Source organism: Phoenix dactylifera, chromosome 9 (assembly GCF_009389715.1).
Source record: "Phoenix dactylifera cultivar Barhee BC4 chromosome 9, palm_55x_up_171113_PBpolish2nd_filt_p, whole genome shotgun sequence".
NCBI lineage: Eukaryota > Viridiplantae > Streptophyta > Magnoliopsida > Arecales > Arecaceae > Phoenix > Phoenix dactylifera.
In genome coordinates, this window is record NC_052400.1 from 6822413 (window position 1) to 6894501 (window position 72089).

Consider the following 72089-nt stretch of genomic DNA (forward strand, 5'->3'; position numbering starts at 1 on the left):
ATCAAGATAATCCCTATGAGTCCCACCATCCACCAGTGACACCTAGCAGCATGTAGTGGCTACCCAGTAGAATAGAATGATGAACCTCTAGGTGCAGTTATCATGTGATACAGTCCTTCTATCGTAGATCCCTACAGGATGGAGGTCATGGACAACTCGTCAAACCCCATCGTCTGTCATATGTGAAGATTTATTCGACTTAAGTTCGAGAGTGGAGAACTCTTTCTCCACTGTGCAATCTGCCCCGGCCGAGGTCTTACTTACTCAGTCTTATAAATCACATAGGATCTCTCCTTTTCTATCAAGGTCCATAGATTCCTTGTAGATGCATACCCTACTCCTACAGTGAACCTACTGCAGCCAATCTACACTGCATGGACCCATATGGCTAGAGACCATGTATTTGTGTAGTCAAACTACAATAACCTCACTGTGAGTAGCCGAAGCATCGCAGATCAAAGGACCAGTCACACTACTGCAACATCAAGCAAGTCACTCACGAGTGGATAGACATCCAAGTGACTTCTTGTATTGGTCACGCTCAGTACCCTTATTCTTAACAAGCACCTGCACTATTACTTCAGTGTCGCCACACTGTGGACTCGAGTCTCGTCCATCTATGAGGAAAGTAATCTGTGCACTGATCTCATCGGATCGATCACCGTCCTCGTGATGATCCATCGATCAGGAGCGTTCAGAAATTAATCACTAATGATACATGGCTCAAATTCTCAACTCTTGAGAATATGCATCATCATCTTATTAATTCCTTGGATGATTCATAGACACAATAATAATATGAATGAAAAAGATGCCTTTTATTTATTCAATAATAATAAAGTCAAGTACAAATTATGTCCTAGAATTAATAATGTGTTAGCCAAAATTGGCTTCTAGGGCATACATCTAACAAAAATCTAATGGAAATAGAATTTGTCTACCTTGACAAGAACATCTTCAATCATCCCCCTTGGCATCTTCACCGATCGATCAGCCAATTGTAAAGATACCGAGGTAGGTTTCAATTCACCCAACCCAAATTTTTCATAGACTGAATAGGGTAGAAGATTCACCTTGCCCCTAGATCTAAGAGTGCTCGGTCGATGGAGTTATTTCCTGTGACATAGGAAATAGTGGGAGCACCAGGATCTTTGAACTTTGGAGGGGTGTTGTGTTGGAGAATGGAACTTACCTGCTCAGTTAGGAGGACCTTTTTAGGCACATGTGTTCTAGATTTCCGCTTTTGGGTGCAAAGGTCTTTGAGAAATTTGGCATAGGAGGGAACTTGTTTGATGGCATCAAGGAGTGGGAGGTTGATTTTAACTTGTTTGAAGACCTCCATCATCTCTTCTAATGAAGTTCCCTTCTTGCCAAAGGGAGAGGGTGCATTAAGTGCTTCAGGGAATGGAGCCTTTGGAATGTGGGTTGTGGCAGATGGTGGACTAGCAGAAGAAGGTTTTGGGTTTTCATGTGATACATTCTTCTCCTCTTCTTCACCTTCCTTATTGTTACCCTCCCCTCTATTATACGTCCACTCCTTAGGGTAGTCAAAGCATTGGCTTGCTCATGATTTAGTCGAGTTTCTTGAGCCACGTATTGTCCCCTAGGATTACTCATTGGTTGACTTGGAAGCTTACCTTCCTCTCGTTTGTTTAATGCATTGGCTAGTTGACCCATTTGGGATTCTAGCTTAGCAATTGATTGCGTGTGAGAGTGTAATAGTTGTGTGTTTGCCTCCAAACCTTGAAGGGCAGTCAACACTTTCTCCTCAAAGGCTGTATTCCTTTGGGTTGGAGGAGGAAGGTGTTGAAATTGAGTTGAGAGACGATAGAGATGAAAATTCTGAGGGTTTTGAAAATTTTGGGAGTAGGGTTGGGTAGTATTCGAAGCTTGCTGCCTCCAAGAAAAATTTGGATGATTCCGCCATCCCGGATTATATGTATTGGAAAATGGATCATTACCCGGTCTGGGTTGTGTTTGAGCAGCATTGATGTGTTCTTGCACGAGTTCGGAGAATTGAGGTGCTAAGGGGCACTCATGAATAGGATGCGATGGGCTAGAACAGATAGCACATACTTGTGCTTGAGAAGAGCTAACGACATGCTCTCCTATCATTAGTTGGTCAATCTTATGGGACAATGCATCTACCTTGCTAGACAGGTCCATAGAATGACTTATTTCACAAATGGTCCCTTTTCTTTGAAAACTCGGAGGTACTTGACGAGAACAGGAAGCATGGTGGAGGGAGTTTTCATTAAGATTTTCAAATAATTGCCATGCTTCATGCTCATTTTGAAGCATGAAAGTCCCCCGCATGCAGCATCGATCATCTGACGGTTTCGTTCAGTCAATCCGTCATAAAAACATTGTACTAGCTGCCACTTAGGTATTTGATGATGAGGGCATTTACGGATTAGGTCCCGAAATCTCTCCCAAGTTTCATGAAATTCTTCCCCCTCAGTTTGGGAGAAGCTTGTAATGGCACGTCTAAACTGGTTCGTTCTTCCTATGGGAAAGTATTTTTTAAGAAATTCTTGTTGCATTTGATCCCAAGAACGAATCGAGTTAGCTTCTAAAGAATTCAGCCATTGTTTGGCTCTATCTTTAAGGAAAAAAGAGAATAATCTAAGTTTCAGAGCATCATCAGTGAAGTTCTGAATCTTGACAGTGGTGCAAATCTCAAGGAATTCATCTAGGTGTTTATATGGTTCTTCGTTGGTGAGCCCATAAAAAGATGGGAGCATTTGGATCACACTAGACTTTATTTCGTATTGTACAGCTGCTACTTCAGGTAATCGAATGCAAGATGGGGAAGTGTAAATGGTGGGAGTAAAGTACTCCCTCAGGAGTTTGAGTTGTTCTTCAGCCATCTCAGGGGGTGGGAATGATTCTAAGGTTCTGATCTCAGCTCGAATATTTCTAAGGGTCCGTTCTATTTCAGGATCAAAAGGTAATAGGTCACGTACTCTAGAACGACTCCCTTGCATACACTAGTACTTGATCAATCAAGCATGCAATAAAAGAAAAACACATAAATCCTTGTATTTGTCCTAAAATCACTAGACAGCTCCTAACTGGTTTGAAGAGGGCACCTAAGCCTCCAATCCGGTCTAATGAACCGAGTTGACCAGGTAAGCTCCCAGGTAAGTGGAGGAGTCACGATGCGTTCGCAAAGGTCCCACTTAAAACCCACGTGCCTCGAACAGATGAACTGTCTCCCTTATAGGGACAAAGCTTGCCTAGACATCAACTAAGCCACAGAGCGAAATTGATGCAACTTTTGGTGATCTTCGTCCTATTGAGCTCGAATGTCCCTAGGAGCCAACGTCTAATTGATTTTAATTAAAGTGACACTATGTGAGATTGAGTTCACCTAAGTTGGGCAAGAATCCGGTGATGAAATCCGGCTCTTATCTTATTGGGGTGATTGCCCTTACTATGTGCGGATTAATTTGTGTATGTGTATCAAGCATGTATTCACACTTTTGCTGAAATTAAAATCAAACAATCACCACAAAATTTCAAGCTAATAATTAATTTAAATAAGAAAGGTTTAGAGGTTACCAAAGAGAATTTTCCCAGCAATTTAAAAATTTTTTAGGCAAACCTCTAAAGCATTCCTTTTTGATAGCCCAGATCACCTCTTTGATTCCTGATCAAATAAGACCAAAAGAAAAATTAAAAAAAAGAAAAAAAATTAGTAGAAGAGAAAAAGGAGATAAGAAAAGTAACAATAATAGAAAATAATTTTTTTATTTTATTTTAGATATATATGTTTTTTTTTGAAAGTTTTTTTGTAATTAATTTTTTTAATGATAGGAAAAATAACTATGCTAGCAATCCCCGGCAACGGCGCCAAAAATTGATCGGTTATCTCAATTTCAAAAATAAACCACGCAATAGCACGTATCCTGTAGGATAGTGATTATGGGTGTCGGTCCACAGGGATTGGAGATAAATTATTTTTCTTTAATAATAAATCAAAAAGAAGAGTTGGCTAACCTAATTATACTGAATTAATCTATGAGTACGAATTGAAATTTATCAAAGTAAATAGATCTAGGGTTTGGAATCCACCGCGTAGCATTGCATTAGGGACTGTGTTCTTAATTTTTATCTTTTGGAGAGGCATGCAAATTGGCTACAAGCCTTTTAAAATAAAAGCATAAAGAGTGTTAGGAAGATCCATCTTCGGTGTAGCATGAAGTGTCTACCTAAGTATGCTAATCTAGGATGCAGCACACTTCATCTTCCTAGGCATGAATCATCTTAGACTACTTTAGCAAACATGATTAGTAAGTGGCATGCTCAAGGTTTAAACATCATAAAAGAAATATTTCATTGAAGATAAGAATTTAAACAAGCTCCAAAATAATAAAGAAAATAAGAACTACAATGCCCTGATACATTGCTAGGGCTTCATGCAGCCCTAGACTAGACGTTTAGCCGAGCATGGCTTCCGGACGACCTCCCATCTTCAAAAGAAAGCCTTCACCTCCCATCATTCCCAAAATATCACAAAATATTCTCTTTCCCTCCCCCCTTCTCTCTTTTTTTTTATTTCTTTTCTCTGGTTCGGCTCTCTTCTTCTCTTCACCGAAACAGGGTCTCCCCTGTTTTTCCTCAACCGAGCTCCCTCCTCTCTTCCCCGTCTCGTTTTTCTTTTATAGATCGTTGAAGACCCAGCGATGGATCCCCAGCAAGGAGGAGGACGTGGTCTGCGGTCTTTGATTTTGCGGAGGCTTGATTATTACACGCAAGATCGCTGGAGAAGGGCGTGAATCCGTGGGAATGGCTGGATCTCGCGTTCCTTGATGGCTAGAAACGAAAGGAGGTGGCTCCGGATGAAGGGCGCCGCGGGATCGCTGGGAGGCTGATGCGGAATGTTTGGATCTCGGAGAAGACGGGGACGGAGCTAGAGATGAATGCCGCGCTGGGTTACCGGTTGCTGGGAGCCGATCATGGACAACGGAAGGCTGAGATGCTGATTTGGTGCGATTCCTTGATGGCGAGAAACGGAATAATTGAAAGCCTGCAGGATCACTGGGAGAATGGCTGATCTGCCGCGGAGGATGGCTTGGAGGTGTCGTGGACGGCAGGATGGCTGGGTGTGATGCTTGGATCCCGCTTGCAGTCGGACGGGCATGGGAGGTTGCTCGATTACCGGCTGCTGGGACGTTCACCCCGTGCGGGCTGTTGATGGCTTCATCGCGATGAAGCTTGGAATGGGTTGGGGTTGCACCGCGTGGATGATTTGTACCGCTGGCTGCTGGGAAGAGGTCTCCTATTGCAGCGCTGGGAAGGAGAAGATAAACAGTGAATTCCCAATTTTTTATTTTTTTTATTTAACACTGTTCATATGAACAGTGTTTTCACGGGACACTGTTCATATGAACAGTATTTTCAGTGATTCTTTCCGAAATTATTTTTATTTTATTATATTCATTATTTTCTTCTTTTTTGTTTTTTGTTTTAAATTTATCAATTTTATATGAAGGCAGGTAATGAATTGGTTGGGAATTGACTTTAGGTTTGAGGTAGGTCATGATCGTTGATTTGCTTGAACTTACTCTCGAGCCCAATGTCGTTTAAATTTAATTTTTGCTAAACTGCTTCAGACTGGACTCAACAGGGCTAAAAGCAGGATCGTGACTTAATAAGAGGGTTAATCAAATATTTTCCTATACAATTATAACTTTTAATCTAATCAAGACCAAAGCCCATTTAATTATAACCTTAGTTGGGTCAACACAATCTCCTTATATGTTTTTCTATAGTTTTCATTAAAGATTGCAATCAAGAGAGAGACAAGTTCAGAATCTGGTTTAAGAAAAGAATTATTTACCTCTTACCATAATTTAAATTTAATTCAATGTTTATTCAATTTCATGGTAAAATATGTATTTATCAGTTTAAAAACATTGATAAGTGCTATAGAAAGATAACTAAATTATAAATTATTAAGCACTTATCAATTCCCACAGCGGTTAAGTGAGATCAGTGGTTGCTCAATCGGCTGTGGGGCAACTGTAAAACGGCCGTGGGACGGTTGCAAAACGGCCACGACTCCTCCACGTCCATTGTGCCCAAAGAAGCCAGAGAGGATCGCAATCGCGATCCTCTGTTCTGGCTCTTCCAAAAGGGCCTTGGGCTGAAATCGGCTGGGGTTGTCGGCTTCAGGCCATTATCTCACAAAATGGATGGAGGGAAAGGAATCATCAGTTATTTTGGTGTTTGCACAAGTGACTATAGCTTTAATTCTTTTTCTCTTGAGAAAAATATAATTAATTTGATTAATTAAAACAACTTCACAGAATGACAAGTGGATTAATCCAAATACGAACAACATTTATGAAATTGGTCCTTTCAAATGGTAGTACGTGATTAATATTAATCTAGTTAAGTGTCTATTGTCTAGATGAAACCATGGCCACATTCACATACTCGTGTAAAAGCTTGCATATTTTCATGCACACACACAAAGGAGGTTGGCCTTATATATTCTTCGATGTCCTATATTTATACAATCACACTTCTAAAAGAACATTAGTAATCTAGCTGAACTCGCTCTCCTAGGTTTCTGTTCTCATATTATTTTTCAATTATAGCACTTGTAGTTATAAATTTTTTTTATTAAACTAAGAGAAAATATATAGCTTGGATAATTGATTCGGGATGATCACCAGACTCGATGAGACAAGTTCAGTCACTATGAAAGGACTGGACAAGGTTCAGAAACATGATCCGCTATATCAAAAAGCTGAATTGCATGCCAAGCTTTTAGAGGATATAACTTATTGTACTATGCCTGATTGGGGTGTTCCTCGAAACAAATGGATCAACCCAAAAAAAAAATTGAAAAAATTTTGATAGGACATATCTCACAATTCGTGAAGAATTAGGCGAACCATCTGAGACAAAGTCGAGATAAGATTTGAGATCTACTTCCTTTTGGATTTTAACTTTTTAATATTTATTTCTAGTAATCATATTTAGGAATATGTGCTCTGTTTGAATTAAAAGAGTAATCTGACTTGAATTGTACGAGGGCGGATCACACTAGTATAGATAGAGGTTAGGTATCTGTTTGAGTTCATTAATGAAAGACTAGGGGTCCTAGACCTTATATTTGCCAATATTCCTACCATTCTTAAATTTTCTTAAGAGATTCAAGGTTTGAAGGAATCACCTTTTTCTCCCCAATCGGATCAATTATAGAATTATATCTACTAGCCATGACCTAATTAGATTCTAATCGTAAGTCATACCAAAGTTGTTTGGGGGAACAAAGCTTGGTCTAGTGGTTAGTGACATTGACATTATTATAGAGGAATTTGAAAAAGTGTTGTCGCCGAATAATGCATTCATACAGCATTCCATTGGGGGGGAGTTCATAAAAACTTCTTGTTGAAAAAATCCTAGAATTCTAAGAGATTTTTTGGAAATCTTCCCTTTTGAAGTAAGGTCAACACCTTCTCTTATTTCCAAAGAGGAACATGCCAAAAGAATGTGGGGAAAGACCGCTTCCACCCTCCGTTCTTATGAAGTTGGGTGTCTCAAAAGACATGAATGGACGTTCGACTCAAGACAACTTGCCCGAGCAATGTGCCTTTTCCCGTGAGAGGAATATGGCAAAGCTTGCTCTGTCGTTCTCTATCTTCTTATTCTGTGATCAACACCAAATCTCTAGAGGTAAGATCACGAGTAGAATTAGAGTCACTGCAGACAACGATCCCAAGGATATCACGAGAATATATTCTCTATGGAAGACATCACCAGAATTTTATGGAAAAAAAGAATCATTATTGATCCTAAAACCATGGTGTTGGTGGACGCTGGTATTGGCAAGCCGAATCTGATCTCGCCTCGGCTCTTGCATTCAGTATAAATAGAATGGGAAGCAAGCAATAACATTCCACTGCAGGACCAACTGAGAGGAAAAGAGGTCTTGCATGGAGATAGGAGTGTCTTTGGTAGCCAAGGATGACTTGCCGATGTTCTCTGGGAGGACTCTAATGGTTGGAGCCATCTATATTGCTCAAAACCTCCCCCTGGTTTCATTGGCAGTCACCTTGTTTAGTCTAAGGGTGGCTCTTATTTCCCATGACAGGCCTACATCTCTTCCCTGCAAGCAAGTTTGATGACAAGCCATCTAGATGTACAAGAAATGTAGAACAAAAGGAAGAGTTTAGTTGTTGTTGGTTAGCTTGTATTGAGCAATTTGCAAGTAGAGAAGGAGAAGGATTCTCAAGTGTTGGAGATTAGCACTCTACGTTGGGCACTAGAGGTACATGCTGTTGCCGTTTGGGTCCAAATAAATGATTTTTCTATAATTTTTCAAATCATGGGACTTTTGAACATGGTGACCAAGTCGTCACCGTTTTTTTAAAGAAATGAAAAGATATATAAGTTGGTGGTTCTGTGAACAAAACGCAAGAGCAAGAAAATTAAAAGAGAGAGATGGCAGGGATGCTGAAAGTTACCAAAAGCTTTCATTTCGATCTCGCTAATAGAATTCTTCATCTTCATCACAACTGACTTACCTATCCAAAATATTTAAATTCATTACAAATAGACGGACTATTAAACATTAATGGACTGTTACATGCATCCGCTTGTCCAAGATGGCCCTTTCTTTTCCTCTTCTGAAATAGGGATGGCTGCTGTAGAGATGGAGTATATCGTGCCGTAGTACCAGTTTGGACCAACCATGATAGAAGGCCGGCATTCCTTGGTTATAATGCTGCAGTACTTCTGTGATGGCGGACTTGGGTTTTTACACAGCAATTGGTTCACACTTGCTTGACTGTTTGGATATCTTATTTTTATTCCTTTTTCTATCTTTTTCTATTCTTTTCAGATTTCTTGTTTTTGTGTATCATGCTTGTTTCTTGTAGACTTTGATATCATATTTTCATGAAATAAATGGAAGAGAATTCCCATCTCTCTCCTTCGAAAAAAAAAACAATATATTTCTATATACCATCTATTACTAAGAAAAAAAATCTCAACATTCATTTATTCTTTCTCCTCCTCTTTACAGGACTCAGAGAAAAATACAAGTCGAAGATTGAAAGAAAATTTCATCCCTCATCAAGTAAAAGAAAATTGAGTCACTAAAAGTAGCAAAGTAAGTTGGTTGACAAACATTCGAATTCAGGACGACCTCTCCACATCATCGACCTCAAGCTCTTCAGAATAGGGCTCAAAGCTGTTTCCTTCTGAGCTCTCCAGCAGGCTAGCTGCTTCACCCCTAAAAAACCAAACATCAAAATCAGAATAGGATGACACCTCCTATGACCCAGTAGGGGAGAATTTTCTTCGAGTGATTTATGCTTATGAACTTCGATTCCAGCAAGCATATATAAACACCAATGATTCTTCTTGCTTCACATGCCTAAGGCTGCTGTCCAAATATCCAACTACCGTCATGAGCTTCTGAAACCTTTCCCCACCTCTTCTTCTCGACAGCAATCCTCAAGAGGTTTTTAAGTTCTATCTAACATTGCTTTTGGAGGTTCAAAGAGTGCTTCTTGGACGGCCAAAAGCACTTTTAGGTGATTTTAATTTTTTTGGTAAAAATTTTGAAATAGTTGTCTTGCTATCTAAAAGCTACAAAAGGTCTATTAGGAAAAAGTTGCAATTTATAGTTTTCAGGCAAAACCTCTACATGAGATGTATTGGAAAGCTTAGCTCCGACAATAAAATTTTTCAAAAAATAATTTAAAATAATTTATAAGTTAAAAATACTTTGCAAAAACAATATTTGATGGTACAATATAACTAATATAATACAATATAATTATCATTATTATTATATTATAATAAGTAGACTATAATAATTATATTATAATATTATTATTATTATACTAATATAATATTATAATATAGTACTAATATAATTTATAATAGTACTATAATAATGGTTTCTACTGTAATTAATGACGATGTGTAGTGAGCAATTATGAAATCTCATGAGTCGTTGATGCCAAAGAATTGTATTAGCCTAGGTCGATAGCGAAGTAAGCACTCTAGCGGTCTTTACTTGCTCAGCATTGTACTCATATGACTATATTAGCCGCATGGCCTTTTATCTATCTTTTCTTGCATTTTTTTTAAATATATTCTTTCCATTAATATTTCAAATATCAATATTCTTCAATATTTGGCTTACAGTTAGCAAATCAGTTTAATAATCTTCAATGCTAGCAAGAACCGGATCCCTTGATGTAAAGCTGACTGGCACCTGTTGAGAAGTATAATTCTTGGAGATGCTTGCAAAATAAGATGTGGAGTTCTTGAAAAAGAGTGAAACTAAGAAGTTGTGAAAGAAAAGAAGAACATAATTCACCTTACAATCTGTATTGGCCTACTGGCCGAAGTTTTCATGGGATTCTTATTAATTTGATTTGTATCGGCCTATTGGTTGAAACTCTTCTAAAATTCTGATATATATCTTATTTATTGCACTTCAAACCAAATTCACAACTTCTCCCATCTTCCAGAAGTTATTTTGCATAGCATCAAGGTCCATACTATCTATAATCTATAGGGCGGTCTTCGACCATTCGAATAGTGAGGCTCCATACCTTGTAAGATCTTCACACAAAAATAATATGTTGATGACCCCTAACATAGGATTTCTTCATGTATGCCTTCAAAGATAAGTATAGTTTCTCTCCTTCATGTGGTTGCCCCCAGCATTTATGACTATAGGACCTCCACACTCCTACCTATTTATAAGAAGACAGATGGAACATCTGGCCAAAGTGCGTACCTTGATCCATCATGATTTTCATGTTTCTTGCGATTGCTCCCCAACACTTTTAACCAGAATGCTATCACGTCACCATCTATTCATAAGGGGATGGCTAATATTCTTGATCGAAGTATGTACCATGGTCAAGTGTGCCTTCTTATGCATGGCCTTCTTGACTCGGCCAAAAACTTTTGAGGACATGTCATAGCTTTCGATCGTACTTCCTTGGCCTGCCGAGATAAAGGCCCTATTTGGGAGAGTTGTTGAAAGTAGAGCTTTGGCAAATAGAGCTGTTAGAAGTAAAGCTTCCTGAAATAAAGCTTTTATAAAAAATTGTTTGCTGTTTGGTAACTATATTTCTAAAGTGCTGTGGCACTTTAACATATGTTTGGTAAACAAACTAAGAAAGTATTTTTGGTATAACAAAATGACCATAAAGGGCATTACATAGTATTATACAATAAAGCATAATAAAATATAAAATGTATCAATACATAAATATATGATATAGTATAATATTACTGTAATGTAACATAATATTATTATAATATAGTACTATAACATTGTATACTATAAAAAATAATTTAATATAATATTAAATTATTTAACATTACAAATCAATATATTATGATATAATATAATATAATATTATATTTATAGTATAATACAATAATAAAGATATAAAATATCATAATTATTAGAATAAATTATTTGTTCATAATATAACATAATATTAAATTATTTATCATAACATATTAATATATTAGGATATAATGTAATATAATATTATATTTATAGTATAATAAAATAATAAAGCTATAAAATATTATAATTCTTAGCGTAAATTAATTTTCTATAATATAACATAATATAAAATTATTTAACATAACATATTAATATATTATGATATAATGTAATATAATATTATATCTATAGTATAATACAATAATAAAGATATAAAATATTGTAATTATTAGCATAAATTACTTTTTCATAATATAACATAATATTAAATTATTTAACATAACATATTAATGTAATATGATATTATGTAATATAATATTATATTTATAGTTTAATACAATAATAAAGGTATAAAATGTTATAATTATTAGTGTAAATTAATTTTTTATCCTCCAAATGACTATTTATCTGTGTAACAAATTTTCTAGCTATGTGATAAAATTGATTAAATAATTACTAAATTTTTAGATGAGAATTATATAGATGAGAAACTGTTTAGCATGTTCTATGTACACAGTTTAACAAGGCTTGGAATACACTTTATATAGTCTGGCACACAGTTAAGTCTTTCTGGCAAACAATTTAGCCTTCTTGGCACACAGTTAAGTAAGCTTGGTACACAGTTAAATAAGGATTGAATGCAGTTAATCTAGCCTGGTACACCCAATATATCTTGGCACATAGTTAATCAAAATTTGCACATAGTTAATATCCATCCTCTCTAACTTTACCTTGTTCATACTTTTTTACATTATTGATGTAGTAGCAACAAAAATACAAGAAGCAACATTCATATTTGTTCAAATACAAAATAAAACAACCAGCTCCTCAACAAGTTTATAAAGAAAAGAAGTCAACGATCTATAAGTTGAAAAGCAATATGATTTCCAAATGCTCCTATTTGCTTTTAGGTTATCCCACTTATTTTTAAATTTTTTGTAGTCATATTGATTTTCAGTCTTCTCATTAAATTTTTTAATTATATTGGCCCACCCTACTGATAAGTGCTAAATAATGCATAAACTAATATCTTATTCATAGCATTTATCATTATTTTAATCCGCATATTTTGTAAATTTAACTTAAAAAAATGTGTTTTCCTTCATCATTTCATTTTAAATAAATTATTCAAGTTTGATTCTTTTATTATTATTTAATGATTAAGTCTAATGTGTACAGGTCAAGTCGAATTAATTGGGATGATGTCTGAACTAATGTGTGCAGGTCGCGTTTGCGGCTGAACCTGTGTCCACATCACCCTCTAAGTGCTTAGCGATTAATGCTCCAAGTTTGATCCCAGCTTGATCTCCCAATATCTTAGCTCACAGATCCGTTTCATTACTCTCCCAACTTCCTTATTTCTTTCAACATTGGGCTCAACAACCGACTCCCTTATTCCTTCCAAACCAAGTCCCTTCCCCATTCAAAAATAAAAAATAACACTCCAGCCACATGAACCTATTCCCAGCCGAGTGGAGATGTTCTCAGCCAAGATGGATGCAAATCTAATCTTTCCAGCACCTCAACGTCTTCCGGACCATCCTCCCCTTCTCCCGTGTTCCAACGAAATAGAGCCGAATCCATCTCCTCCCGGCGACTCATCTCTAGCATCGTGTTCATCTTCCAGCTTTATCAGCATCCCAAGATCATCTCATTTCTTCCCAACGTTCCGGATTCCCTGCATCCCAGAACAGAGTCTATCTCCTCCAAAAATCAAGCCTCTCATATTCATCTTCCCTTCCGGATGAGAACCAGCAACCTTCTGCTGGATTATTCCCAACGTCCGAAGCTTCCCGAGCTTCCTCTCGTTCCAGATCAGCTTGTATCCCAGATTTCCTCTCACAAAACCAATCCCGCAGCATGCCAGTCGTTCGGATTGACTCTGTCGTCCACGTCTGTCACAGCCTTCCCCTGTTTCAGGATTAATTCCAGCCGAGAACACCATCTCACGTTTGATCCCAGCTGCCATATCATCCACGGATCATTCCGTACGCGATGGCGTTCAACGCATCCCCTGTTTCAGCGGAACTGAACCATCACGAGCATCTTCTCTCAGCTATATCCACTACTTCCGAACCAGCCAGCATTCCGGATCACCTTCTCCCAACTGCTAGCCGTTCCCAAGCTTCCTTTCAATCCGGATTAAGTCCAATATCCATGGATAGAACCAAATCATTTCTTCCCAGCGTCCGGATAGACATCATCTCCCTTTGATTCAAGCATCCACCGTCCGCATGAGCTATCCAACCATTCACAAGCAACTGCATCCTTCTCGGCTTCGGAACAGGATCTCATGCTTGAAGAAATGATCAGATCCCAGCCTCCGAAATCCTCTCAAATGCTTGCGTCCTAGCCGTTCTTCCGTTCTCAGCTGCTCAACCGAAGTTCAGCTCCATCAGCCACGGATAGACTCAAATCATCATTCGCAAGATAACTGCCACATCCAAGGAACAAAGGATAGAAGTCATCTGCCTTATCCCGCTTTCGTTCATCTTAATCCTTCATTCGAAACAGAGGAGAGAGGAGGAGATTGCAGCTATAAAAGGAGGGAGCTTCACACGGAGAAGGGGCAAGCTTTGGGGGTCCGGTTCCAGGATCTCTTCGGAACAGGGGAGAAGCCAAGTTCCCACGAAGAAAAAATAAAAAAAAAAGAGAGAAAAGAGAGGGAGAGAATACTTTGTGATATTTTGGGAATAGAGAGAGTGGGATGGAAGGAAAAGATTTTTATATGAAGATGGAAGCCTGCTGCTGTGCTGCTGCTGCCGTCTACCACTCCATGAAAGGCTGATCTTCTCTAGGGTTGGATGCAGTCCTAACAATGGGACACGGGTTTTATATTTTATTTTATGTTCTTGGGGTTGTATGAACTTATTGTTTTTAATGGATATCTTCTTTTGAATCATATTTAATTTTTGTGATTTTAAGTATGATGTTCGTACAACTGCTCTTCATGATCACTAAGTAAATATAAGATAGTCCATGCTTAGGAAAGATGCGATGTGCTGCCACCTTAGATTAGGGTAGACATTTCATGCCTACTGAAGATGGATTATGCCCAAATTACTTTTGTGAATTTTTATTTAAATGCTTATTAGGCTTGTAGCCAATTTGCATGTTAATCTAAGAACGAAATAAAATATAAATGACCCTTGTTCCGATGTTAGTGGTGAATTCCTTGCCCTAGGTTCCCTCAAACTGATATCCTTTTAATTGCATTTTCTTTTATTAAATTGCTTAGTTTAATAGTCTTCACAAATTCATCCTTTTAAATATTTTTATTTTTAAGAAAAACAACTATACCCCAATCTCTGTGGATCGATACCCGTAATCACTATCCTACTAGATACGTGCTATTGCGTGGTCTTTAAAGTTGACTATCAATTTTTGGCGCCGTTGCCGGGGATTGTTAGCATAGTTGTTTTCTTTTTATTTAAAAAAAATAATAATTTTAAAAAAAAATATATCTAAAATAAAATAAAAATATTTTCTATTTCTACTTTCCTTATCTTCTTCTTCTCTCTTACTAATTCTTGAATTTTCTTTTATTCAGGAATCAAAGAAGAAATTTGGGACGATCAAAAGGGAACTACTGAAAAAAGGAATGCAGTAGAGGTTTGCCTAAAAATAAAGAAAAATTGTTTGGAAAATTTCTTTTGGTAACCTCTAAACCTTTCTTATTTAAATTAATTCCCTTTTTGTGGTGATTGTTTGATTTTTATTTTTTTTACAAAAGTGTGAATGCATGCTTGATACACATACACCAATTAATCCACACATAGTAAGGGCAATCACCCCAACAAGATAAGAACTGGATTTCATTACCAGATTCTTGCCCAAATTAGGTGAATCAATTTTCACATAGCTATCACTTTGACTAAAATCAATTAGACGTTGGCCCCTAGGGACATTCGAGCTCAATAGGACGAAGATCACCGAAAGTTGAACCAATTTCGCTCTGTGGCTCAGTTGATGTCTAGGCAAGCTTTGTCCCAAGGGAGACAGTTCATCTGTTCGAGGCAAGTGGTTTTTAAGTGGGACCTTTGCAAAGCATTGTGACCCCCCCACTTACCTGGGAGCTTACCTGGTCAACTCAGTTCATTAGACCGAATTGGAGGCTTAGGTGCCCTCTTCAAACTAGTTAGGAGTTGTCTAGTGATTTTAGGGTAAACACAAGGATTTGATTTGTTTTTCCTTTAGTGCATGCTTGACTGTACTTGATTGATCCAACAAGCTTTAGTGTATGCTAGGGTGTCGTTCCAGATCTCCTGAATTAGTACCTTTTGATTCTGAAATAGAGCATTCTATTAGGGCCCTTCGAGCCGAAATCTGCACCTATAGAACCATAGGATCTACACCACCTGTTGAGATGGCTGAAGAACAACCCAAACTCCTAAAGGAGTACTTCACTCCTTCCATTTATACCTCTCCATCTTTTTTTCGACTACCTGATACCACCGCTGCTGCACATTTTGAAATTAAGTCTAGTGTCATCCAAATGCTTCCCTCTTTTTATGGACTTAACAATGAAGACCCATACAAACATTTAGATGAGTTCCTTGAGATTTGTACCACTGTCAAAATTCAGAACTTCACTGATGATGCTCTAAAACTTAGGCTATTCCCTTTTTCTCTTAAGGATAGAGCTAAGCAATGGCTTCATTCATTAGAAGCCAATTCCATTCTTTCATGGGCTCAAATGCAACATGAATTTCTAAAAAAATATTTTCCCATAGGAAGAACAAACCAATTTAGGCGTGCTATCACGAGCTTCTCCCAATCTGACGGAGAAGAATTTCATGAAACTTGAGAAAAATTTAGAGACTTACTCTGAAAATGCCCGCATCATCAAATACCCAAATGGCAATTAGTGCAATGTTTCTATGACGGATTGACTGAACGAAACCGTCAGATGATCGATGCCGCATGCGGGGGAACTTTTATGCTTAAAAGTGACCATGAGGCATGGCAATTGTTTGAGAACCTTAATGAAAATTTCCTCCACCATGCCTCCTTCGCTCGTCAAGCACCTCCGAGTTCTCAAAGAAAAGGAACCATATATGAAGTTAGCCAGTCCATAGGTCCATCTGACAAAGTAGATGCACTATCCCGCAAGTTGGACCAGCTAATGTCTAGAGAACAGCTTCCAAACTTTTTCTAAGCACAAGTGTGTGCTCTCTGTTCTAGTCCGTCTCATACTGTTTTTGAGTGCCCTTCGGCAACTCAATTCCCTGAATTTGTGCAAGAACAAGTCAACGCTGCTCAAACACAGCCTAGACCGGGTAATGATCCGTATTCTAACACTTATAACCCGGGGTGGCGCAACCATCCAAATTTTCCTTGGAAGCAGCAGACTTCCAATACCTCCCAGCCTTATTCCCAAAACTTTCAACCGTTCCAGAGTGTTCATCCAAACCGTCCTCCTACTCACTATTCTCAATTTCAACACACTCCTCCTCCACCCCAAAGAAACACAGCCTTTGAGGAGAAAGTGTTGACCTCCCTTCAAGGTTTGGAAACCATTACACAATTGGTGCACTCTCACACGCAATCTATCGCCAAGCTAGAATCCCAAATGGGGCAACTAGCTAATGCACTGAACAAGCGAGAGGAAGGAAAACTTTCAAGCCAACCAGTGAGTAATCCTAGGGGACAATACATTGCTCAAGAAAATCAACCAAATACAATTCATCATGAACAAGCCAATGCTTTGACTACCCTAAAGAGTGGACGTGTAGTAGACAATACGATTGGGGAGGGAAACAATAAGGAAGGTAAAGAGGAGGAGAGAAATGTATCACATGAAAATCCAAAACCTTCTTCTTCCTCAGTTAGTCCACCTTCGGCCAAAACTCACATCCCAAAGGCTCCATTTCCTGAAGCTCTTAATGCACCCACTCCCTTTGGCAAGAAAGGAACTTCACTAGAGGAGATGATAGAGGTTTTCAAACAAGTCAAAATCAACCTCCCGCTTCTTGATGCTATTAGACAAGTTCCCTCCTATGCCAAATTTCTCAAAGACCTTTGTACCCAAAAGCGAAAATCTAAGACACATGTGCCTAAAAAGGTCTTCCTAACTGAGCAAGTGAGTTCTATTCTCCAACACAACACCCCTCCGAAATTCAAAGATCCTGGTGCTCCCACCATCTCCTGTGTCTTAGGAAATAATTTCATTGATCGAGCACTATTAGATCTAGGGGCAAGTGTCAATCTTTTACCTTACTCAGTTTATGAGAAACTTGGGTTAGGTGAGTTAAAACCAACCTCGGTATCCCTTCAGTTGGCTGATCGATCTGTAAATACCACGAGGAATAATTGAAGATGTTCTTGTCAAGGTAGACAAATTCTATTTTCCAGTAGATTTTATCGTCCTTGATATGGAACATGAGCCTAATCCTAAGAAACAAATCCCCGTGATCCTTGGGCGCCCCTTTTTAGCTACAGCCAATGCGAGTATAAATTGTAGAACTGGGGTGATGAATATATCCTTTGGGAATATGAAGGTCAAGTTAAATATATTTCGTACCTCTGATCAACCTGCAAAGGAAGTTGAGTGCTTCCTAATAGACAAAATGGACGATCTTGTAGAAGAAATCCTTTCCTATATTTTGGCAGATAACCCTCTGAAAACATACTTGGCCCATTTTGACTTTGATATAGACAAGGCCATAGAAGCAGTCAACTTCCTACCCAACAATCAGTCTTCCACAAATTTTCTTCCTTGGAGAACCCCGCATGAACCCAGTATGATTTGATAAGGATGCACTGCGCCTGGCTGAAGACGTTAAACTTAGCACTTGTTGGGAGGCAACCCAATTCTCGTAGGTTATTTTTGCATATTTTCTTGTTGCATTTTTTTTTATTTTCTTAACAGGATCCCTCATATTACTGATGCAACTACGGTAAAATGCTTCTATCCTCCATATGCATCATATTTTCGTCCAAAATAAAAAAATATATTAAACAATAAAAATAATAATATAATATTCAAAAAAAAAACATTGAGGACAATGTCTGATCTAGGTTGGGGGGTATAGGATTCGAATTTTTAAAGGAATTTTTCGCATTTTCACATTTTTAAGTGAATTTCAAAAAAAAAGTGAATTTCAAAAAAAAAAAATCTAATTTCTATGCCTTAGTGCTGAAATGATAATCACACAAAGTATATAAAATCTAAAAAGCCCAATGATTAGTCAGGAATAAGTCAATTTGAGTTCTTTTCATTAAAAATACTTTTAGCGAGTTGTAAGATTATTTTTACTTTGGAATTTCACAACACACATGGCCTGCACTTCTAAGGGTTAGGTTCAATATTATGTTGTTAAGTCTGGTAGCAACCTTGAGTCCTGATGAATCATACTTATCTAATTCACTTTTATCTTTAAAAAAAAATATATATATATATATATAATAAAAATAAAATAAAAAAATAGTAAAAAAAAAGAAAGAGTAAATTTAGTCAGGTATATCGAAAAGGGCTACCTATTTTCAAAGGTCAGCGGGCTCGTGATGATGAACCCGAGCATAGGTCCGTAGGGGAGTCTTGATGCCCAACACCTTATGCCATCTGGTGTGGGAGTGTTGACTGAATGCTCGTTACACGGAAGAATCATTACAAGAGTAAAAGTGCCTAAAAAAAAAAGAAAAAAGAAAGACAAAATAATATTGACCTTGAAAAAGACGATAGTGTGAAAGCCGTCGTTGTAAAAATTCGAGTAAACTGGAATATTACAGATAAAGCCCATGAGGTATTAAAGTAAACATCCACAACTCTCGAAATCTTGCAAGATAGGATGATTTTGAATCAGTGATTAGGTCTTATCTGACCAATTCTTGGAAACTACTAGTTTTAGCAGTATTTTGGAGAATCTAAAGCCTTAGCTTGTGTATGGTCCAGACATCACCGAGCACCCAAGTATAAATTAGCCTTATAACTCTCTAACGGAAACTTAATGACTTCAACTTAAGTTGCATCTTGACCTAGGATTTGGGCTGACTTAGTAATAAAACTTTGTGTGCTTTTGAAATTCTTGGCACTAATGCATTTGAAATTAGATTTTATAAAACAATAAAATAAACTGGGTAGAGACCGCAGTTTGTGGGTATCTGCGCCGGAAACCCTCACGAGACAAAACTCGTCCACTAGGGCCACCTAGGGGTTTAAAGCCTTATTGCATACGGTAAATGCAATCGCGATTCCTACGAAAGTGAGTTAGTTTTTATTTTGCTCGAGGACTAGCAAAATGTAGGTTTGGGGGTGTGATAAGTGCTAAATAATGCATAAACTAATATCTTATTCATAGCACTTATCATTATTTTAATCCGCATATTTTGTAAATTTAACTAAAAAAAATATGTTTTCCTTCATCATTTCATTTTAAATAAATTATTCAAGTTTGATTCTTTTATTATTATTTAATGATTAAGTCTAATGTGTACAGGTCAAGTCGAATTAATTGGGATGATGTCTGAACTAATGTGTGCAGGTCGCGTTTGCAACTGAACCTGTGCCCACATCACCCTCTAAGTGCTTAGCGATTAATGCTCCAAGTTTGATCCCAGCTTGATCTCCCAATATCTTAGCTCACAGATCCGTTTCATTACTCTCCCAACTTCCTTATTTCTTTCAACATTGGGCTCAACAACCGACTCCCTTATTCCTTCCAAACCAAGTCCCTTCCCCATTCAAAAATAAAAAATAACACTCCAGCCACATGAACCTATTCCCAGCCGAGTGGAGATGTTCTCAGCCAAGATGGATGCAAATCTAATCTTTCCAGCACCTCAACGTCTTCCGGACCATCCTCCCCTTGTCCCGTGTTCCAACGAAATAGAGCCGAATCCATCTCCTCCCGGCGACTCATCTCTAGCATCGTGTTCATCTTCCAGCTTTATCAGCATCCCAAGATCATCTCATTTCTTCCCAACATTCCGGATTCCCTGCATCCCAGAACAGAGTCTATCTCCTTCAAAAATCAAGCCTCTCATATTCATCTTCCCTTCCGGATGAGAACCAGCAACCTTCTGCTGGATTATTCCCAACGTCTGAAGCTTCCCGATCTTCCTCTCGTTCCAGATCAGCTTGTATCCCAGATTTCCTCTCACAAAACCAATCCCGCAGCATGCCAGTCGTTCGGATTGACTCTGTCGTCCACGTCTGTCACAGCCTTCCCCTGTTTCAGGATTAATTCCAGCCGAGAACACCATCTCACGTTTGATCCCAGCTGCCATATCATCCACGGATCATTCCGTTCGCGATGGCGTTCAACGCATCCCCTGTTTCAGCGGAACAGAACCATCACGAGCATCTTCTCTCAGCCATATCCACTACTTCCGAACCAGCCAGCGTTCCGGATCACCTTCTCCCAACTGCTAGCCGTTCCCAAGCTTCCTTTCAATCCGGATTAAGTCCAATATCCATGGATAGAACCAAATCATTTCTTTCCAGCGTCCGGATAGACATCATCTCCCTTTGATTCAAGCATCCACCGTCCGCATGAGCTATCCAACCATTCACAAGCAACTGCATCCTTCTCGGCTTCGGAACAGGATCTCATGCTTGAAGAAATGATCAGATCCCAGCCTCCGAAATCCTCTCAAATGCTTGCGTCCCAGCCGTTCTTCCGTTCTCAGCTGCTCAACCGAAGTTCAGCTCCATCAGCCACGGATAGACTCAAATCATCATCCGCAAGATAACTGCCACATCCAAGGAACAAAGGATAGAAGTCATCTACCTTATCCCGCTTTCGTTCATCTTAATCCTTCATTCGAAAGAGAGGAGAGAGGAGGAGATTGCAGCTATAAAAGGAGGGAGCTTCACACGGAGAAGGGGCAAGCTTTGGGGGTCCGGTTCCAGGATCTCTTCGGAACAGGGGAGAAGCCAAGTTCCCACGAAGAAAAAATAAAAAAAAAGAGAGAAAAGAGAGGGAGAGAATACTTTGTGATATTTTGGGAATAGAGAGAGTGGGATGGAAGGAAAAGATTTTTATATGAAGATGGAAGCCTGCTGCTGTGCTGCTGCTGCCGTCTACCACTCCATGAAAGGCTGATCTTCTCCAGGGTTGGATGCAGCCCTAACAAAGGGACACGGATTTTATATTTTATTTTATGTTCTTGGGGTTGTATGAACTTATTGTTTTTAATGGATATCTTCTTTTGAATCATATTTAATTTCTGTGATTTTAAGTATGATGTTCGTACAACTGTTCTTCATGATCACTAAGTAAATATAAGATAGTCCATGCTTAGGAAAGATGCGATGTGCTGCCACCTTAGATTAGGGTAGACATTTCATGCCTACTGAAGATGGATTATGCCCAAATTACTTTTGTGAATTTTTATTTAAATGCTTATTAGGCTTGTAGCCAATTTGCATGTTAATCTAAGAACGAAATAAAATATAAATGACCCTTGTTCCGATGTTAGTGGTGAATTTCTTGCCCTAGGTTCCCTCAAACTGATATCCTTTTAATTGCATTTTCTTTTATTAAATTGCTTAGTTTAATAGTCTTCACAAATTCATCCTTTTAAATATTTTTATTTTTAAGAAAAACAACTATACCCCAATCCCTGTGGATCGATACCCGTAATCACTATCCTACTAGATACGTGTTATTGCGTGGTCTTTAAAGTTGACTATCACCTACCCTATTGAAATGTGTTCCTGGGCGATTACCAGCTTCAACTTCACTAGTACATATATCGATAAACTCCTCCATCAATTTGTCATTCCAAATGGCCTTCCTCTTCTTCTCATCTTGGGTTAATGGACCAGTAAGGATATGTTGGCTCTTCTTAGACATTTGTTCTTCTTACAATGCAACAACAAAGACATGAAACATTTTGTCAATCATAAGTCATGATTTCATCCGTAATCATAAAGCACCTTGTAAAGCATATCTAAATATGTACAATTTACATAGATATAGATTATGTACATATATATAACTTACTTTTTCATTTTCGTTTGAACTCTTTTTTAACATAAAGACCCCTAGAATCCTATATATTCATATATTAGTCATATTATACCTTGTGGGTGAACCAAGAATGTACACCTATAAATAAGATGCTATTGCTTAATTCACAAAACACATGTTACATGTCAATAGCTATATGACTACGGTCAATAACCAAGCTCCATTTTTTTCTTAATCAAGTATGATAATAAGCAAAATCTAGCACCAATTTTTTCTTAATCAAGTATGATAATAAACAAAATCTAGCAATGCAATCCACGCATAAACGGAAACAAATAATATCTTGATTCGACATGTATATTGATTGTTTCCTAATAATTGATAGTTTTACCGGTAAATACTATAGATTTGACAAAGTAGGGCATGGCCATATCTTCTCTCTCTATCTCTCTGTTACAGAGAGAGCTCTCTTTGTAACAGAGAGAGAACTCTCTCTGTCTCTCTGTTACAAAGTGTAACAGAGAGAGAACTCTCTCTCTCTCTTTGTAACAAGGAGAGATTCTCTCTCTGAAATAGAGAGAGATTCTCTCTCTGTAACACGATTGATCTCACAGTCCACCATGGACTGCAAGATCAATTAGGGAGAGAGTTGGTGGACCGCGATGTCGCAGTCCACGCTTGAGCTTGGACCTCAATGCCGCGGTTCATACTTTCTGATGCGTGATATGCGATGTCGCAGTCCACCCTCGAGCCTGGACCGCAATGTTATGGTCCATATGATGTTCTCTATGTGGATCGTGATGCCGCGGTCCACGCTCAAAGGAGGACCTTAGTGTGGACCGCGATGTCGATGAAAAAAAATCAAAGGATTTCTGAAGGAATGGAGAAGAAATGATAAATTTTTTTTCCTAAATCATGATTCAAAAGGATTCATACAAAAATAGGAAAAAACAATACCTTTTCTGCATGGCAGGGAATATGATCCACGGCTAAGGTTTCTTATTGGGACTCTAGTAGATTTTTAGGATTACAAAGGGACAAAGTGTGTAATTATTATATTTTATTATAGGTATTTTGGTCAAAAAATAGCTTTCCGATGGAGTCTAAAAGTACTCTTTCGAAAAGCTCCAAAATGGAGCTTCTCCCAAAGGTTGTTTTTAGCTTTTTGGAAAAGTTAAAACAGCTTTCCAAAATTTTTACCAAACATCTTTTTTTATCTAAAAGTACTTTTGGAGGGCAGAAAGTGCTTTTTGGCCCTCCAAAAGCTCCCCAAAATGGAGCCAAAGTTATTTTAAACCTCAGCACTCTATTTCAGAGTTAGAGGCCTATTCAGCCTGCTTGGTTTCTTGATCTGCCAATTTTGCCATAGTTTGCATCATGGCATATTGTGGTTGGGGACTCTAGTTCTTAGAATCAAAACCAAGTTTCTTTACATGCTCCATTGTAAATCTGCAAGTCTTCTCGTTCCGCTCATCTAACGGCTTCAATATGGCAGCCATTTGGTAAAATATTGTTTTGAACAAGTTGTGTCTATGCTCCTCTGGTTAGAATCGGAGTTGCACGAGCACATCCTAAAGAAGGTCAAATGGCAGAAGAGAGTCATCATCCACTCTACATCCATTGTCTCCTCAATGCTTAAATGGTAGCAACATAGTTATCTTGCCAAAACTAGGGAGACGATGACTACGCAAGATTCCATTGGGTGTGCTAAAGAAGCTTGTTGGCCCTCCTTTTCCATCCTGGGCCGTGTGTGCTAAGAAAATTGGGGTTCCAGAAAACTTGGCTAGCTGGTAGGGGATGATAAGTTCTAGTAGGGCCACAAAATATGTGCACGGGCGTACCACCAGTATTGGATCAGCTAGAAGGGTGATGATGATTTAAGAGGAGGATAGATATAGCACAGGTCTAGGTGAACTTTTTCCATTGTTGTGCCACCAAATTTTTTTTGAGAGTTTCGAATTGAACATTAGATCAGTGTCGATAATGGTACTAATGTTGATATCTTAAAACTTGCTCCCACATGTTCATATTGGGTACAAAGTCAAAATAAATGTGTTTAGAAACAAGCCTAATTGAGTGGAAAAGACATGCCTTATCGTAAACAGGGACTAAATCTAAAATGCTAACTATAAATGTGCTAAATATAAATTGATAATCAAGCAAAAAGAGTAACTATTAAGTTCCCTTGTCGTATACCCTATCAATAGCTTTTCATGTATCACGCAACATATGTGAATCTTTAAATCGACCATGTAATCTCGTGGGAAAGATTTCAAGATGCATGAACTCAAATGCAAATTAATTGCATTATTATTACAAATTCCCCACATGAGTCTTACTATTATCTTCTATCATATGCCTAGATATTGAACTATTACCAACAAGACCTTCTACTCTGTCTATGAGATATTGAACAAATTCAGAACTTTGACAAGCACCTATAGCCCAAATTGATTCTACCATCAAATGAAAATGTATACCATTCTACCTCCACAACCTGACACTCTCGAATTGCTTCACCTCAATAATCACAAATCCAAAGGTTTTTGAAATATTATAATGTCATAACATATTTGACAAGCATCAAAGCAAATCAACTAGCTGACCCAACTCACTAAGCCTGAACTCAAATTGGCTCGGGTAAAAATTGATTCAAAATGTTATTAGATGAGGTAATTTGTAAAAAATAATGGATAATTTCGTAAAAGCCCCTTTTGAAATGAGTAAATTACTACATTTATATCAATATCTCGTAAACAACCATTTCTTTGACTCCTTCATTGCCTTCCCTTTTTAAAAAGCCTAGCCTATATTTCCATCATCCACCACCCCTCCCACTCATTTCTCCCTTATTGAGGTTTCTGGCTTCTCCCTTAGCCAATGGAAGGAAAAAAAATCAAGTTAGAGACCACTAATACTGCAGAAATGGAGCGCCCAAAGCAACCCTCTGGCAACCCTAGTTATGTGCCGATCAAAGTAAAATCTGAAATGTTGCCTCTCGAGGACTACAAGAAATTGATGGATATGAAGGTATATATTTTTTGAACCCTTCCTCATGAAATCAGTAACTCCTTATCCTAATCTAACCCAAGATAAATTTTCCATTTCATTGTATTGTTCGCCATCCAGGACTTCTTTCCATTTGATAAGAGTCTAGAAAAAGATAGGGTTGTGAGGACCTTGTGCTGGATCGGAGATGGGCACAACCCAAATCCACTCCATTTTTTAATCGGCTCAAACATCGAATCCAAACCTAATCCAACTCCCTTCGGGATGGATTGAATTGGGGATGATATTAATTTTACCAATCTCTCATATTTTTTTGATCAAATCAGATCAAAGTAATCTAAACACAAACCATAATAAGGAGGGTTATGAAGTATATGCTATATTAGTTTGGGATCGATTGGAGTTTGTATTAGGAATCTATTGATCGAAATCCAATCCATATTTGTAAAGGGTCATGTCTTTGAATACAAGCCTAATCGAAGGAATATTTTTTTTGTATTGGGATGGATCGATTTTGGACCGGTTATAGATCAGAAGTGGATCGATTCAATCCACTCGCTGCCCTAGAAGAGAGGAGATTATGGATTATTTGCTTTTTTTTTATTTCTGCTTCCTTGTTAAATTTTATTTATTTTCCTTCTATGTTTTCACTTGATGGATTTGTTCTCATTTCTCTTTGATCTCTTTTGTTTGTATCTTTTGATGTAGAAGGATAAAAAGAGAAAGTAATATAGTGTTTTTATATGTTGGGGATCAAGGATTATGGAGAAACAACATTTTCTTCTTTCTTTAAAAATAAAATTCTTTTATAATTCTTATTTTTCATATTTGGTCATTATCTATTCTATTCTTTTTCTTAGAGACTTGATGTCTCATGCAAAGGGTATTAAAAAAATAAAAAAAAGGAAAAAAGAAAAAGAAAATGTGAGCTATTTGTACCCTATTATTATTATCACTCTACTTGCCAATAACTACAATTTATCTTTACCTTTTGGTTCCAGCTTGCCGGTAAACATTAGAAGCGACAAAAATTGAATCGAGCCAAAAATCCAACCCAAATGACCCAATGTTGGTCAGGTTTGGGTCAAAAGCTTTTTAATTAGGGTTTTGTGTAGGGCAAATTTTCTAACATGAACTTTAAATGGGCTGGGTATGGGTCAAATCTTGGACCTAACTTGGGTCATAAGGATATGATTCTGTTTAGGTCAAAACAATCTTGGTCAAGTTGAGTCATAATCTTGGATACTATCAGAAGAAGTTGAAGGAGTAGCTGACTTATTTGTATCCCCAGTTTTGCAAGCAATTAATTGACTTGGTCTGCCTAGGGGCTCGTTCTTCAATCTAGGAGTGGGTGGGATGGGTACAGAGTAAAAAGTGGGGAATAGCCCCTCCTATCCCCAAAAAAAACAAAAATTTACTTTCAATATCTTTTGTTAAAATCATTTAAAAAATTAGTCGATAAGAATTGTAAGGATTAGATTTGATAGGCTACCTTAGGCCTACTAAGGATTGAGTCTTGGCAAATAAACTAAAGTTATGGTCAAATAGGTGATTGAAATGACCCCAGGCATGGGTCGAGACTCGAGAGGTCTTGGCCTGATGTTGAATCGATTAGGTATACCTGACCAAACCCCCCTTTTCAACCTAGCCCATTGTCATCCCGGAAAAAGATGCAAGTTAATTGTGGTTTAACGAAAATTGCCTTTTCCGTTTGTCGCATTACTTCATTTTTTTATGTTGTCATTAACACTACTTATCACTTTCTTGAAATTTCATTTTTTTTATAATTTCTGTTGTTAATGGCCTTCCAGGATATATTGTTGGTATATTATTTCGAATCGGAATGATACTTTAGATCAATTGTCTCATCAAATAGTCAAAATCCCACATTTCTATATCTAAAACTGTGCTATTAAACCTTGTTCAGTTTCGTTGTTATAAACTAACAACATCGTAAGTTTGGGTATTTATAGAATCTTTCTTTAAATTTACCCATCTACATACTATTATTTAAAATGGTATCTTACACTTATTTTATTATTTCTTATGTCAATCCTGAATCATATCTCTGAAATACTCTGTTATATATAGAAACCCTTACCCAATTCTCCATCACACATCACCTCCTTCTCCTCCTCTAACTATATTTTTTTTGGGTTTTCAGGCTTCTTCTTCACTACTGAACGACTACATCAAGTCAAAATCTAGAGTACCACTCCCCAACAACTTGGACAAGGAGGTAGCATCTCTCAACATTTTCTCCAAAAATCAATAATTCATGATCCGTCTCTGGCATAGTTTGTGAAAAATCATCCTCCTCCCTCCCACTCCACTTGTCTTTACTTTTGCAGCTTTCGGGCCTTCTACTTTCCTTTTATAAACACTTGGGACCTATTTAGACGCCTAGGCTGAAAATCCTATTAAATTCATAAGTTGAACCAGTATAACCAGCAAAATCATATTCATAGAATTACAGACTGGGCTAGACCTATATTCATAAATACTCAAAACTAGCATTGGAATGAGATGGCCCGAATTCTATAGGAAGAAAAAAAGTATTTTATTCTTCCTATGGAATTCGAGTTGGCCCGCTTTAAAGCTACTCCAGGGTATTTATGAACATAGGCCTAGCTAACATGTAATTCTATAATTTTACTGGTTGTATTAGCCCAACCATGAATTTCATAGGATTTTTAGCCTAATCATCCAAACAGCCTTTTAATAGGATTTCCTCCTTTTCTTTGAAATGTGTCCTTAGGGTGTCCATATAGCAGGAAACATCAACACGAAGAAAAAGCATCTATATTTGTCTCTTATAACAAAATTTTTACATATATATTTATTTTATTTTCCTTCGATCTCTAAATTTCTCAAGCAAGTGATTGGAACCAAGAGATAAAGTGAAAAAGAGTTTCTTTCATTGTAAGCCTTGTCACTAAAATTGCAGAAACATCCTCATCTTTTAGAATGTTGCAGCATAATCCTCATAATTTTCAGATCATATCCAAATTTATCCATTTGCACTATTTTGTCACCATTTACAATACTATTTCAATGGACTTAAAATTCAAATTGACTTGTTTGTGATTTTACTTTTATCTGATAAAAATAATTTATCTGGAAATCTGTAGCACTAAATAAGTTCAAGTTAATGCCACAATGCCAAAACTAATGTTTGTTACTGGTGTTTATTCTGATATATTATGCACATAGAGTCAGATATTGTGAGAATGTCAAGATTAGTTATGGCACATGGTGCCAAACTAGTACACATACAGCTAATATTGTGCACATAGTTCTAAATTGTGTGCAAGAATTCAGTTGATACTTTCGAAGAAATATGGGGTTATACTAATAACCTAAAAGGTGCTGATTTTTTTGCAATTCCATAGGGATAGTCATGCAAAAATCCAAAAGAAACCGCTAATCGGCTAAAAAAACAGAAAGAAAAGAAAGAAAGAAAAAAAATAGGGAATGTGATCTATGGGAAACCTATAATTCTGATCCGCTACATGCTAAGAGGTAAAGCTTTTTTTTGCTACTTTTTGGTTTCTCTGTACAAGGATCTAGAGAATTCTTTTTACTGGATATCTAGATCCAAATCCGATAGATCTTTAAAATCCAAATTTGGATCCGAATCTGGTCAAATTTATAAGCTAATATCTGGACTTGAATCTAGATCCAATTGGATACTATAATTGCTATCTGAATCCAAACCGAACAGGATTCGAAAATAGATACGGTTGGATTATAACTGACTTGAATTTTGCCTTGGTCATCTTGGCTTCTTCGCCCCAAACACCCTCCCCTTAACTTCTTCTACTTTTTTTTTACAACTTACGGCCAGTTTGGTACAACAAAAAAAGTAGATGAGAGAGATGGTAAAATAAATAGTTGGATCTATGTCTATTTTTCTGAGAAAGAAGATAAAATAAATGCCACTAAATGTGGTATTTACTTTTCCATGCTAGATTATCAAGTAGAGATAGTATGAAATTATCATTTCTTGACAGAAGTACCCACACCCATATTATGTAAATACTATATTAATTATATTATAAATTAATAGTAATTATATTATTATATATTATATTACTATATTATGAATATATTAATATAATATTAATCATAATTCTCAATATTAACAAATTTAATCAATTAATATATTTATTAATATATTCTTTATAAATAAGTAATTAACAAATATTTCTTAATTATTGATAAATCTAGCATAGGATTTATTAATAATTAATATATTTGTTTATATACCAAAATATAAAAAAAATTATATACAATAAATAAATATTTATAATTAATTTAAAAATATTAGTAACTCATGTAAATATATTTCAATATTTGAAAACAGTCAATATTGACAATGTCTATCTAAGTAGGCCATAAATGGCTAACAAACGAGTTGAAACAAAATGTTATTGCTTGAATTATTTATTCACGCGCATTATTAAAAATTTTGCAAATTTTTATATAAAATTACCTCCAATCAAACACAGTAATCTTTTTTTATGCTATTTTTGGAGTATTTTTTCTACTAACCAAACATGATAAAAGTTATTTTCCTCCACAATCATTTTTTTTAGATAAATAATTTTCACAAATTATCATATTATCTTGCAATCTAACATACCCCAAACAAACAAACCCTTAATATATTTTTCTTCTTTCCTTTTAAATTTATCTCATTCATGCGGAAAGATAGAGAAACCGGTAAATAGGGTGTTGATATATAACAGGAAAACATGGACATGGAGAAAAGGCATCTATATTTGCCTCTTATAATAAATTTTATATTTTTTATTTATTTTAGTTTTCCCTTGACCTCTAAATTTCTCATGCAAATGACCGCTAGAAAGACAGTGAAAAAGAGTTTTTTCATTATAAGCCATATCTCTTCTGAAATTTCAGAAACATCCTTTTCTTTTAGAATATTGCAGCGTAATCATTTGATTTTTCAGAAATATACAAACTAATCCTTGTGCACTATTTTGTCACCATGTACGCTAAAACTGGAGATACATGCCCTAGTTCTTGCAGTATTGCAATAATTCTACCTTGATGTACACTAGTTCGATTTGACTTAAAATTTGTATTGACTTGTTTGTGGCTTTATTTTTATCTGAACAAAAACCATTTACATGGAAATTATAGCACCAAATAAGTTCTTGAGTTAATGCCACAATGCCAAAACTAGTGTTTGTTACTTGTGTTTATTCAGATAATATTAGTGCAGATAGAGCTAGATATTGTGACAATGTCAAAACTAGTTTTGGCACATGGTGCCAAACTAGGAAGAGCTAATATTGCGCTCATGGTTTTAGAAGTGTCCAAGGATTTCGTTGAATACTTTCCAAGAAATATGCCGTTGTGCTAATGATTCAAAAGGTAAAAAAGGTAGGGATAGTCATGGAGAAATCCAAAAGAAATTGTAACAGGAAAATAAAAGAAAGAAAGAAAGAAATGGAGAATGTGATCTATAGGCAACCTACAATTCTGATCCACTTCATGCTAAGTGGTAAAACTTTTTTATACTCCTTGTTGGTTTCTTACCATCTCTCACGAATTTACTGAGCGTGCAAATTAATCGTGACGAGCAGAAAATAGTTTGCTTGTATCCCATGTTTCTCTTTGTTCTCATCAGCTCCATCTAGCTCGTTGTTCTCATCTACATGCTAAGAGGTAAAACTTTGTTCTGCTACTTGTTGGCTTCTTACCATCTCTCATATATATACTGAACATGCAGATTAATTTTGATGAATAGAACATCATTTGCTTGTATCCCCATGTTTCATTATGTTCTCATCAGCTCCATCTAGCTCTTTTCATAAGTTTTAAGTAGTTACTATTTCTCTATTGATGAATTTTTATTAGAATACGTATTATTTTATTATCTTCCATGAAATTTATCTTCTTTAAATTACTTGTCTCAATCAAAATCAGTCCTTCTATATCTGGCTCTGTCTTATTCAAGTTTGCCATGTTCTGTTTGCAGATAGATTGTTTCTTAATATTTAGATGTCATATTTCTCAATTATTTCTTGTATCCAAATCTGAATTCTTCCATCTAGAAGACTTGTTCTATTTATTCCCCTGCCTGTTTCTCGAAAAAAAAAGGGGCTTGTTATATTTTGTGAGGACTCGTACGAGCATGTATTTAGTTCCACATCGGTTATTTGCTAAGTAGATCTTAGGTACTTATACATATCAAGAAACCAAAATAGTACCTTCCTGCTAGTTTCTTTTGGGTGAGGTCCTGAATTATTACAAATAGTATCAGAGCGGACCCGGCCTCTAACCTATGAGATTAGAGGACACTGCAGCACGGTTCTATTGGGGCTGACCACAGGCCGATCGTGGTGTTTGTGATTAGATTTAAATGAATTTGAACTCTTAGCCTGACGAGGACGTCAAAGCCTAAACGGGGAGAGTATGTGAGGACCCATGCGGGCATGTGTTTAGTTCCATATCTGTTATTTGCTTGGTAGATCTTAGGTACTTATACAGAATCAAGAAACCCAAATAATTTCTTCCATCTATCTTTTTTGGGCGAGGTCATGGGTTGTTACATATTTTATTTTTATTTTTTTTGCAGGCCAATCAGAGCTACTCTGCAAACATGAAGACCGGAATAAAGAGGACCTATGAAGAACATCGTGATATCTATAGCTTGAACAAGACCTACTGCTGCTACAAGCCTAGCACCAATTACGTCAGTGACTTGGATGGCCTTGCTCCATCCAAGTCCAGGAAGGCTACTGAACCTCCAAACTATCTTGTTGCCGTGGGATGCAGGGCCTGCTACGTTTACAGGATGGTCGCAAAGGGGACCAAGGAATGCCCAAAGTGCCGTGGAGAGTTGATTCATTTTGACAAGGGCAAATCTCCTGAGAAATGCCCTGCCAACAATATGGGTTGAAGGGTTTATAGTTCAGAAACCTGTTTAATAATGGTATTTTCCTCATGGGATTTTACCTAGTTTGTCATCATCTTATGTGATAAAGCCTCCATGGGTGGCGAGGAAACTTGTGGTAGTCCTACAAAGGACTTCAGTATTGATGTTTAATAATTAAACAGGATCTGGTGTTGAAGTTGCTCATAATATGGTCAATTTACAAGCTAAGGTGTTCAGGAGTACAAATATTTAGGATATTTTAATCAAGAAGCTCATAATATGGTCTAGGATATTAATCAGTTTGCTAACCAAGAGGGGAATATGGGGCTTGGGTATTTATGAAAATGACAAATTTGTGGCTGGAGACCAGCCAAGCATGGCAAGTGCTATAAGTCTGATACCTAACTTTTAGTTCAAACATCTCTGGCTAAAATAAATGTTTCTCCTTTGTCATTTTTGTAAGTAGCTCTTCAATAGTTGACATTTAATATTTAGCTCTATCATATTTTGCATATAATAAGTCCTGTAGTGCACATGGTTATACCTGAATTTGTATATGGTCATCAGTTTTGCACATAGTTATATAAATGCATACAGGAACAGGGACTAAACATGAATGGCAGTTAAAATCAATGGATAAGAATAAGCTTTTTGTTTGATAGAAATTAATATAAAATGGTAAACAACCAAGGGGTAAAAATGAGTAACCTCAATATAAATTGATCCGATCATGGAGAAGGAGGTAATTCTCTCAATCCACTCAATTTGAATATCTTGACAAAATTTACAGAGAAAAATAGTAAAAGCAGAGTCTAAGTCTATTTTTCTTTTATTAACGAGTAATAATTAAGTTACACAATCTCTATTTATGCTAGTGAGATTTGTTCTTACATAATTAAGGTTAGATTTCTGTTCTACTTAAAGAAAACATAGTTTTCTCAAAATAGATATGACTTGTAAAAATAATTATAAACAAGCTAAAATCCTACAGAAGATAGATCTTAACTTCTACATCGACTTTATCTGCAACTGCTTCATCTAATTCTTCTTAGATTAGGAGATAGACCAGGTCAAAATCTTTTTCTGAAAAGAAAATTATTGCTTTGATGGACCGATTTCGGAACTTAAATGAAAAAAATTGACCTTGATCTCCTGATGCACTATATCCCTTTGTAGAACTCGAAAAGCTATTTGATTTCAAAAAAAAAAAAAAAAATTGTCAAGCATCGTGCGAGCAAGTTATATCCTCTAGAAGTTTGGCACATGATTCGACTTCTCAATATAGTGGACCTCACTTTTGGATCTTATCTAGTCATTCCCGTAGAGACCAAAATAATCCATGTCGAGTTTGGTAATCCTCCTTCCTTTTCAAAAAAAAAATGCCATCCACAAGTTGACACTCCCATCCTACTAAACACCACCATGGATTTGCACCACCCTAAAAGCCTATCTTGTTCCTTTGTTCATGGACTTCGTTCCCTGTATTTGGTGACAATGCCTATTGGCAATCCACCCGAGCCTCAGCTCAACCTTCATAACCAAGCAATTAAGCTTCAACTATCAACAAGCAGCTGATGCTCAATCTGACACCAAGCACTGCCCAATTGCACTCCTATCTATCCCCTCCTTTTCTCTTCTATGAGAGAATGCTATAGAGATTTTTTTTCCCTTTATTTCCTCTCTCTCTCTTCTCTCTCTTTCTCTACATGCCTCAATGGACCCACCAAGGGATCCAAGATTCCTTTTCCATGGATTCTAGGTTGACCCCAACATTGTTGTGACCACCCATCATGCCAATCTTAACCCCCACTCTCATCGGCCACCCCAGGACTAGGGGTGCAAATGGGTCGGATCGGGTCAGATCCTGAGTGACCCCGATCCGATCCAGTTTTTTGTTCGGATCTTAATTTTGGACCTAGACCCGACCCGGTTGACGGGTCGGGTCCGAGCTGGGTCCGGATCTGAGTCGGGTCGGGTTCGGATCCGAATCGGTCCAATTTTTTTTATATTTTTGAGAAAGAATTTGGGCAAATCTAATTTGGTCATATCATAATTATGAGGTGCTGGGTGACCCATGACTTGAAAGACTTGCAATTGATCTCCAGTCAGAACAGGTGACCCCGACTTACTAACTAAGTCGGTCTACAAGCCAAATTTCATATCACACTATTTTTTGTCCATTTGACTGATTGGACAGAACTTGGTGTCTCCCAGCTCCCCTCTCACGAGGACAAAAAAATCCCAGACCTTCTTCCAAAATCCAATTCCATTGCAGAAAACTGGCCCATGGCCCATATTCAGTTCGGTGTTCCCTCACTTCCTCCCTGTAAAAGTTGAAAAAAACAGAAACCAAAAAACCGAAGGAAAAAAAAAAAAAAGAAAAGCCAGCTACCGAGACACGACCCAAAGGTATCAACAGTGTAATAGACCGGGAGAGGATCCTGACGGACCAATACTGCCATGACCCACACAAAAAAAAAAAAAAAAAAAAACTCTCTTTTGCTTTTTCCCTCTCTCTCTTTCTCTCTTCGGGTCCATTCGGGTCGGATCGGATCTGTTCGGTAAACCCAGACCCGACACAGAAAATGATTCGGGTCCAATTTTAGAATCCGATCCGGACCCGCGGGTCCTAAAATTCGGAGTCGGATCGGATCTACGCGGGTCGGGCCGAGTCGGGTCTCCGGCCAACCCAACCCATTTGCAGCCTTACCCAAGACCCCACTATTGGTGGCTCCTAATATGTTACCCTCGCTCTTATCAGCCACCCCGGGACCCCACTGGCACCCCAGGGCAACTGCCACCACATGGCTGGACTTGTCTTTCTACTCCTTTTCCATATCTCTCATCGTTGCCTTATTTCCTATAAAAATCTCTTATGATGATCGAAATTGCTATAGATGCAAAAATAATAAATTCAAGAATGATAATAAAAACACAAATTACGAAAATCAAATGGATGAAAGCATGACTGGATTGAGGCATGTTGAAATACTGCTCTAAGAACGAAATCCGTCCCTTTGTGTAAATCAACGACATGATCGTCCTCAAAGTATAATGAACTCAGCTCAGTCCAACTCTTCTCTCGTGAGCATAATTGCATATAATGTTTTATCAAATCAACTCCTTCAATTGTCCAGATGGAAGATTTTTAATTTTTTCTATTTCAAAAAAAATAAAATTTTGTTTTATTTCTTTTTTTAATCAATTCAAAGTTTTAAATTCAATCCTTAATAATCCTATATTGGATAATTAAATGCAGTGGGTTGGTGACTATATGTATGCGCTCTCACCTTGGCTTGGTTCAGCCAACTGGATTGTGCGCATGCACAACGTATACGCACACACGTGGCTAGGCTACTCAATTTGAACAAGCACATGGCTGGCTGTTTTGCCACATGCCTCAATTTGCATTTAAAATTCGGCTTTGATTCTGATTTCTAACACTTATGGGTCAAGTTTAATTTCAAAATAAACTTAGATTTTGAATTTAAATTTGAATTTTAAAAGATCTAATAGAGCAATTAAGGCCTTTATGGGGATTTTTTTTTTTTGCTGGCTCCTCGGACCGACCTTATAAAAAAATTCTAGATCCTAGGCTTTGTACGTTACATCCAATGGCCCCTATACTAAGTCTGAGAAAAAAGAAAGCGCCCACTTACCTTTCTTTTCCAACTCCCATCCATTTACTTTTCCGCTATTCTCTCTTCTCCGCCCTACAGCGCATCGGGGCTTAGCATCCTGGAAGAGGCCTTTCACTGGCCCCACCTATTTCTTCGTTCTCGGTTTTGTCACCGATACCATTCCCTAGGCTGAAATCTACATCCAAATGTCTTTAGATTTCCCTTTATTTTATTCTACATCGCCAGATTCTTTGACAATCGACCATGTCAAGCCCCAGCTAATTGTGAAAAGCTGCACTCCAACCCTCGACGCAATCCTCAGCCGGCGCTGCCTTGGCCCGTCCCGAAAGCCTGCTCCACTCCACCCATTCCAACCTCGCTGCTCCATCCTCTCCAACCTCTCTCGTAGCAAAGTCACTATATTTTCCCATGAAACCATCATTTCCAGATTCCAAACATCCCCTTCAACAGATAGTTCTTTTGTGGCTCCACTCATTCTATCTCAACTAAATCCTAGAGCTAAACTTGTTTTGATCAGATCTTGGTGATAAACTCACAGGTATGGTCCTTAGGACAAGGGTTGTATCTCCCGTACCGAAGAAGAATTTATCTTCCTTCACACGAATTCACTGTTCGATCATACAATGATCACTTTAAAATTTATGCAAGTAGATGAATGAAAAAGTCAGAATGCCAGGATGCAGTCTAACAGTCAAATATTGCAAAAGAATGTCAATCATTCTATCACACAAAAGATACAACCGGGATCTTGATCCTAACTTGACCGATTGATATCTAATAATGGTTCCCGAGATTGAGCGGTTGGTTCTCCATGTCTTTCCCTTCCCGCATCCAACCACCATTCTCCATCCTACCTAGTAAAGGATGTAGCCTACAGCCCAAATGTAAGGCCATAACTTCTGAAGTTACAAACTAGTAATGTCACTGCATTCATAATATTCCAAACTAATGAATCACATGCACCTTTAATCGTGAGAGCATACGATAAATCAATTCCCAATTGTCCTCCATTTCCCCACCCATCATACTTCATGTCAACAATATTTGGGAAGGAATTCTCCAATAGTTAGATGAACAACCTTACACCTTACGGCTTCGTCACATGTTTCCCCGTGGGCAACCCGCAAATAGAAGCCCAATACCATTCTGTCTCCACCCAATCCACCCCTATTTATGTGTATCCCTACGCAGCCTGCTAAGCCAACCAGCATCAGAAGAAGAGGAGAATGAGCTACCAGAAAGTCCCTCCCCAGGAATCCTACCCCCGGCCAGGCAAAGACCGCTTTCTTTTAATCGAATTTCTTCGATGAGTTTTGCTGTACTTCTGTAGATTTTCTGAATTTTACTAGATTGTGGGATAGGTGCAGAGAATCCTTGTTTGGATCGTATAAAATCATGTTGAGATCTCTTGGTTGGTTTGGTTGCAGAGTACTCCCAACCATACCCACCTCCACCATCTGGATCTCAACCTTATCCTCCACCTCCACCACCCCAAGGAGTCAACCCTCCTCCCCCACCGCAAGGGATCTATCCCCCACCACCACCGGGATACCAGGACTACTTCCATGATGGGTACCCTCCTCCACCTCCGCCACCGCCACCGCCGCCACCACCACCATCTCAGCCCTACTACCACAGCCATGATGGTGACTCCTCTTGCTTCTCATTCATACGAGGATGGTATGCATCTCATCTCGCAGTTCGGTTCTTGTTCTGTTGTCCTTTTGATTTCTCAAGTATTTCTCGTTTTAGAAGAATTTATGAGTCATTGGCTTTTATATGTTGATGGGTTGTTTTGTGTTTTTGTTATGATATGCGAATTGACAATTGCGTGATCGGCGCTTTGGTTACTCTCGATTGATGGAGAAGTTGGATCTGTTTAGTTCACTCCATCTGTTTATTTTTTTGTTACGTTTCAAAGTGATTTACTTATACTCGCCCTTTTCTGGCTGCTGGTCGTGTACAAGTTATGATCTTTGGTTAGGCATGGCCAGTTAGATGTCGTGTGACTAGATGTGGATTATGCTAGTTTTGTTGCCGCCCTGATGTTATATGTGCAAGGTTCTGTTCTCGTTCTCTGATAACTATGGATTTAAGTCACAAATGAAGCATAGAAGTTTGCGGAATTTGTGTTTGACATATTGCTGATTGTCTAAAATGTTGACATTGTTTATGATCTACTGACCTGAGATCACTTTGATCTCCCTCCCTCCCTCTCCCCCCCTCTCAAAAAAAAAAAAAAGAGACTGGACCATGCCATATTTTGATACCAGTGTTATGATTTCTCCCTTGGATCAACGAGATCAACTTCTCTTCTATGATCAATAAAAGATATGTCTTCTATGATCAATAAAAGATATATCGAGATAAAAAAAGTTTAATTTAGGTTGTCTCTCATTGACAACATGTTTAATCGAGTGTCATAAAAGGTGGAGATTAAAGTAAGGATAGAAAATTTCAGTCCCTTGTGGTCAATGTTGAGAGTCATCTTTTTCAAACATGGGAAATCTTCTGTAACAATGTACAGGAAAATTCCATGATTTTTATTTTTCTCATCTTTGCTGAGTTAAACTACATAAATAACTCAAAAAGACCATGGAGAAAAGGTGTCCCGAAAACAAAAGGAGGATATTCCATATTTTGGTAATTTGTTCGGCAGAATAAATATGGAGATATAGTTTCAATGGATATGTGAACATGTTCATATTTCTTATGTCTCTTTCGAAGAAGAATCCATGATTTTTTACTATTATATTCCTTTTACTTTATCTTTTTCCAGTAACAAAATTATACTCTTTATTGTGCCCAAAAGCTTTGTCAGCTTTGAGTTGATATTTGTTATTCACAGTAAATGTCATTGTTGTACAGTTTTTGCATGTCCTGTCACTAGTGATAGTATCATCTGAATATGCATGGCTAAGTGGTTGCTAAGTGCTTTGAATGCCCAAATTAGAGGTGAGCATTGGGCCGGGCCATGCCTTGGGCCGGGCCGGGCCATGCCTTGGGCCGGGCCGGGCCATGCCTTGGGCCGGGCCGCCCATGGCCCGGCACGAAGCGGGCCATGCTACAGTAACAGGCCGTGCTAGGCACGGCTCATAAAAGAGAGCCGAGCTAGGTTATGGATTTCTGACCCACGGGCCGAGCACGGCGGCCCATAAGGGCCTAGGCTGGCACGATTCGTGGGCCAAGCAGGCACGGCCTGCGGGCCAGAAATTCTTATACCCCTCAAATTAGCCCTTTATAGGTATTTATAGGACTCCAATTTTTTTCTCCAAAATACCCTTCAAATTAGCCGTTTTATGCCTGTTGGAAGGGGCAAAATGGGTAAAAAGCCACAAATAGCCGTTATGGGCCAAAAAAATAGCCGTTATGGGCCACCCATAACGGCTATTTTTTTTTGGACAGACGGGTCGTGCCGGGCACGGCCCGTGCCGGGCCCGACATGGCTCGCCACCCCACGGGCCTAGGGTCGTGCTGGGCTTAGCCTTTAGGTTAAGCGGGCGGGCCGTTCCAGGCACGGCCCATTTAGTAACAGGCCAGGCCAGGCACGACCCGTTGTGGTCTGTGGCCCGATGGGCCTGGGCCGAGCCGGGCCCGGCACGGCCCGATGCCCATCTCTAGCCCAAATAAGCTAAAAAGGGTAAGTATGCTGGAACTACTGGTCATAAAGTATAAGTCTCCCCAGGAGTTTGGATCATTTAACTGAAGTGGAAATTGTGAACCATATCCACTAACCAAGTTACTACAGTCAATTACAAAATGTTTGATTTATGGATCCTGATTCATTAAAGGCTAGTAGATATTTCACTTCCCTATCTCTTTATTTTTACCCATTTTCCAATCCTCGACTACTCGATACTAATTTTCCATTTAGCCACACGATGTTCATCATTCCAAACAGGCATAATGGGGCAATAAAATACAACCTTAATTTAGTAAAGAACATTGGCAGCTCTAATAGCATAGACATTTTGCTCAATAATCAAGGACATAAGATAGTATTGGAACTAGCCGGAAATGCATATATTAAAATATATAATAGTAGAAAGATGACTTAGTCTCTTCCATTTCGTTTCTAAATGAGCAAAGACAGAAGCAAGTTTGGTTCTTATATGACCGGATGTGATATATAATGCTGGCAAGCACTTCCATAAATTTAACCTTCAGATCTGTTTTCAATATCAGGATTTACTTTGTATTACTTTTCCTTCATTATCTATGAAAAGACACCAAAGCCTTAACAACCAGTACATTCCTACTTTCCTATACCAGCTTTCTATATGTTTTTCTCATATATTCTAACCTTGATAGCTTATGTTCAATCAAAATGTCCAGCTATCATGTAATATTAAATTATTCCAGAAACTTATATTCCAAAATCAGCAAGCCTGCTACTTCTATCTTCTCCTATCCTGCATCATATGTATCATTTTTTTAATTTTATTTTTTTTTATTTTCATGGTTAATTCTTAGTTAGGAGCCCTAGGAGCAAAGAAGGCAGATGCAGCGTATTCTGTTGTTAAATATATTACAGCACTTGTCCATATACGTATGCATCAAGTTGGTACGAAAATGAACTGTATCAACTGCAGTAATGTAGAGGCTAAACATAATCTTGCACTCGATATAGTGTCTTTTGTTATGTTTCTTCTATCACGTTATGTTCTAGTAAATAACTGCATCCATTCCTGTAGTGGCTCCTCAAATTTCATGACCGATGCTTAGCACAACCAAGAGTTTGAGCATAAGTCTTTTAGGATAGTAAAAGGATTCTTTAGCATCCCATAAAAATGCATCCATGTAAGGTGCTGAATGTCTGAAGAGGAATATGGTGAGAGTCTTAGTAAACATAATTCCTGCCGTGGATGTGTGATTATTTGTTGTTCAAGCATGTCTTCTTCTCATTCTTCGCTTTCTCCTTCTTCACCATAAATTAGGTCGCTAGTCCTCCAAATCTTCATGATAGTATACACCACCTAGCCTTGTAAGTGTGGGAGACAAAGTAACATCATGGACAATATTTTAAGGTTGGTTCTGTTTAGTGATCTGCTTGTCCAATTCCGGCAAAACCCAGATTAAATTATTTATTATAACGTTACACTAATTTAGTAACCTGGGACTTGAATATCTTGAGTATCATTCTATTTGAACTCATGCAAGTTATGGTTTGTTAAACATTGATCCATAGAATGTGATAGCAATGAAAAAGGGGTTCTTCAGATACACTAGAAGTACCAATGCGTCTTGTGGTCTAGTTCTTAATTATCACACTTCAAACTTATTTGATTAAGAACTAGAACTGCAAGAGTGAATGCATAAAGACTGTTTACATGGTTGTGGCTATAATGATCATCCACTTTCAAGCAGCAAAAAGTAAGTACCAGTGGAACCTATGTCCTCTTAAGCAAGGGGTCTGCCAAACTTTTGCATGAATCTAGTATTTCTGGAAGTTGTTACGGTCATCTCAGTGCCAAATCTTGAAGGGGATTGAATAAAACTACTTTTGGTTTTCGATGATACAGTATCTCGCCGAGTTCATTATCATTTTTTCCCCCTTCATCCTAAGTTTTTCCTAATTTTCCTTCTTCTCTTTGCCTTTTAATTTGATTACTTTACCTTCAACTTTCCTGTTGCAGTTTGGCTGCTCTTTGCTGTTGTTGTGTGTTGGAAGAGTGCTGCTTTTAAGGAGCCTTAATGGGTAACATGGAAATAATCTCTTTTCTTCTGCATTGTCATCTACAATTGTCATTGATGTTGTTTATTGCTGCTTACAGCTTAAGGTGTTTGGAGGTTATGGCACTACTAACAGTGACTTTCTTCGTCCATATTTCTCGGCCTGTTCCCCATGGTGGTCGTGGGGCACTACTCATCATGGTGGCCGTGGACTATAATATAAGATCATCAGAACTTATGGCTTGTGTGCAGCATAGTTATTATTCCATAATACTACCCTATGATGAACTTTGTAATTTTTAGACATTATGCTATTGATAATTCACTCAGTCATTAGAATCATGCATGCATTGGGAATAGGCTGTGTAGCAATTATAAATCAACACATGGAGGCATATGTTTCCTACTCTTCTACAGATCTATTAGAGAACATACTATGATGGAGATACATGAAAGAAATGCAAGTGAAATGCAAGAAACTAGACTTTCCATCAGGGCTGCAACTCAAGTAGGAGGGTTCGGGTTTATTTGTGCCCAACTCCAAATCCTGCGCTCTCCCCACCTTAACCAATCCTATTTGGTATTAGGTTGAGATTGCTTTAACCCAACCTGACCCAATCCATAGTTAGTGGGGATGGATTAGCCTATGTTAGATCGGATTGAATACAAATTTTAAGAGTCCGGAAAAATTTGCGATGTTCTTGTAGGATTTAATATTTATTAGGGTCGAGATCTTAACCACTCATCAATTATGATGGTCTATGTAAAGAATAATTTAACAGGTTGAAAGGTATAGTTACATGGAACATATAAATAATCCATACAATATATAGAAATGCTAAATAATTTCTATCCATAAGAGATTTGTTATCTTTGAATCTAACGCGGCATTCCCAACCATCTAAAATATCATTATATTTGAAAAAAAAACCTTATAAAGTACAAATCCACATTGCTTTTGGAGTTCATACCTGATTTAAATTTTGAAGTTCCCAACCTCTGTATTCTGTCTCAATCTCTCACCTCCTATTCCACGTTGCTCTTAACAGCTTATCCTGGTTTGGGTTGTTGAAATTGGATCATAATTTTCAGTCGCTGAAAAATAAAGTCCTATACATATGTAATTTTCCTACTGTACTTGGTCCACATGTAATTTCTGCCATAACTTGGCTTCCTTTCATGACAGCTCTAAATTTGCTTTCAAATTCCCTGAAAGATAAAATCATTCAGTGCACCTAATCGAGGGTGATGAGCTTGATGCATACTGTTAAGTGCCTGCTACATCAGAATTAATTTTCTCCTGATCAATTAATTTTCTCCTGACGATCAGGAGGAAAGGAAGCTTGCCCCACCATTTTAACTCGCAGCTACCAAGAGGAAGGTAAATCAAATGAATGGGCAGAGCCAATGCTTTTGTTCAAAGGCTGATTCAATGATTGAATCATGAAGGCTTTCTAGCTGCCATGGAGATTTTTACCACGAGGTCTTGATGGAAGATTAGCCAAGAGTAACACTTGGAGAAGGTTGATAGATTCCAAAATGGGGACAATGGGGACTGATCAAATTTTATGGTATTCATGGCATTCAGTCCACAGATTTCCTTTGGCTGGCAAATGCGTTTCCCATGGACTTACTAATGCGTTGGCTGATCTGTAACACTTGGAGAGAATTTGATTAGGTGCTTGGCAGAGGATATGGCACACCCAAGCTGTTATCCAAGAGAAACAAGCCAGCTTCACCCACTTCCTTTAGAAAAATGAAGAGTTGCAAAAGCTCAACAAGAAGGGCCTTGCACAGACTGGCTCTCCATTGCCTCAACACAAAGATATCATAAAATACTGAATCATTACAGTCCTCTTTTGAAAAGGAGGCTACAGCAGTCTGTTGGTTTCTGAGGGGAAAATTTGGAAGCCACTTAAACTCTTGAATGTCATAGTATCATCCTTTCATGAAACAAGAAGAAGATCAAGAATTTGTAGACTTGAAACACAATAGCTCTCCCTCAGTCCTGGTACATCGTATCCTGCCAATTTTGAACGAAGCACACATCATTACCAATAGGAGGCATGTGTGAAAATAACCAAGGAGAATTTCTTAGTGAAATTTTTGTGACAGAGCATTCAAATGGCCTATTTCGAAGCTAGAATAAATGATAAATAATCAATAAAGTAGCTTGATCTCTAATTCTCAGAATAAAACCATATATCTGTTAGGAGGTTTGATCAAGAATTCATTTATAGCAAATGCATGTGATTATGGCTGCTATTTGTCGAAACATAACTATACAAGCATGCGCGCACAACACCAACAGAGAAACACCAATAGAATTGCAGTAAATTAGAGGCAAAGAAGGTGGTGTTCATTTCCTCTGGTTATAAAGTCCTCCATAAAACAAAAAGCAATTCATTTATTTGTTCTAACAAGGAAAATTAGATAATAATCCTAAATTGATTCTCCAAAACCACATAAGTTTCCAATCCAAGATAAAGTTATCACCAAATAAAATGGCATACCTAAATTATTACTAGAGCATCTAAAATAAGCTCAAACATGAGGACCACGATAGGGTACATTAGTAGGAAGGACATGTGGTCATTAGAGAAAAGGAGAGTTAATACATTATCTATTCTAGCATAACCATATCAAAATCTTAAGCAGAAAGAAAGATCATATTTTAGAATATGGATTATCAAAAGTAGTAAAGCTTCTCCATTGCCAATTGTTAACGGATATAGCTTCCATAAACCACTCATTAATACATTCTATTTTGTTTTGGTAACGATAAATTCATGCTTTTCAATTAAGCAGTTACAATTTTTATATGCCCTAAGAGGATACTTCTCACGGAAGGCAAAATATGCAGTTCTGACTTCTCTATTAAAAATGCTTCAACTGGCAGGCCTAAATGCCCAGTTCTGACGGTGACCTACAGTATTAAAATATTCAGGGCTGACAGCACCGCCAAAAGGTCAAGCTTTAGCATTCCATGATTACATATTCAGATTATAATGATACTCCAGAAATAGAACAGAAAATCAACCCCAACCTATGTTCAACTTCTGTTCTTCAAAGAAGGGATTAAAAAAGAAAAAAACAGATTCTAATATGCTAATATATTTCTGAAAGCATACCTTAAAAGTTTGATGATACCTCAAGCATACAATTCAGAGCTAATCTTCACATACTGCCTTGTTTTCTCTTTCATTTCCCTTTCCGATTCTTAATTTTGACTTCAACCGATCTCTGGAAAAAAATAGATTCAACAGATACATCTTTGGACAAACAAAAGTCTCTGTTCATGCTTTTCCACACTTAAGATGCACCCAAACACAGGAAGCAAGGTTACATAACTCTTATGTAACTTTTTTAAAGAGAAATGGTGATATATGAACACACTCACTATTCTATCGTATTGGCAAAGGTGCTGATCATCACCCCTAAGTTTCCTACTGATCTCAGTATGCTTCATTGAAAACTGTACGTACAGAACCATATCTATTCATGACTTTTTGCGCTTAGATACATGCACTTACAGGAAACAAGGTTTCAAGCCTTTACATGACCTTCTCTCTCTACAGACAGCTGGTGATGTCTGAACACACACTATTCTATCTTACTGGCAAAGGAGTCAATCATCATCCCTAAGTTTCTTACTGGTTTCAGCATGTGTCATTGAAAACTATATACTGATCTTCGTAAGCTTCATTGAAAACTGTTTGTATGCATACAACCAATGTTAGACACCTAATATCCAAGAGAGAAATATGGTGTCTTCATTTCCATCGTTATAGTCCTCTGTAAGGTTTTGTCCTCTATAAGGTTCTGTTTCTTGCTTGATATCCCAGACTGCACATGGACACAGTTCACAAAACAACCAAGAAACCTCAAGGGAGAATTCTTTCACCTAGATGGACAGTAGACCTAAGTCTATAACTAGGTGACAGAAGTTACATCCTCATAAGATAACTGCGCAAAAGATCATAGATATAGCTTTGTCGTGAGTCATTAATTATATGTTATTGTCATTATCAACTCTTAAATGAAAGTTGTACATGTTCTGAAGCATAAGATGGATCTGTACAAGATAACTTCAACAACCTTATTCTAGTCTTTGCATCATTTCCAGAGATACCAATGGATAAATTCCGAATTAGATAATTCAAGACAGAACAACCTCATAACAAAATTATAAAAGAGATAAACACCTGACCATGGTTTGCCGTACCGGTCCGTACCGGCCGGTACGGGCCGGTACGTACCGGTCCGGCCTGGGACCGGTACCGGATCAGCGTAAAATCCGGTACCGGTAATTTATTGTTGAAGAACCGGTACGGGACCGGTATGGACCGGTATGCCACCGGTTCGGACCGGTACGGGACCTGTTTGGACCGGTACGCCACCGGTTTGGACCGGTACGGACCGGTTCGCCACCGGTATGGACCGGTACGGGACCGGTTTCGTACCGGTCCGGGCCGCCACCGGTACGCCGACCGGTACCGGTACGGCGGACCTTGCACCTGACTTATTGCACAAAACCAATCGCAACATAAAAGAAATGGTTGGAAAGAAATTGATAATCACCTAATGATGCCTTAATACAAGAATGATGGAAAGCCGAATAACAGGTAAACAGTAGGATCTCATAAAGAATGAATATCAGTGGAACACTTTGTCTATCAGAAAAATCAGATGCAATATGAATGAATGCTGAATTTTTTACACACCAAGCTCGAGAACCAACTTCGCTTCTCTTGCACAAAGCTATTTCCATTTAAACATTGGGAGTGACAATTCTACATCTAAGACTAACGATTAACGACTAACGACCGTTGATCAAAATCGTAATGATATCTTTGCTAATTCAACTATAATAAAACAAACACACAAGAATTCTTTCAGCTTACTTTCCTCAACTATCCAATCATCTCACCCACATTCAGTAAGTTCAAATCAGAACATCAATATAAGAAGTAGCGACCAGCTCCACAGTTTCATCAATTATGAAATATTTACAAGAAAATTAAATAATACTCAATTCACAAAGCTTTTTTTTTCAGAGAGAGTATCCATCTCACACATGAACAGAAGCTCAATCATTCCAGATTTATGTTTATTGCGATAATCAACATCTATTCCAACATTACACCAAAAGGGGGAATTTTCTTTAACCATATTGAAGATCCCTACAATGCAAATGATACAAATAACAATAAAATTGGATACAAAATACAAAGATAGGACCTATGAACAAGAATTACCTCATTTTCTCTTCATCCCAGCTACTCGCTATCATTAACATCATCATCGACTTCGTCGTCGTCGTCGTCGTCTTCCTTATCGGAGAGGAGATACGCCCCTTGCGGAGGCGGCGATCTCTGCCGCGTCCTCGAGGGCAGAATGTTCGATAGATCGACCTCGGCAAGGGGATCATCTGAGAAATCGCTTTCATCGTCCTCCCCTCCAATCACATCGCCACTATCATCGTCATCACTGCTATCATCCTCATCCTCGTCCTCGTCTTCATCCACTACCATCTTCCCCTTCCCCTTATCCACTGCCGCCGCCACTCCCTTCCCCTTGAAGACGGCTGCATTCCCGTTGGGATCAACCCCAGCCTCCTCTCCATCTTCTTCGCCGCCGTCAACGTCTTCTTCGGCTTTGACGTCGTCGGGGGGTTCTTTGGGGCAAGAAGAGGGGATCTCGGGCTGCGGCTTGGTCTTCTTCCGCCAGTCCTCTTCGCCTTCGTCGACGGAGTCGAGATCAGGCTTTCTCTTCGGGGGCTGCCGGGGATTCGATGGTTCTTGGTCTAGGGTTTGGAGCTCCTCTCTGTGGTCCGCCATGGGGCATTAGGGTTTCGTGTGCAAGGGTTGGGGTTTTGGAAGAGAGGGAAAGGGATGTTGTCCTCCACGGGATTTTAGAGACTTGCGGGAGCCGCTGCCGTCCCTGTTGCAGGATTTTTACGAGTACTAGTGTACGTGGCAGACAAATGTGCAGCCCCGTCATCCCATTTGGCTAGTTATTCGCGCTAAGGGAGTTTTTTTTTTTTTTTTTGGTGGGGGGGGGGGGGGGGGGGGGGGTGTAAATAGGGATGTGCTTCGTTGCCTGCTATTCTAATTGCCTTCAAGCCTTCAACAAGAATTAGAAATACTTACCGCATACAAAAAAAACAATAATTAAAATTAACTAAAATAATATTGTATTGTATTTATATTTACAACTGTGTGTTTGTTTTGTCTGAAATTTGAAAAATTCAGTTGCAATTGTTTAATTTGGTTGATTAATGTGAATGAAGCATGATCACTCTGGTTCTTATATGGTAAGATTATACCTCCATTGATCCTACTATTTTTTTTTTTTTTTTTTTGGTGGGGGGTGGAGGATTGGAGGCGGCAATCTAGAAATTTTATTAATGCTAAACTAGTTATTTTGGAAAGTGGAATTTATGTGCATAAGTTGGATAAAATAAATTTTCAATTTGGTTCAATTTTATATTTGCATAAGCTTTAGTATTTCTTAGGAATTTGTTATGATTGTTTTAATAAAATTTCATTTCTCAACCAAGTTGAGACAATATCCTAGTTATATATAGGAGACCAGGATGCTTTTAGAATACGGACAATGCTAGGAGGTCCATCCGCAACCATAAATACAGGGCCTTAATATCTCTTTCCGTGAAGCAAAAAGTAGTCCTAGGATGTGGATCCCCTTCAATCCCTTCCTGACAGGCCGACAGTGAGCAGAGAGAATATTTTTGGTGCATGGGAATAGTAATGCCTGTAGTAATTTTTGAATGATGTCCCTTTTGTCCATAGATAAGGTATAAAATAGGTATAAAAGGTGCTTTTATGCTAAGGAACAACCTATAATAGCTCTCCTTGGAATAATTAGGTGTGTTATAAGAAAGTTTTAATCATCATGATTATTTCTTTGTTACGCCTCTTTCCGTAATTTGCCTCATTTTCAGATTTGTTTGATAGATACAAGGCCTGTAGCCACTGAGAATTGACTGGCCTTAGGCACTACGATGAAAAGCGCAACGATGTTAAAGAGCTCGATGGCCGGCTACTTTAGTTGGAATTGGATAAGGCGAGCGGCACTCAGTCCCTGCAGCCGAGATTCTCGTCGAATGGCAGCACTCCGACCTGAAATAGCATAGAGCAAGGAAGTCCTCTGGCCGAAACGTCTTTAGCGGGGATCCTTCAATATCTAAGTCAGTATATTAAGCAGAAAACAAAAGGAGGTTATCTTTTTGTCTATTAGGATGTTTTTCTTACTTACCTCCTCTACCCCTACCCCTCCTCTCTCTTCTCTTTTTGTGTGTTCGGTGGAGGAGCCTACCTACGACTAGAGAATTAGGACATATAGGTGGACCAAAAGTAACTGGCTTGAGTACGGCCTAGAAATTGGGCATAAATGTTTCGCACGCGGATAGCGTCTTGCCTATCATATCGGTAAGATCTCAATGATCACTGGATCTTCTGGTTAGGATGCCGCGAACTGTAGAGAACTCCTGATATGCAAGCTCGAAAGTATGATGCTGGGCCTGCCCAGTAGCCACTCCTGATCCACCACATATTAGCACCATAGCGTATCTTAATTGGTTGGATCTTTTAGTGAGCTGTAACCGATTTGGAGGCATATCATTTGCCTCCCACTTTTGCAACTGAGCTGAGCTATCCTGCTCAGGCTGCAAAAGTAGTTTTTTCAAAAGGGCCACTTTAATGAAGATCGCTGAGGATGATGCATTGTGCCTTTTCATTAGAAAAATGGTGATTTTTTAAATCTCGTATTTATGAAGGGAGTGATTTTGCTGTCCTTCCCGAAGTACCATAATTATGGGTAAGGCGTCCATGAATTTAATAAGCGTCTAGGTCTTGCCAACAATTCGAATGGGCCAACTTGGGGTGAACGCCCAAGAGACATGCATCCAAGGTTAGGTGAAGCATCGCCTCAGAAGGGGTTGCTTAAATCCTCGATAAATAGGAAAGGCTAGGGATCGCCTTGGAAGTGTCCATTCACCTCGTTCTTTTTTTTTTTTTTTTTTTTTTTTTTTGCTTGAAACGGGTTGTTCAGACAGCGCGTGTCCGAATACACCCAAGAACATCAAAATACAAAATCTCGCGTAGTGCCAATGGCAACTCCCGCTCTCCTGCCCACAAGGCATATCCCGAATGGTGTGCTGCATATGCAGCAACCCAGTCGGCCGCTCCGTTGGCCTCCCTGAATACATGCTTGGCCTCAAAGGCCACAACGTCCCTCATCATCATCCTAATATCCCGGATCAGAGGATGGTCAATGCTCTCCCGCCGAATCCACCCAATAACAGTGGATGAGTCGCCCTCCAAGATGATCGAGCTAGCCCGCAGTACCCGCCGCGCATGGCAGAGGCCGGCCCAGGCAGCTCGCAACTCCGCCGCTGGCACTGATGTGTCGAAAAGCCGGCAGCCGCCCGCTGCCACTACCCGAGAGTGAGGGTCTCGTATGACGAAGCCGGCACCGCCTCGTGTACCACTGTCCAGTACTGAGCCATCAAAATTGACCTTGAGGAAACTCGGGGGTGGGGGCTCCCAGGTGAAGAACACCGTCCGAAGAGCTGCCTGAGCAGAGAAAGAACCCCAGGTGTCCCGAGCTATCAAGGTCGTATCTGAAGGGCTGGCAGGTCTGAACTCCATCGCCAATGCTCGAGCGGACTCCGCAACAAACCTCGGCGACATCCGACGCTCGCCAAAGGTGCGAGCGTTCCTTGCCAACCAGATCTGGTGGGCGGTGCAAATCGCTCGGATGGCCTCCTGACATGTCCGCGGACTAGTCAGCCACTGACGTATCATCTGCAAAAACAGTCTCCTCTCCCGCCAAACCTCCTCTGGGATACCCGTCCACTGCCATGTCTGCCGCGCCCACAAGCATCCAAATAGTACATGATCAACTGACTCATCCGCACCGCAGGCCCCACACTCTGCAGGGATCCCCAGACCACGTCGGCTCAGCACAGCTCTCGTCGGAAGGCGGTCCCACATCACCTTCCATAGGAAAAGTGCTGCTCTCGGGTGGAGCCTAGACCTCCAAATCCAGGCACCGTCCCATCCACTCTCATGCTCGCGCTGAATCACCCGGGCCAGATCACCCAGCCTCACACTGGCCCTGCACGAAGTGCTCCAAACCCTGACATCTGGGCCCTCGCATCCTGGTACTGGCATGGCAAGTATCCTCTCAGCTAGATGTGCCCCGAACAACTGGTAGAGTCTGTCCACGTCCCACTCTGCCCTCCCTGGTGCTAGGAGGTCGCACACCCGGAGCCCTACTGCTGCCTCGAAATCCACCGTCGTCGGCCAATATCTCAAGGGAATGGTATCTACCCACGGGTCATCAGTCACAACAATGGTCCGGCCATCGCCCATCAGCCACCTGGTATGAGCTAACACGGTCGGCAGGTACCGCCCAATCTCCTTCACCTCGTTCTTTTACTCTCCAAAATCTAGAGAGAGAGGAGGTGTGAAGTCACCAGGTGTGACTTGTGTGCTTCTGTTGTAAGGTTCTCTTTCCTTGTCCCGACCAAAATCTTGTCTTTGCTTCCTAGTAGATTGTTTTGCTTTTCCTCCCTTTGTTGTCTTCTTTTTTGTCTAGAAAATACCTGGACCCATCTACTGGAGGTTAGTCTCCCGATGATGATGTAATGGATCAAGGTTTACCTGACCAGGTCTCTATGGCCTCGGGGAGAGTTCTTTCTAATATATCTTTAGGTCCGAATACTAAGATAAGCCTTCTGGGGAGGTCCGACCTCAATTGGAACCATATGCCATTTTCTATTTCTGAAAACTTTATCCTTGAGTGCCACAATCCTTCGAATTGGATGACTTTGCCCGAGGAGAATTGGATAGTCCTATATGAGGAGTCCCTAAAAGTAGGGCTAAGGCTCCTCATTCCATCGGTTATCGCCGACCTGTTGACCCAGAACCAACTTTTCCCCACAAAGCTTGTCACCAATGCTTGGAGGTTAGGGGCTATCTTTACTTTGTCCGGCTTCAAGAAATTTCCCCTATGCCGAGGATGTTTCAGGCCTTCTTTCAAGTGAAGGCTTTCTTGTAGGAAGGGTCACAACGTCCTTCCTCTTGAACCTTCATCTATCGATGGATGGAAGGGTTAGTATTTCTTTGTGTCTTCGGCAATTCCACAGGGTTTTTTGACCCTATGGAGGCACCTAGAGGCAAGCCTTGAGCCTCTTTCCCTTTTTGTTGGATGAAGAGCGGGGATCTGTTGATCTTCTTCATCTGGTGAAAGCTTCACTTTGGCCTAGTTATTTTGGGAGTTGGCCTTGGTCGACACCGGATTGAGTCATGCCTCTTTTGTTGGTACATTTTCTAATCTTATTTTGCTTCTCTTTCGTCAATCTGAATTTGTGACTAACTCATTCCTCTTCCATTCTTGTATCCATGAAGTTTGAGGTAGAAGAACTCTTCTGCTCCTCGAGGAAGAGAAAATCCAACGAGAGTAGCTCTTCCTCGAGTAAGAAGAGGAGTGTACTTGCAAGACTAGTCATCATAATCGAGGAGGAGCCTGCTAGGGGAGGATCATCAGAGATGGAGGTGCTTACTGCCCTTCCCATTAGTGTACCATCATTTGCTTTGGCGGTTGCTCCGATTTTGGGATGGCCTCTGCAGCCATTTTGGTTTTGTTAGCTACACCGGAGGTTATCGGTCCTTCTTTGGCCTTAATAGTGGGGTCACATTCTTCCATTAGTTGCGTCACTATTAGGCTATCGGCCAAGGCATCCGAGCCAACCTTCTACCATCCTACTAGGGGTACGCAGGCGTCAACATCTTCACTCTGGCCAGATTCATAGGGCATGGAGTCGAAGACCTTTTTATCGAACTGGTCGGTAAGGGTCTCCAACTCGGTACTGCGCCAGGGCAATTATCGAGTGATGTGGGAGATGGTCCAGAGGTTCATGCTCCCTGGTGACGAGGAGTTGTGATGGAGGCCATTGGAGAGCATGATCAACTCGTCCTACCACACCACCATTGAGGTAGTCAGATTGCTTCTTCTGTCCATTTATTGTTTTTGAATAATCAATCTTTTCTTTGTTTCTTTAGGGACTGTATGTCATATATGTACTTATTGAGATCATCTGCTCCCATCAGTGGAGGTTAGAGATCTCTGACCGTCTTCCCCAAGAGAAGAGAGCAGCAAGGCCCGTGCGGAGGTGGAACGGGTGAGGGCCGAGAAGAGAAGAGAGGAAGCTGAGGTGCAAACTCACTTCTTAGCTCCAAGACTGAGAGTTCTCAGATAGAGTTGCGACAGATGGTCGTTCAACTATGGGAGATGTAGCAAGCCATCACTGAGGAAGGGGCCTGCATGAGGAAGGAGGATGATGTAGAGATTGCCTGCCTGAGGGACGCGGTCATTGTAGCCAAGCTTCAAGCCTCCCCGGTTGAGGAGAGATTTACTTGGGCAGAAGATAGAGCTGCCCAGCCTTGCAACCAAAGAGGTTGTCCGGGCAAAGGAGGAGGGCTCCTGTACTGAAGAGAGGGCCGGCCTCGCGATGAAAGAGGTCATTAGGGCAAAGGAGGAGGCATCTCATGCCAAAGAGAGGGTGTTGTAGATTATAACACTTGTGCAAAGATCTGTAACGAGATATTGGAGGCTGCTAGAGACTCCTTCAGAAAGGGGTTTACCGTCTGCTGGGGAAGAATCCATAAGGTGGATCCTAAGCTCAACCACAACTCGGGCACTTTCTCAAGCAAGTACTCGGACGAGGAGGCCTTTCTTCGAGGATTAGGGAGGAAGGCTAAGGAAGAAGAAGAGGAAAAGGAGGAATAGCATAAAGAAGAGGAGAGAAGAGACAAATGATTATACTTGCCATTGTTGGTCTCTCTTTTTCTTCCTTTTTTTTGTATTGGATTTGTTGTGAGCCATTCTTTTGTACTTCTCTTTTTTTTTTGGTAAATAAAATGAAAGTCTGCACATTTTTTTGATTTATCCGATGGCTCGATTTGAACTGATATACTTTTTATCTGAAGGATTGTTTGATTAGGTTCAGGATTGCTAGATAATCTTGCTATTATGCTCTTTGTTTCTCAGGATGGTTGTCAAGCTTCCCACCTTGGTGATGTAGTGGTTCTTGCTTGGCAGTTGCCCTTTATTTCTTGGGATGGTTGTCAAGGTTGCCACCTCATTGACGCGGTGGTTTCCATCCGGTAGTTGTCACAAGGCAGGATCCAGTCGTCCCTCAAAAAGCTGCATGCATCATCAATCATCATGTTGACCTTGGCCAAGATCTGATATGCCTTTCCTCAATAGGGATCGAAATTTGGTGAAACAATAATCCCAAATGCTGCAGGGCAGGTAAGAGCTCTTAGAAAATCCCAAAATTGAATGTAGCTCAGCTAAGGTTAGACACGCGTTCTTTAATCAGAGCTTGGGCACTTCAATTTCTATGGTGGATCTTCGCCTATAAATGGAATGAGATCCACTTTTTAATTCTATATTGGGGCAAGTACTTTGCCATTCACCTTCACCTAGTTCTAGAGAGGCTGTAGCTTAGGCTCGTAGGAGTTCTCCACTAGTAGTCAGCTATCGATTTGGTGAGGATGGAGGCAGAGTTCAGAGTGGGAGTGACCTAGGATGCGGAGCTACATCATAAGCTCGTCGGGCCAATAGTGGGATCGAAAAGCATGTCTGTGTGCACCATGGAGGACGAGGGAAAGGATGTTTCTTTCTTAGAATACTGGTCTTCTACTATCATGGGACTTGAATTGGTCGAGTCCTCGCCAAAGGACTTAGGTTGGGGACCATCATGCTATCCTTCAAGAAAGTTGCAGTGGGAAGCAACCATTGGACTCCTTCTAGATGTTGCAGTCCACTAAAAGTTTAGTCACCATCGTATTGCCCATGCTCTTGAATGGATAACTCGATTTTTTCATTCTTACATAAACATGCATCCAGCTGGTTTATAGCCTCCACTGTAACTGGAACAATGAATAAAGACTATCCCTTTCACTTCACCCTCCTTTTTTGTTTTCGATTCTATTTGCACTTATAGTGCATCTATGTATAACGATTGCAACCACTGTTGAATGGTTCCCGGCCACTTTAGTGTCCTGCCTTGTCAATGAGGACATTAGGCTGGCCATATGGGAGACCGCTCGCAGGACTGGTGTTGCATTTTTAACAACTTCTTAGTGCTTCTCCCATTTTCAACTTATGGTGTGGGGGATGGTCTTTTGCTTGTGCAACCATTTTTCGATCTAGAGAGGTTGGTTGGCAGGCTATGCCTTCGGCATGAGGGACAGTCATGGGGGGTTTGTACCCATTTTCTATCATAATTTATCCTTGTAAATCTAGAATTCTTTTTACATCATAATTTGTAATAGTAAAAAAAAAATTACAACAACATCATCATGGGGGGTTTGTTCCCATTCTCCATCAGCATCTGAGAAGAAAATGGCTTCCTCTATCATCGGTCTCTTCATCGATGAGCTCCCCACATAAATGGCTCGCGCGTAGGCTCTTTGGATAGATGAATTAGCTCCACCAGCAGTTGTTCTGCTAGCTATGGTGCTAATGACTCTAGTAATTAGTTGGTTATCGGGCTTCGCCTCGGGAGAGGGTCGCTTCCGACCATGATCGGCTTGGCCCTGAGAGTTTCAAACATAGGCACCGAGGTAGACCTATTGAATTAAAGCCTCGATCTAATTTTTTAGTAGGAAGCAGTCCTTGGTGTCATGCCTATGATCGCTGTGGAACTGGCAGTACCACATCATATCCTTAGATGCCATAGACTTCACACTACCATAAAACACGTGTATAGTGACGGAGATTCCCGTCACTATACCGTGTTTCTAGTTACTAATACGGAATTTGTGACCGAAGCTCTCGTCACTGAATTGGTTACAAAAATACATATCACTAAATTTTCCGTGACGGCAGCGATTCCCGTTACTAAACTCCGTGACAGAACCGCCATCACTAAGCCGTTACAAATCCAAAAATTAAATATTTAAGAAATTACGTATTTTCCGTCACTAACCAGTCCCTGAGTTAGTGATGAAGATAACTTGGTCACTGATTTGTTACAGAATTCGGTCACAAGTTTGGTCACTGATCTGTCAAAACCTTCAGTGACAGATTTAGTCGTCACAGAGATGGTTACAAATTTTGTCACTAAATTTGTCATTAATCCCGTCGCTAACCTAGTGACAAGGTTACCGTCACTAATTTGTCACAATTCACTAAGCAAAATCAATTTTTAGTAACCAAAATTCTGTCACTAAGTTTATGGCTGCTCGTCACAATACTTGGTAAACAATTCAGTAACCAGATTTGGTCACTAATCACATTCTGATAACCTGGTACATTTGGTACATTGATTGGCTCATAATAATAATAATATTAATAATAATATCAGTAATATCAAAGGCATTTAATATTACACAAAAATCATTTAACATATCATTCAAAATAGGCATCAACATGTCCTAAATTCATCAAAATCAAAGTCCAAAAATATATCATAGAGATCAACAGAGATTTCATTCCTCCTACGAATGCAAAAACATATCATCTAAGGCAAAAGCAATCATAATGAAGCATGATCCGCAGAACCTGAATAACCATTACTCCCCTGATCTGCATGCCTTGGTCCAAAGCCAATCTTTTCTCTCATCTTTTGAAGAACCTCATCTTGCCATTTTTTCTTTTCGCGCTCAAGAATACCTAGAAGGTCTTCATGCGTGTACAGCTCCGGAGCTTGACTTGTAAAGGTGGAAGAGGATGATGATTGCTTAATAATTTCAGTAAGATCCTCCAGGGGACTAAAGCCATAGACATGGCCATAAGTTAGAACACCAGTTGCCTCAAACCACAAGTCATAATCACGTGGTGGAGCATCTGAGGTGGAGGCATCACCATATTTTTTGGAGTATTTAGCTAAATACTTTGTCTGCCAGTTGATTTAAAAGAAGAGAAATACATTATGGTGGATCAAACAAGAGATAAACATGAGCAAGCTTAATAATATTTATGAATCATAAAAATATTATACTTACCATGACAGCTTCACTTCTCTTATCCACATATCCTCCCATGACTTGCTTTGTCTTATGCGTCTGATTAAAAGATTCAACTATTGTTGGCTCCTTACCAAGCTTTATTTTCTACAAAAGAGAAAAGAAAAAAATCATTAACATATAATAGGCTGATTTGAGATGATTGAACAATAATATGAAAATTATTATAGAAATCTAATTGAATAAAGACGTATACCAGTCGTTCGTCATGATTGACAAATGCGATTGATCCTCCACAGTGTTTAGAGATGCTACCATTCTTCATGGTGTTTCTAATCTGTCACCGGTCGGTCACTAATCTGTCACTAAGTTCATACCACAATGACCAAATTTCTGTCTGTCACTAATCCGTCACAAATAGTGACTGATAATGGACCGTTACTAGTTTTCCGTCACTATACGCTTGTTTTCTGGTAGTGATCATCTTCCACAGCCACTTCACATAGTTACGGTCGTGTATTTCCATGAGAATCTGCCAACACGAAGTGTTCAAGGGTGCATACCTCCCAAACCTTCGAGCAGGGCTTCTCGCTCGGCGGGGGGCTTCTTCATCCCCTCTGAATTTCTTAGCGGGGGACATCAAGTCGTCCTAGGCTTGCTTATTATTTTTTTTTTGGCTAGGACCGCCCCCAGCTAACTCTCCCCATGTCGTCATGGCCTCCTCGGTGTTGATGTACCTATTTATTTGGGCCAATAGCTCGGCGTAGTCTCTCGAGAACCTTTTCTCTAAAGAAAAAGGAACCGAGAAGTCCTTAGTCTGCTCCTCATGGCAAACATTGCGACCAAATGATTCAGGTCGCATGCTTCTAGGGTGGCCAACTCCTCCCAAGAGGGAGAGTCAATGGATCGAGATGAGTCCTCCTACACATGATTCCATGGATGGTTGTAGGGGCTACGTGGAGCCTTGTTGGAGCGGTAATGACAGAAAGGTTGGTAAGGAGGCACCTGTCCCCCACTATGAGGTGGGGTGCATCGACTCGAGCATTCTAGGTCCTCTCAGTGGTCCTTCTTGTGGGCCTCTTGCTATCATGGCCGCTGGGGGGTGGCTAGCTATTGCATTTGGATCGCAGTAGTCAGCACCTGAATTTGTTGAAGAAGTGCTTGAAATTATTCAAAGGACACCACCGGAATCGTCTATAGTCTGGCAGGTGTAGAGCCCTCTATAGGCTCTATAAAGAGCCGTTGAACTCTTCCAATGTGTTCAGCTAGGTATTAGAAGGTTCTAGTTGTGCCCTTCGAGACTTTATAGTGATAGAGAGACAAAAACTTCTAGAGTGGTCTGTGCCCTTACTCCAGTGCCAATCTATTGCCGCTAAGAATTGACTGGCCCTAGGCACCGTGGCGAAAAGCAGACGATGCTAGAGAGCTTGGGGTCAACTGCTCTAGCCGAAATTGGAGAAGATGAGCGGTGCTTGGTTGCTGCAGCCAAGATCCTCGTCGGATGGTGGCACTTCAACCTGAAACAACACAAAGCAAAGAAGTCCTCTTGTCGAAACGTATCCGATGGGGGACCCTCCAATGCCTAAGTCTATGTGGTAATTAGAAAATAGAATGAGGTTGTCTTTCAGTCTGTAAGGGTGTTCTTCTTGCTTATCTCCTTTGCACCCCCTTTTTTGTGCATGTCCAAGGAAGAGCCTACCTACCACCAGAGAATTAGGGCATGTGGGTCGACTAGAAATGACTGACTTGAGTACAACCTAGACATCGAGCATGAATGCTTCGCATGTAGATGATGTCTTGCTTGTTAATCGATCGGATCTCAATGATCATTGGATCTCCTAGTTAGGACACGACCAATAGTAGAGAGATCCTGATATGCAAGCTCGGTGGTATAGCACTGGCCCCACCCAATGGCCGCTCTTGATTCACCACATGTTAGCGCCTTGGCATATTTTAATTGGTTGAACCTTCTGGTGAGTTGTAGCTAGTTTGGAGGCATATCAAAGCTTATTCCAAGCCTTATGCATACTTTTTGCCTAAAACAAATATAGTCTAGGATCTATTTTTATATTTGTCATGTATAACAAATCCATCATCTTCTTCTATTTCACATAACATGTCCATAGGATATAGGCTTCCACAAACCTTTTTTAATGGATTATAATACATATGGCTATCATTAACTATTATTTCATGACCATCATAGAGGAATGATGACCATGTAACAACCTTTATTTAAGTATTCCCAGTATATGTATGACATAACAAGCATTATTTCAAGCTATTACAACGTTATGGTTGCCCCTATTCTCATATATGTTGAGACTTCTTAAACTCTAAATCTAAACAAATAATTCACGTTGCTATATTGGGAAGGAAAAATGCTTAAACAATAAAAGACCCTTGTAAGTAGCTTTGATAAAATAGATAAAGCATATCTAAGATTTTTATCTATAGCAATGCAAGAGAACTTGGAAGTATATATACAACATTTGAGATGCCCTATAATATCCTGTCAAGCTTGTAGAAGACCTTTAAATATCAAGCTAGTTTTTGATATTATCAAAAAAACTAACAAGCACGTTCTAATGTAACCGTTGAAGCTATGTTGCAGTTGCCACTATTTGGATTCTAATCCCATTCACTATGATAGCTATTATATACTGAAAGCGACAACTAAGGTCAATCATATTAAATATATTAACTCATAGGCAGCAATTCTCCTTCATGAGGTTTATTTGCCATTATAATGGAAATAATGGTCATTTTGCAATCAGTTTGAGGAACTTCTAATTGAGGCTTGGAACTTTAAAAGTCAATTTGAATGAGAATTGGATCTTTTTCATCCCTTTTTTAGAGCTTTCTCCCATTCTTCCAGGCCACACTTCTAATTTAATCCATTAGTTTTAGCTTGAGTTTCCCTTAACTTTGGATCTTCCCCTTCTTTTCCTTTCTTCTTCTACCCTAATACTCAAGATTTAGATCTCCCTACACCAAGGAGTAAGTATATCAGAAGATCCAAAGAGTCCTCAAGCTAAGAGGAGCTGAAGCTGAGGGAAGCCCCAAGGAGTCTCCTCTAAAGTGGAGTACATTATCAAAAAAACTTCATTTTCCCTCTTTTCTTTTGTTTTCATGCTTTGATCTTGCAATTGATGTTACTTTTGTGTAATAGCTTTTGATTTAACGAAAACTTCTGCTCCTTGATGATGAAGAGTGTCTTCTTCTTATGTTTGTTTTGGCTTAATGCTAGCCTAGTTAATAGGTTACCTATAGATTTTGACTTAATTTTCTTTTTTCCAAACATTTAGATAGGTAAGAAGGGCCAGGATCTCTTGATCTACCCTTAGTAATATCTTAAGGTGTGGATTTTCTTAACCCTACGCACCTTACACCTACCATTTAGGTGCATGGTGTGTATACCCTAGACTCCTTTCTATAAAAGTATACGAGCCTAGGCCAATTTGCCTAGGGCTGAATGGGTGCCTCATTCTTGACCCTTCCTCAATGGTATCCTAAAATTTTACTTGGGTTCAAAGGACCCATGGATCTGCCTCATCCATTACTCTTCCTTTCGGCTTCCAATTCTTAAGCCATAAAGAATCAGTGGTAATTTTGAACCATCCCAGATTGTAGTTGTAGCCCTCTCTTTAGAGGCAATCATAGATACATGCCTCTCCTGTTGGGTTCCCCCAGTCTTTATCCAATTACCATTGGTAAACATAAGTCTCTTTCTTGTTTCCATTTCTAGATTGGAAAATTATTCAAAAAATCATCTTGAATTTGTAAAACAATAGGATATTTTGAAATAATAAGTTTTTTAAAATATAAAATTGCTGAAAATTTCATATATTTTATTACATTGAAAACACATTATCATGCCCGCTCGAAATATGAAACAGTCATAGTATATAAACTATAATATCTTTCTATAGTTTCACAATAATTAAATGTTTCTAGATTAACAGAAACAATCAATAAAATGACAATTAAAAATAATAAATATTTTTCAACAACTACAAGAATGTTTGTGCTAGGAAAAAAAATAGTTTTGTTAATTTTTTATTCTGACGATTCTCAACTTGTGGTTTATTTTCAAAAATTCACTTATTACTTCTTAAATTTAATGTTTATATTTTGCATTTTGCCTAAGAATGACTTTTAATCCAGAATCCAAAGAGGTAAACTGAGAGTGTCTACCTAAACTAGCAAATATTTTTTAATTAAAATGAGTTTTAGCATGTGATTAATATACAATGTGTGCGCATCATTGCGTGCTGGATTAAAATACGCAAACTTAGTTCCAAAACCTTTTTAATCAGATTTCTTGTGCCCCCCATCAAGCAACACAATTACTTATAATACATTTTAGTTTGGCAAGTTGTTTGAATAAAGACTATTTATGTAACTTGAAAGTTTCTTGACATACCCACGGATATATATATTAGCCCATATTTCATTTATTTAGGGCTTGTTTGGTTCATGGGAAGCATTTTTTCTCTTTGCAATATAACTTCTGGAAAGTAGATTCCTAAGAAGAGGATGCCTAGGAAATTACTTTTGGCATGTTTGGTTGACTATGGAAAAGTGACAGATTTTCAGAGTGCCGATGCTTGGTTCACCATCCACTTTTTTGAAAAAGTTATGCATAATTTCTATTATATTCTGAATAAAAATTAAGTATTTAATGTCTCTTTAATGCTGAAGGTCAAAAAGAAGAAATAAAAATTGAGTGATTTTTGTTTCATTAAAAAATAACTTTTCTATATTTCTCATAGAAATTTTTTTTTCTAGGAATCATATTTTTATAGAAATATAATTTTTTCGTCTTTTTTTTTTAAAAACTTCAATCATCTTATTACTATTTTTTGTTGACCATATTTTTTTTTTTTTTTTTTCCGCGAACCAAGCAAACCTTGGGGATACCTTTCCCCTTGCCGCTGTCATCCGTGATGGATGCTGACCTACCTTCCTCTCTGCTTTTAGGAATACGCATAAAGCCAATTGTTTGAGTTGTTCGACGGCAGGCGGTGTTCAAACAATTTCACGTGACCTGGCTTTTCCAAAATCCATATAGGATCGGGTTGAAATTTATATCATAGTTTGGGATAAGTTAGTCCGATCCCTTCTACTTCAAGTCCAAATTAGACCATTCCAGTTCTAAATCATGTAATGCTATTTTTGAGCAAAAACATCGGGAGCAGATCCAAGGTGCGCAGCCGCAGATCTGAGAGCCTGGCAACTTCCAACCCTCGGCTTGTGTGTCGGGCATGCGTCAGTCTTTTGACCCGTCAGTGGATCGCTTGGGATTCATCATTGAAGAGCTTATCCAAAAATATTTTTTTATTTAATTAATTTTGTAATTTTGATTACGATTTCAATCATAGATTCGGAAAAATATGTATACTTTTATTTTATGAATCAAAACACATATTAAAACCTGAAATTAGATATTTTCGGACATTAATAATTTAGTACTACGGCTGTGGGTCGGGTTCGGATCAGATATTTCTGGTTTGGTGATAGGTTGGGTTGGATTTGGATTGAATTTCATGATCTCGACATATAGCGTTTTTATTGTGGTGCTGCACTCGAGAACCCGTGGATCCAACTCTGGAAACAGTTTCGTGGGGCCAACCGTTCGATCCACCCGCAGCCTTCAATCACCGCCTTCCGATCCCCCTTCATGCCATACCTGCTGCCAAAATGACCAGTGGTGCCACCAAGTTGGTAGCCCGGTGGTAAGAGGACGATAATTCCATCTGAATTGTCCAAATTCGAAATGCACGGGCATTAATTAAATTAGAGGATCGGATGCCCCACGTTCGGATGGCTTGTTGGCAGATATGTTTTTCTTCCATTTGTACCGAGATGGTGCTGGAGTGACGTACCCACACGTGAGGCGGTGAGCCCAGTGGAATAAACCCACGGATCAGAAAAGGCACGCAAAAATCTGCAACCTGTATCGAACATTTTCTGGTAAAAGAGGGACTCAGTAGTGGGGCTGCTACGCGGATGGGCTAGTCCCTCCCCCTCCTCTTCTATTTTTGATTAAAAAAACAAAAAGGACCAGTGGTGACCGGACCCGGTCGGTAATTGTATCAAAGCACCGCTCTGACGCTTGGCGGTGCCCCACGTTTCTAGCTCTGAATCCGGCTACCTTCCAAAGAGCACGTGGACTCCAGACTGCCGCTATTCTAGTAGGATGACGAGATCGGCTATGTTTGGCGTTCCGATTCTGTTGGCGGGACGCAATGGAACGCATTAAAACAGGTTCTTGATTTCCTTAAATACAAAGATGGACGGTTGTGATTTACTGCCACAGTCACATTTTATTCATGGATGACACCATTTTCCTTTTCCGATTTACTGTCGCAGTCATCCATGGATGTTATCAGTTTCTTTTTTTGATGCAATGGATGCAACATACGTATACACATATCAACAGAAATTAGAAAGTAAATTGTCCCGGAGCTAAAGAGGAATAAACAAAATGCTCTCGCAAATGGTATCTTTTGGAGTGGTTGGTTAGCCTGCGACATTTATCTTTAGATATTAATGGCCAACATAAAAAAAAAAAAAAATTATGGAACTTTTTTTTGCATAGCAAATATCTTCTTCCAAATGGATATCCTTTCATACAAGATAGGATTCGACCCTCTTTTGTATGGATAGAAATTGTATTTTTTGTGCCAAAGAAAGATTCATCTTTCTTCATATGAATTTATCATTAAATCATGTAATAATTGCTCCAACAGGCTGATAAAAAAATATATAAATTTTTTATATAGAAATTTTTTAAAAAATTCAAATTTGCATGAATATTCTCTTAAAATTTATATTTATTTTTATACTCTTCTAAAACACTATTTTTGCACAAATGCGCCTAATATAACAGTTTTTTAACACCATTAATAAAAACCATATTTATTTTAATTAATAATAAAATAAATTTTGAAGTTATTTTTTTTGTCCTCCATCACGATCGCCATATAAATGTTTCTTTTTACACATTTACCTATTAAAAATATTTTAATTATTTTAATTTGAAACCGTTAATTTTTTAATATTATTAGATAATGTAGTTACATATATAAAAATAAAAAAAATAATAAAATAAGTATTTTATGAAAGTAAAAATATTCGATTTAGAGACTACCTAAACACCTTGTGCTTTAGCCGGATTTTTGTGATTTTCTGTTAAGGGAAAGGGTAAAAACATACCACTCTCTCTCTTCTTTTATAAATGGCCGATTTAGAGAAGCGCAGAAAAAAAAAAACCCGTGGATGGCGTGGGGGTTTTAGCTGCCGCACTTTCCTTTCTTACTTCCCCCCCTGGCGCACGGCACGAGTCGCACCCCCCATTTTCCTCGTGCGTCTTTGTTTAGACAAAGCTTATTGGAATCTCTGCTCCCCTCTCCCTCTTCCCCATCTCAACAAACACCCCAACTAATTAGCCGCGTCGAAAGCCATCACTGTCCTGGATTTTCTCAGCACCGAGAGCAGGAAGGCCCCCCAAACCCACCGCCATGGAGCGCAAGAACTCCTTCCGAGGTCTCCCTCGAATCTCTCTAAATCCCTCTCTTCTCCTCTCTCATTTGGGCTCTCTGATATCCTCTTCTTCGGTTACAGGGATCCAGGGTGCGATCTCGCGGATAAACCCGGAGCTACTGAGGAGCGTCATCACCTCCGGCACGGCGGCGAAGGGCGGACCGGAGGCGAGATCGCCGCCGGGAGCCGCCGCCTTCCGGCATGCTACTGCGCCGCTGCCGGTGATGACCTCTGCTTTCAGGTGACTCCGTTATCTAGAAGATCTTAGTGCAAATTCTTCAATATCATCAACTAGCAATAACTAAAAATAGGAATGCCTCGTTGTTGTAGATCGGGTTCCAAGGGGACGGCGCCGTTAACTATCTTCTACAACGGCACGGTCGCCGTCTTCGATCTTCCTCAAGATAAGGTTCGCTGAAACATTTCCCTTCCATCTTTTTCGCCTTGCGCTTCTATAAGTAGTACTTGGAATTTTCTTTCGGTCTAGGCGGAAACTATACTGAAGCTGGCGGAGAAAGGGAACGTCGGCGGCGTCGTGGAAGCGTCCGATCCGACGTCGGCGTCAGGTCACCAAGAGGATCTACTGGTGAAACTAAACGGAGGTGAGCCAGCTTTTTCAAAACTATTGCATATTTGCAAGGATTCGTTTGGTTAGCGAAGTGGAGGGGAAAAGTGGCGTTAATAGAAAAATATTAAAAAAAATTCCTATTTTTGGTTAAAATTTTCAGAACAAAAGAGATAAAAAAAGTAATTTTTTTTATAAAAATATTTTTTTGATTTTTTATAAAAAAATCATATGGAATATGAGAGAGTCTAATCTTTACTATTTTTTCAAAATTATTTTAAGCTTTTAGATAAAATGTGATAAGGTATTTTGTATTAAAAATATAATAGGTATTTTATACAAGCTCAACCAAATATAAGCTACTCCAAAATATATCATTTTTCACCAATTAAATATGTAAAAATTATTTTTCTAAATATCATACATCTATTTTATAAAACAATATTTTAATAATTTTCTTTTTTCTCGAACTAAATGAGTCCCGAAAACTTTCTCAAGCTTGCTCACATAGAAGAGAGAACATGGTGTTACGGTACACAAACAGTTGTATGTATATATATATATATATATATATATATATATATATATATATATATATATAAGTTTGGGGTTAAATCACTGGCTCATACTCTACATACGATGATTAAAGCATTAATATATGATGGTGGGGAAAGTGATGTGTGGTATCTGAAACGGGTACTATTGGAAGCAGAGCTCCTGCCTATCGCCAGGAAGAAGTCATTAGAGCGCTTCTTTGCCAAGCGGAAGGAAAGGTATGCATGGCTTTGCTCTCCGTTGCTTGTGAGGTCTTTCCTCTCCTTCTTTTAATTCGATTTGGGAGTGCTCCCGTGCTAACAAATAAATACCTCCCCCCGTCATCCTCCTTTTTATGTCCTCCCTGCTTCTCGACGCGGCGCGTGGGTCGTCGTTCGCTGCTCTCCCGTCGTCGTTGGTAAACGTAGGTGAACATTCTCCGTTCTTTTTCATTTCCACAGTTCCAAAAGATAAAAATTCCTGAAATTTATCAGAAAATCACAAAATCTTAATATTTTTGAAACTACTTGAGTTTTCTACGACAGTGGGCTCGGACAACGACTGTTCCAATTAATTTATTAATTTTGACTTTATTGGTGAAAATGTAAACAAGAGACTGAAAAGACTAAGACAAAATTTTGGATTTAAAATATAAGGAATAATATTTAAAATATTAGTTTTTTTTTTTAATTTATAATGCCGACAACGTTTAACTAGTGGTTTCATTTTTTTAAAATTATTTACTCTTTATATTAGTGGATAAGTTTTGCAACTTCTTATAAATTACAGTCTTGACTTTGGAAGGTTCGTTGAGGATGTTTTATTAAATTAATTATTTTTCATTACAATGCTTTTAGCATGCGATTAATAATTGAGCTGTGCACGTACGTACATTACGTGTACGTACATTACGTGCCAGATTCAAATACCCAAAACGATGCCCAACTTGTTTCTAATTATTTTTTTTTTGTCCCCCATCAACCAACAACTTATTTATAATATATTTCTTAAATATCTGATGCATTTGAAATTTGGGTCTTAGTTTGGGATACATTAAAATATTCATGGAGTTAGGATCCTCTGTGGTCCAAAGGAGTGCTGGAGATGGTCCAGTTGTGAATCAAACCTATATAGTACAACCCCAATGGGAGATGATTCCGATTTAGACCCCTTAGTCTTGTCCTTTTGGCATGAATAGGACTCTACGATCAGTTTGAGGCTAAAAATTAAGATTCAGGGGTTCGAGTGCAGGTCCCCTCGCAATCCCAGATTGAGCTAGATGAAAGATATAGTTATCAATCATCAGCCCATGCAGCATGCTCCATGCTATCCTTGGCTTGTATATTTGCTTGCCCTTCCCATGATATATGGATAGTTAGTGATTGATAATTTGACTTTTCCAGTTCAATCTTGATCTGTAGAGGATACAAACTTTCTTAGATGAACATGTTGGATCTTCTTTTACCCAACCAACATTTTGAATTAAAACTCTTAACTCTTACTTTTTATCTTATTTTTTACTCTTTTTCTTCTTCCTTTTTTTTTTGGTGTGTATGTGTGTGGTGTATAATAGCGGAACTTATGTCTGATCAACTTAGACTTCCTGTTAGAGATAAGTAAGGGCGGCAATTAGGTTAGGTCGAATAAGATACGGATCAGGTCGGATACATGATACATGAAAAATCTACCAATTTGAACTTGACCTATTTAATATCAAAAGTCCATATCCAAATATGACCAGTTTATTAAATAGGTAATCTAGTTCGATCTAGAATGACTTGAAATAAGTTAAACAGGTTAGATACTTAAGCATTAGCACTCTTAGAGATAACCTTCGAGTCAAAATCCACTCCACAGAGCACTTATATCGACTAGGGCATGGTCATGTAGGCTTCTATTGTGGTTTAGGAATGGATTCTACCTACCCTAATATCACAAAGGATGAGAGCATTAAGTCGTGCGATTTGTTTTGCATGTATAAAACTTACTGTTAGATGAAGCTAATGTCTGAAATAGAAGCCTTATAGAGATCAACATAATTGCTCATTTGGAGCGTTAACTATAACTTTTCAGATCTATTGAAGTCCCATTTCTTTTAAGTGTGGGTCCATAAGCCTACATGATGTGGTGAGGGAGTCTTGTGTCGCCTGCTAATGAAGATTCAATGTATCAGCTTTAGAAAATTATATCCAGTTTGAAAGAAGATAACTATGTCCCAACTCTTTTTTTTGTGCATGTAGGCTGACCGTGTGGCAACTTTACAAAAAGGCAGAGCGTGAAGTGAGCACGGCATTGGTGAAGGAGACAAAGACAATAATAGCTGCCTAACTATATGTCTAGGCAATCACGAGGGACTTCTCTGCACTTTTCTTATCCTAAAGTTCCTAAGAACAATGATCTATGGGTTTGTTTGGGGGTTTACTTGAGATTTTCTGTTATACATACATGTAAAAAGGGCATGCTGGTACAATTTAAGTAGACTCAAAATTGTATCTTTAATTAAAAGAATATCTGGTACCGAGTCACTACAACAATGTGGTCTATTTGATGTTTCAAAAAAAGGATCAGTACAAGTACTTTGTTTTACTACATTTATCCATCAACTTCGCTGGGGGTATGCCTTCGCAATTTCTGTTATGACGCTTTTTATTAACATCAAAATACTATATTTTTGTTATATTTATAAATGTAACAATAGATTTATTTTAGTAAATGTCATGACAAATCTATTGTTCATCACAATCTTACTCTTGCACTTATATTTTTTAAAAAAAATTCACGTACCCATTTTTTTTTTCTTTCACGTGGGACGGATGATCCATACTCTTCCTATATATAGATCCTTTCTATATGGCCCCAAATGCCTCCTCTTCTTCTCTTCCCTCCATTTTGGCACCGCTCGTTTTCGCTACTCGCAACTGTTGGACTAACTGGGACCTAAAGGTAGCACGTGCTCTCGATGTCCTCTCTCATGCTATCGTCCCTTGTTTTTTTTCGTTCTTTGTTGCTACTGAATATGTAATCAAACCTTGGATTCAAACTGTGTATTGATTGCTTGTTGAATTAGAATAAATACAGTTAGTCATCAATCTGCTTGGACAAAAATAGCAAGGCGACATCATGGTGGGGTTATATCTCTTTTTGGGTTGATATCATGATGAGAGATATCATGTGAGGATTAGCTAAAAAGACTCAAAATTTTTATATTCAATTAATTATAAATGTCATAATCAATTGAGAGAGATAGAGAGAGTAAAGTTTAAGGCAAAAGGGGCGAGTCGCTGAGGGTGACAATTGGAGAAAAGGAGCAGAGGGCTAGTGAGCTTGATATTGAATTATCTCTAGGTGTCCATAGCAATGACCGTCGGGACCAAGAACTTGAATGTCACCATGATGGCATCTTCCTTGGCAAATCATAACAATGACGAGCAAGTGGCGCCAGAGGCACCCATGGTTGTGTTCTTACACCTCCGTAGGGGTTGTCGCTTGAAGATCCAACTTCTACATGACCCAGACTTTCTAGCCAGTTCAATGCTAGACTAAGGGTGGTCCACAGGCTGATCTTGCACTTGAATAGCAAACAAGGCAGAGCCTATTCAAACACGAAGGAGGTGGACTTTGCCTTCTCCTCAAACTCTAATCAAAAGGGGGGGGGGGGATGTGGATGTGGACTTCGCCACTTATAGATCCCTACTCCCACCCTCTTAGGCACCATGACCTTGATCACCGTCACCCAAAAGGGAGCAAAGTTTTTATCCAAGCCTTGCCGCATATGGCCCTTATGCCATGACACCTCAATTATGATAATGACGTAGTAGGTGATCGAGGTAGGATCTCGTAGAGAACCACCATCTCGAAAATCTCTCCTATTTTCTGGTCGTCCTGCCGGTCCTACAATCAATTGAGCCTCAATGACATGGGGAGCAAAGCTGGAGCCTCGGTCTTTAGCTAGCAGGCCTAGGTTTGAAATGAGCCATAATCTCCCTTGAATTTCTTATTTTCGTTTCTTTTCTCTTTTCTTTCCAATTGCCCGTCGTCGCCGGTCACTCACTATTGCCTATCATCGTTGTAGACCATAGCCCTCTAGCCACTACCACTGCGCAGCCTTAGAACTACCTTCCTTTTTCTTTGTTTTGAAAGGGCCTTGAAGGGTTCTTCCCTTTGTTCTCTCTGTATCTCTTTCTCTCTCTTCTTTCTCTTTATATTTAGGTGGACCTTGGCAAAGGGTTCCTTTCTCTCTCTTTCTCTCTCTTCTCTCTCTGTGCTCCCAATCAACCCTAGTAGAGGGTTCTGGACCGACTTGGCAACTGTCCATCAGGTTGGCCTCCAATTTGGCCTTTGTCACCATCCTTGGACCCTATCATTGACAACCCCTATTATGTTACCTTTGCCCTAATTAGATACTTATTTCTTTATTTGAAAAGTAGGCTTGCCAAATCAGACCCATTCGGGCCATCAAATGCTACCACCCAATCAACCTTGTTCCACCTCCACAGCTTCCTCATAGTTTTCCATCATTGCCCTTATTCACTATGCAAATCCCCTCTAATGTTCGGTCTTGATTTTGTGTGGGGGCGCAATCGTTCGGGCAAGAAGATGCTTAGCAAGGAGTTTTGCACTCTCATCTTTAAATCGAGGTAAAACCCTGACCTTTTTATTTTTTTTATTTTTGAATTAGCGTAGGATAAGAAAATCTAGGATTAGGGGTGAATTGGACATTAAAACTCCTAATTCAAGAAATTAGTGAGTAACTGATTGATTAATTAATATTGCTGGTGGTTGATCGAAGACAAGTTGGCTCTGTATTGATATTAAATTAATTGGACATTTTAGGAGTGTAATTGGATTGATATTGATATTAAATTAATTGGATATTTTAGGAATCACCATGATTGATAAATGTTGTACCTTGATTTCTGCTGCAGGTAGAGGTAACAATCTCTACACATAATTACTTGTGTATCATATACCGATATTTTTGGTTGCACGAAATATGATGCCATTGCTTTGAAATTAGGCAAGGAACGTAGTGTTAAATTATATTTTATTTGATAAGTATAAAATTGAATAACTAGATGGTTGGATAGGAGGTATTTGGACTAGTCTCGTAATATAAATAGTTGCCATAGGGTAAAGTGTAGGTATTATGGATGGCTGCCATGGGCTAATATGTAGATATTATGGATACCCTCACCTCATACAGAAATGTGGTATTGTGGTTTTTTATTCACGGGCTAGAGCATGACCTGGGTTACTCCAAAACTGGAAAACTAACTATATTGGATCCGGATGGTATTAATGAGAAATAAAAAGCTACTTGAATCCACTGTTGAATAAAAAGATTTAAATGATAATATATAATATGTCATTTTTAACAGAATAGTTATTTGATGATATATGATGTATATATGTGTATATCAGTTTGTTTGAGCAGGGCTGGATAGTTAGACTGTAATTGATACCAATCAAATGACTAAAATTTGTAATTGGGTAACTCTTGTTTTTGGTTAGTGATGAAATTATTTTATTTTGTTATGAAATAAGGATCATCATTGTCCAGTGATATTGAGCTTGTGTTCAATTTAACGGTCATGCAATATTCACAAGTCTTGTCCTAGGGAATATGCAGCGTTGTCGCATGCCTAGCTTCAATGCTAGCGACTAAGAGACTATGCAGGACTTTGATCTTTCGGTTGTGAAGCCTCGTGATTATGTTCAATATGCGTGGTTTAACTTTCTTGGAAAAGTTGGTTAAGCTTGGTGACAATTATGCGGAGGCCACTTGTAAAATGTTTAGGGTTATGGTATTTTATCTTGGATCTAATAACTAGTCAGTCTTTATGTTCAATTTTAGATATGAGATCCAAATTTTGACCCTTGAAATTAACTCAGGCTTCGCCAAGTGGTTATTTTGAATATTGACATGGGCACTGCATCATGATTGTATATATGCCAAATCATGTTGATCTTGAATCTGAATTTAATTTGGAATACACTAAATTTTGATTATGACTTTCGAGGACTTGAAGCATGATTTGAATTTGATTCTAGTGTTAGTCACATTCCAATCTTGATTTCAACTTGCATGTCAAACTAGGACCCTCGCTTTGATGTAAAATTTATAATCTAGTCCTTTGAGAATTTTGATCTAACTTGCCTAGATCATAATACAAATTGCAACCAAAGTTTTCTTTAGTTATGCTTGTACTTTTTCATATATAAAAATGCCCAAAGTCTCATTTCAAATTATTTCTTACATTGATTTTAATATACATTCCATATGAAATTCTTATCACAATGCTAGCCATTACTAGATCTCCTAGGTTTTTCAGGGATCCATCATCTCAAATGCAATCTTGGGCTTGCACAAAATTTTATAGTCATGAGAATGATTTGCTTCTGTTTATGTTTTTTATTTGAATATAAGAACAATTATAATTGCAATTATGATCTCATCTGAACTCGCCATGGACTTGACTTAATCCTAATTCTTATTGAAAGCAAAAGCATCACTTATTGCAGAATTGTTTGATTTGCTTCATAACCATGATTTTGGTCTTGACTTCTTTTTATGGTCTTGAGCTAAGGTCTTTGACAGTTGGACTATGAGAGGGAGCAAAGTTCAATTTTGTGACTTACTACCATCCATTCAAGCTATGCCGATTATATATTTAAGAAGTGAAGTATCTTGCCAAATTATTTACAGCTTTTTATAGGATTTAGTCACAAATTGCTTATAATATTTGAATGATTGCTAAAGACAAGAATTAATTTTTATTCTATTGAAT

At 38.8% G+C, this 72089-nt stretch overlaps 3 protein-coding genes, 1 long non-coding RNA gene and 1 other non-coding gene across 9 annotated transcripts; 4 read left to right on the plus strand and 1 right to left on the minus strand.

Annotated features, from left to right (window-relative positions):
- The first annotated feature begins 2388 nt into the window (after positions 1 to 2388).
- LOC120112068 lies at positions 2389 to 2494 on the plus strand. Its single transcript, XR_005513568.1, has one exon. It is a non-coding gene; the product is annotated as a small nucleolar RNA R71 (small nucleolar RNA).
- A 22792-nt stretch (positions 2495 to 25286) lies between these two features.
- Positions 25287 to 32605, plus strand: LOC103717034. Its single transcript, XM_039130631.1, has 3 exons — positions 25287 to 25449; positions 27593 to 27667; positions 32036 to 32605. The coding sequence occupies exons 1-3, from the start codon at positions 25300 to 25302 to the stop codon at positions 32357 to 32359; spliced, it is 549 nt and encodes a 182-aa protein (XP_038986559.1). The 5' UTR covers positions 25287 to 25299; the 3' UTR covers positions 32360 to 32605.
- A 4798-nt stretch (positions 32606 to 37403) lies between these two features.
- Positions 37404 to 41991, plus strand: LOC103717017. The gene is made up of 3 exons (XR_005513260.1): positions 37404 to 37656; positions 41613 to 41674; positions 41751 to 41991. It is a non-coding gene; the product is annotated as an uncharacterized LOC103717017 (long non-coding RNA).
- A 1369-nt stretch (positions 41992 to 43360) lies between these two features.
- On the minus strand, positions 43361 to 47555 carry LOC103717018 (histone H2A.Z-specific chaperone CHZ1-like). Its single transcript, XM_008805242.4, has 2 exons — positions 46908 to 47555; positions 43361 to 43672 (listed from the first exon to the last, which is right to left on the minus strand). The coding sequence occupies exon 1, from the start codon at positions 47487 to 47489 to the stop codon at positions 46929 to 46931; it is 561 nt and encodes a 186-aa protein (XP_008803464.2). The 5' UTR covers positions 47490 to 47555; the 3' UTR covers positions 43361 to 43672; positions 46908 to 46928.
- Positions 47556 to 63956: 16401 nt separating this feature from the next.
- On the plus strand, positions 63957 to 67890 carry LOC103717019 (protein TIFY 9-like). 5 transcript variants are annotated; one of them, XM_039129913.1, is made up of 6 exons: positions 63957 to 64205; positions 64284 to 64443; positions 64533 to 64611; positions 64690 to 64804; positions 65417 to 65540; positions 67542 to 67890. In XM_039129913.1, exons 1-6 carry the CDS (start codon positions 64181 to 64183, stop codon positions 67627 to 67629), a joined length of 591 nt encoding a protein of 196 aa, XP_038985841.1. In that variant the 5' UTR covers positions 63957 to 64180; the 3' UTR covers positions 67630 to 67890. The 5 variants fall into 5 exon arrangements, 4 of the variants coding, with proteins under 4 accessions (XP_038985841.1, XP_038985842.1, XP_008803467.1 ...); XM_039129914.1 differs by having other exon boundaries at positions 63958 to 64205; positions 67574 to 67890; XR_605629.4 differs by having other exon boundaries at positions 63960 to 64205; positions 65480 to 65725.
- The last annotated feature ends 4199 nt before the right edge of the window (positions 67891 to 72089 follow it).

Excerpts from the sequence above, each read along its gene's own strand:
- LOC103717034 (XM_039130631.1), top strand. The coding sequence starts at position 25,300 with ATGGAAGGAAAAAAAATCAAGTTAGAGACCACTAATACTGCAGAAATG. Across the intron at positions 25,450-27,592 it reads AGAAATTGATGGATATGAAG|GCTTCTTCTTCACTACTGAA; the intron begins GTATATATTTTT and ends TTGGGTTTTCAG. Across the intron at positions 27,668-32,035 it reads CCAACAACTTGGACAAGGAG|GCCAATCAGAGCTACTCTGC; the intron begins GTAGCATCTCTC and ends TTTTTTTTGCAG.
- LOC103717019 (XM_039129913.1), top strand. The coding sequence starts at position 64,181 with ATGGAGCGCAAGAACTCCTTCCGAG. Across the intron at positions 64,612-64,689 it reads TCGATCTTCCTCAAGATAAG|GCGGAAACTATACTGAAGCT; the intron begins GTTCGCTGAAAC and ends CTTTCGGTCTAG. Across the intron at positions 65,541-67,541 it reads TTTGCCAAGCGGAAGGAAAG|GCTGACCGTGTGGCAACTTT; the intron begins GTATGCATGGCT and ends TTGTGCATGTAG.
- LOC103717018 (XM_008805242.4), bottom strand. The coding sequence starts at position 47,489 with ATGGCGGACCACAGAGAGGAGCTCCAAACCCTAGACCAAGAACCATCG.